This window comes from Lactuca sativa, chromosome 8 (assembly GCF_002870075.4).
Source record: "Lactuca sativa cultivar Salinas chromosome 8, Lsat_Salinas_v11, whole genome shotgun sequence".
NCBI lineage: Eukaryota > Viridiplantae > Streptophyta > Magnoliopsida > Asterales > Asteraceae > Lactuca > Lactuca sativa.
The window spans coordinates 23,607,137-23,668,084 of record NC_056630.2 but is presented as its reverse complement, the minus strand read 5'-3'; the positions used below and the strand labels follow the sequence as shown (position 1 = coordinate 23,668,084).

At 38.8% G+C, this 60,948-nt stretch overlaps 2 long non-coding RNA genes across 23 annotated transcripts; both read right to left on the bottom strand.

Moving 5' to 3' along the window:
• Window positions 1-5,221: 5,221 nt before the first annotated feature.
• Window positions 5,222-16,733, bottom strand: LOC122195628 (uncharacterized). Of its 22 annotated transcripts, none has more exons than XR_008225718.1 (18): window positions 16,634-16,733; window positions 16,041-16,223; window positions 15,183-15,256; window positions 15,022-15,107; window positions 14,581-14,688; window positions 14,387-14,502; window positions 14,219-14,296; window positions 14,048-14,142; window positions 12,801-13,973; window positions 12,672-12,716; window positions 12,191-12,277; window positions 10,589-11,016; window positions 9,958-10,026; window positions 9,261-9,347; window positions 9,120-9,189; window positions 8,836-8,901; window positions 8,508-8,548; window positions 5,222-5,505 (listed from the first exon to the last, which is right to left on the bottom strand). It is a non-coding gene; the product is annotated as an uncharacterized LOC122195628 (long non-coding RNA). The 22 variants fall into 22 exon arrangements; XR_008225722.1 differs by lacking the exon at window positions 5,222-5,505 and adding an exon at window positions 7,785-8,094; XR_008225720.1 differs by lacking the exon at window positions 5,222-5,505 and adding an exon at window positions 7,785-8,081.
• A 2,153-nt stretch (window positions 16,734-18,886) lies between these two features.
• LOC111888976 (uncharacterized) lies at window positions 18,887-28,756 on the bottom strand. The gene is made up of 3 exons (XR_006186499.2): window positions 27,084-28,756; window positions 24,336-25,132; window positions 18,887-19,072 (listed from the first exon to the last, which is right to left on the bottom strand). It is a non-coding gene; the product is annotated as an uncharacterized LOC111888976 (long non-coding RNA).
• Between the last annotated feature and the right edge of the window lie 32,192 nt (window positions 28,757-60,948).

Below are 60,948 nucleotides of genomic sequence, written 5' to 3'. Positions count from 1 at the left end.
TATTTACATTACTATCTTTATTATGCTCATTTGAGTACCTATTTAATCAACAATACTTGAAGATCATCCCTGATTTTGAGAACCTTCGGTTGATGTTTAAGTAAGGTTGGAGGCTAGGATTTCAGGGTATCAATAGAGATCGCATAATCTAATGGACCTTAAATATGAAGAGATTTTAAAGTAAGTTTTGCTGAAATAATTATTTTTCTTATATGATTAGTAGCACATAATGTTCTTGTTCTAAATGTAGACACTTGGAGAAACAGGATGGACTCCTTATGGATGCTAGTAGATCATTGTCACATGAATGGCAAAAACTTAAGGTGATTGTTTTTTTGTTTTTTTTTTCTTTGCATGTATTGTTAAGTGTAATATCCAAAACTTTGCTTGATTTATTATGATTTTAATCTTTTTTGTAGGCTGAGGAAGATATGTTAATGCATGCTTTTTCTGATTTCATGGAAGCTCAAGGCCGGACGACAAAGGTAATGTTAATATTGTAGTTAAGCACGGTTATCACTCAAGTTTTTATTGGACATGTGAGAAGTGAAGCAGCGTAGGTTTTGGCTACTTTCTTTACCTTTATAAGATTTTTTTTAATTTACAACTATTTTACTATTAGTTCTATATCTAGTATTTCTATTTTAAATCTCTCCCCTTTTAAACTCGGCATTTGTTGTGGTCTTTTTACAGAAAAAAGATGGTAGGGATGTTCTTGAAGAAATCAATCGACCACACTCAAAAGAAGTTGTTAATGTAGATTTTGTTGGGTGTCCCAACATTAAAATAAATTAAAGAGTGATATTTGGATAAAATAAATTAAAATAATTGAATAAAATAAAACTGGTGGATTTAAATTTTCAAAGTTTATCACTTAAAAATAATTAAATAAAAAAATAATTAATTAGTTTGATGATAGATTGGGCAAAATCTTTGATTTTGAAAATTAAAGAATGATATTTGGATAAATTCATTTAATATGAATTTAGAGATAGTAAAAATTCAATCATATAAGGTTGGATTAGAATATAAGAAACTAAAAAAATATTTAGAATGTCATATTGGAGTTAATTCAAAATTTAAATGTTGATATTTGGATAAATTCATTTAATATGAATTTAGAGATAGTAAAAATTCAATCACATAAGGTTGGATTAGAATATAAGAAACTAAAAAAATATTTAGAATGTCATATTGGAGTTAATTCGAAATTTAAATGTTGAAGGGCTAATTCCGCTAAATTTGGAAACTAAGAATATTATTTAGGATGCTATCCATACAACAAACACAAAATGGACTTTGATTCTACACCATGTGTGTTTCTTGGATACAGTACCTCTCACCACGGCTATCACTGCTTGGATCGACAAACTAAACGCATTTATATTGTCCCCTATGTTCGATTCAATGAACAATCTTTTCTCTCACTAAGTTTACATCCTCATCGGAAAACTCTTTGTTCCTATAACCACATTATTCATCATGTCCCACTCCACCACCTGAAACCGTTGAAGCACCTGTCTCCACTCTTCTTGATCCACATTTCGAACCATCCCCTAACGTCACATCCACCTCACCACCGCCCACTACTTCCTCACCACCGCTCACCCTACACTACCTAAAATATATGTTCAACACTCACACTTAAACAATAATCCTACTACCATTCCACCTTCGAGCATTACTCTCATCCTCAAACCATTACTACATCCATTACCACTCAAACATTGCCCACCTCTTCCTCATCTTCAAATCCTATTCCACCAAACTCCAACCTCAAAACAGCCCACCACCACGCTCCCATCCTTCAAAATTACGACCCCATCCTAAACTTACTACAAAGCACGGTTATTGCAAAAGGTTTTCACCAACAAGGGGCAGATTATCATGAGACTTTTAGTCCTGATGTGAAATTAACAACAATTCGCCTTATTCTCTCCCTAGTTGTTGCACAAAATTGGCAATTATGATAACTTGATGTTAAGAATGCATTCCTCCATGGTGACCTACAAGAGACGCTATATTTACAGCAACCATAGGGTTTTGTTGATCCACAAAAACCAGATCACGTGTGCGCCTTTTACACAAGTCATTATATGGTTTAAACCAGGCTCCACATACATGGTTTCAATGCCTCTCCAGCTCTCTACAGGGACGTGGCATTCATGGATCCAAAACAGATCCATCACTCTTTACCTACTCTAAAGGAGGCACATTGCTTTACATGCTTTTCTATGTTGATGATATTATCTTAATCGGAGTAACTTAGAGGTGATTAATCGGGTGGTTCACACTCTGGGTCATTCATTTTCCATTTAAGATATGGGTCGATTCCCCTATTTTCCAGGGATCGAAATCATTCCATGTGGAAAGGACATAATTTTCTCACAACAGAAATATATTTTGGAGTTACTTGAACATGAAAATTTATCAAAAGTCAACCCTATGCCTATAACGATTGTTGTTAATGCTAATATTTCCCTTGGTGGCAGTCGTCCACTTGATGACCTAATTCAATATCGTCAAATAGTAGGTGCACTCTGGTATGTCACTTTGTCTTAACCTGATATTGCATATGTTGTTAATAAAGTATGTCAATTCATGCACTAACCTATTGTTAATCACTGGTCAACTATTAAGCGAATCTTGAGGTACTTAAAAGGGACATCGATGTGTAGCCTGCTAATTCATCATTACCTTGGAACTACACTTCATGCTTACACCGATTTTGTTTTCAATAACCTTAGTGCTTTTTCTGACGTTGATTAGGCTAGTTGTCCGGAAAACTGTCAATCCACGGGGGGATATGCTATATACATAACTTTGTTACCTTGAGCTGACACGATTGCTAAACTTACATGGTTACAATCCAGTGTTTCATGCATGTACAAAGCATGTTAAAGTAGATTTTCATTTTTTTCAGTGAAAAAGTTGCTCAAGGAAACCTATTAGTACAATCTATCTTCATAGATGATCAAATTGCAGATGTCTTTACAAAGCCCTTATCTTCTCAAAGATTCTTCAATTTAAGACACAAGCTAAAGATCGTTTCCCGAAATTAGCTTGCGAGGGAATATTAGACTAGATAAATAATTACCATATATTAGATGGTACCCACGTGTAATATTATTCTGTATATATCCCATGTAACCCATTTACATAATATGTGAAAATACAATTACTGATTACCAAGTTTTTTATTCTTAACAGTATAAACAATTAAAATTATAGATTTCGAAACATATTGATAGTAGACTGCTATAAGTGGTAACCAAAATCAATTTTTAAAATTTCAGAGTGCAAAGTACTATGTTATAAGTGTTTAGATTTTCACAGTATATGTTAAAAGTAGGAAAAAAAATAAAACATGTTTATAAAGTTGTAAAAGTATAATGCTAGAAGTGGTAACCAAAACCTAACATGTTTAGGTTTTCAAAGTTCAATGCCACAATAGGAAGAAAAAAATATCTTAATATGTTATGTTTTAGAAGTACTATCTTATAATTGTTTAGATTTTCAAAGTACGATGTGTAAGTAATAAAAACAAAATAAAAGTACAATTTCTTAATAGGTTAAATAATGAATATATAATGTTATAATTGAAATAATAATGATATAATTGCATAAGTTATATTATCTTAATAGGTTACATATTGAAACCATAGTGCTATAACTGAAATAACAATGCTATAATTGCGTAGATTTTCCAAGTAGATGGTCTTTATATATATATATATATATATATATATATATATATATATATATATATATATATATATATATATATATATATATATATATATATATATATATATATATACACACACACACACAAAAGTAAACGGAAAGTAAATTGAAAATTTAATGTTACGAGTGGTAAGCAAAATCAATGTTGTATAGATTTTCAAGTACAACGACTCGATAGGAAAATAAATAAGAGTACAATGTCTAAATATGTTACGGTGTTAGGTATAAACCAAACAACAACCGACTTTCGATTTTCTAGGAGGAAGCGGAACCAAATCCCAAGTACCAGTAGAATGTAATGCATTCATCTCATCGAACATTGCCTTATCTCCATCCCGAGTCTATAAGAGCCTCCCTTAGATTTTTAGGAGTGGAAACAGAAGACAAAGACGATACAAAGGTAGTATAGGAAGGGGATAAACGATGGTAGCTCAAGAAATTATAAATTGGATAAGGGTTACGAGTGGAACGAGTACCTTTCCGTTCAGCTACGGGACGGTCTAAATCAGGATCTAACACTAAAGGGATGATCAGCATAGCAGGGGAGTTTGGTAGGCATGTAGTTTCATCAGGCTCACTTAAAGGTTCTGTTGTGGGTGAAGTCATGTGCTCAAACGAATGTTCATCGAAACAAGAGTCAGTCGGTTGGACCGGCTGATGTCGATGGTAAGTAGGCAAAGGTGGTGGCGTATTTGTGATAGGGTCCACGGGTGGTGACAAATCATTGATTGGATTTGTGATCTGATCCTCAGAGTGGAAGTTTAGTGGGTTATGTGGATCATCTTCAAGTATGAAATCAAGAGAGCACTTACTACGGTCGGTATGACTCAAGAACATGGTAGTTTCAAAGAAGATTACATCAGCGCAAATGAAATGTCGTCCAAGATCAGGAGAGAAACATTTGTAACCTTTTTGTGTCCAAGAATAACCCAAGATGATACGTTTGAAAGATTTTACGTGTAGTTTATCTTTTTCGGGTGTGAGATCATGGACAAAACAAATGCAAACAAAAGATGTGAGGCGGAAGGGAAAACAGTTGTTGAGTAGGAAATAATAAAGCATGAAGGATTTGATTTTTTAATACCGAAGAAGGCATGCGATTAATTAGGTAGCATGATGTGATAATGGCATATCCCCAAAAACGCAGTGGAACATAGTTATGAAGAAGGAGAGTACGTGCTGTTTCGATTAAGTGTTTGATTTTCCGTTCAACCACTCCATTTTGTTTTGATGAATGTGCACATAAGGATTGATGAAGCATACCCTCTGAGGTCATGAATGATTGAAACAGAGTTGAAACATAAACTTTTGCATTGTCACTTCGTAGGATACGTATAGGAATACCGCATTTAGTTTTAATTTCAGACCAAAAAGACTTAAAGATAGAAAATAATTCAAATCTATTTTTCATTAAGAACAACTAGGTACACCTTGAGTAATCATCAAATGTAACACGACTAGGACCCAACACATCTAAAAGAACTAAAGCAAAAGGAGATTCAAATTTTTATTGACTCGACTAGGAAATGAATTACGAGTATGTTTTCCCAACTGACTGGACTTACACTCTAATGAAGACAACTTTGCAAGACTCGGTACCAATTTTTGTAACTTTGAAAGACTAGGATGTCCCAAACGATAATGAATAAGGGCAGGAGAATCAGTTGCAATACATGTTGTGGGTGAAGATGGTGGTGTAAGGCAATATAGCCCATGGTACTTACGTCCTACACCAATCATCCTCCTAGTGTATCGATCCTGCACAAGAAACAAATCATCCAAAAAGGCAACTTTATATGGTGAGGTTTTAGCTAGTTTACTAACAGAAATAAGGTTGAATGGACAACCAGATAAAAAAAGGAAATCAAGAGATAATGAAAGCACTGGGGCTTGTCCAATATCCGTAGCTTTAGTTTGTGAGCCATTAAACATGGTAATATGGGACAATGTATTTGAGTATGTAATGTTAGAGAATAAGTTTGTGTAACCAGACACATGTTTAGTATCACCTGAATCAATCACCCTAGGACCCATTGGGGATGATTGAGATATGCAAGCAATGGGAGATTGTTTATCTTATTGTAGTTTCAGGAGTTCTTCATAGTCCGCAGCAGAGATAGACACACTGCATGGCGAGGTTCCCTCATGTGCAACATTAACTATCATAGGTGGTTTAAGTTGAAAGCATTGGTCAACTGTATGAACAATCTTATTGCAATGGCTGCATCGGGGCCAATTTCTATTCCCCCGACCATGATTGCCTCTCTCCTTAGATGCAACAAGAATTATAGATTCGGTGATGTTAGAACTAGTAGTGATGTTTGTTGATGCTGAAATACGAACTAGTTGCTCAAACACATTATTAAGATTTAGAATCCCAGGAGTAGCTAAGATTTGGTTACGAACAGACTCAAGATCTGGATGTAATCCTGCAAGTGCAAGAACCACAAAGAATTTTCCACATTGCTCTTCTTGTTGAATGATTTTCTTCATATTAGAGACCGATGTGTATAAATGATTGATATCGTTCTAGTAAAGTTTCTTTGCTTTCTGCCAAACCTCGTAGCAAGAGCGATACAATCGGTATTGAACATATTGTTTGTTCCGGACATTGTTTAATAAACAGAATAAAAGAAATAATAACACTGGTAAAAAACACAAAGATAAAAATAGAGATGAAAGGATCTGGTAAGAAACACAGAAACTCTGAAGGTCTAAAAAGGAAAAAGAAAAAAAAAAGGAACACAACAGGAATAATAACATTGCTCTGATACCATGTAGAAGATTGTAATCTATATTTCACTCATAATAAAGATGTACATGGCCTTAATTTATACTAGAGCCTATCTTACTAATCAATGCAACTTGGTAAATATGGAATTTTTACACCTTGATTTACTCATAATTGATAGCCTAATATACGGCTAATTTACAGTCAATTTTCAGCAGACAGTATAGTACTACATTTGATTATATTTCAAAATACGATGTCTTAATAGGGAAAAAAATAAAGTATAATATTATAATTGGTAACCATGGTTAAACAAGTTTATATTCAAAAAGTAGAATGTATTTAAACTTTAGTGTCTTAAAAGGGTAGATTTTGAAAATATATAATGTTATGATTTGGAGTATATTGTTGCATGCAACTGGTTAAATTTTGAAAGTAAACTATCTTAATTATAAAAACTTTGAAGTTATGATGCTATAACCGATATCCAAAACCAAACATGTTTAATTTTTCAAAGTACAGTGATTTAATAGAAAAAATAATAAAATTACAATGTCTTCATAGGTTAGATTATGAAAGTATAATGTTTTAACAGAAGGTTTTATACCTTAGTCTCCACATAGCATTCAACTAAAATACCACACACAACTCTGTAGCCACTCGAGGCTATAACACAGTAAGACCCTCCGGTCAATGTGTCTTAGTGGGACCCTCCGGTTCCACAACTCTGATGGACCCTCCGGTCCTAACTTTGTAAGCTCCGGATAATATATATATATATATATATATATATATATATATATATATATATATATATATATATATATATATATATATATAGAAATGATTTGTATTATCACCCTATTAGACATTTTGCATGTATTTTAATATTAACTAGTGGAAGCCCCCCCACACCATTGGCATGAGTTTGAATGAGTTTCGACTAAAACTGTAGCTTTCTATCTTTTCCTATTAAAACATTGCACTTTGAGAAATATACTCACTTATAGCATTGTACTTGTGTTGTGTTGATTCAGATGTAATTGTTTGTTTTTGAAACCTGTTTTTTTGGGGTTTTTATTAAGTTTGTGTTTTTTGGATTTTCTGTCCCAGTTAGTAATCAGAGTATATTTGTTGAAATGTGACTAAACAACAAAATTTGGCAAGGAAAAAAGACCAGGTGTGGGTAAATGTGGTTTTTATGATTAACAAACAAAAATATATGATTCTTAGATAATATGTTGTTATAAAACATCATGTGGTAAATATGTTTTCCGTTATATATAAACCAAAAAATTATGAATAATTGAATATCAATGGGTGGGTTGATTCAGTGGCGTGACATCTATAAGGATCTCTAATTGTATATTGTATATCTTGATAATAACATGCTTATGGCTTAACCTTATCCACCTGTCACACTTTCAGGCCTACTAACATGTTTATGAATTAGGGAAATTATTAAGTGACATACACGAACAAAATTATTATTAAGATTTTACAAAGTACTGCTGGCAAGCAATCATTGTTTGGAGTCAGATATAAAAACCTTTTTGATTGCAGAAACCGACTCCATTTTGCTTCCCATATGTTCCCAGCATTACTATATATAAAGGCTGAAGAAGGTGAATAATTTAAGCAAAAAGGGTAAAAAAAAACATGAAAAACGAAAAATTTAGTGTTAAACACCTGAGGTTATTTTCTTGAAAAACAATATTACTGAAATGCAGTGAGGTTTAGATGGGATAAGGAATCATAACAAAGGAAATTGTTAGTACATGCTATAGATGACAAATTGGAAGACTGTTTATGAACTATGTAAAAGTAAAACCACTATACGTATTAATTAATGTCATAATAGGTAATTAAATTTAGGAATAAATAGATATTTATCTAGATCATAAATTTCTTATGTGCCTAAAAAAAATGCATGTATTACAAAAAGCATGTTTGCTTATGTATCATAGTTTTCTAGATGTTCTAGGTTTGAATAATTTTCTTTTATTAACCAAAGGAAATCATAAATTACCTCTTAGTGGTATGCATCTCCTTATTCCACATCAATGTAACCTAATTTATAAACCAAGCATCATAATATATTTAGAATAAACTCAGTTTATATTTGATTTATTATACGAAGATGTTCATAACTGTTTAAAAAAGGGAACTAATGATTCAAAAACCCAAATTTTTGCAGCAAGAAACCACATGGTCTGTAATAAATGCAAAGTGAAAGTGTCACAAAATAACTATATAACAGTAAAAAGATTAGATGTTTCAAGTGTATGCTTTATTTGGCCTAAACTTGAAAGGGTTAAATATATACAACAAATTTCACTTATTTGTTTATGCTTTACCTTGAGCTAATTAATACACCTGTGAATCCAAAACATCATATGAGGCCGAGCTGGTGAATGGCCATTCTGTAATCATTAAAAAATCAACAAAAAAAAGATCAACATACAAGGGTATTTATTAAAAATCCTTTTCTAAGCAGGTGAGAATATAGATAACACTGGTAAAGGGAGAAGAGATACATGTAACTGATAATTATTATTCCCATAAATTGCACAAACTTGGACTCATGGTTGAAAGTCATATAAACTGTAGAAAGAGATATCCAATAAAAATAGAATTTTACTGATGGAGTGGCTGTGACTTCTCATGTCAAAGCTTTCCGACTCATTGGAATGCAGCAACGATCTCCATGTCTGCAATCACATCTAAAAACTTTAATCGATATTCAAAAGTATATAAAAGGTGGTAAAAGAATTGAAGTTACCTGAACAAAGTAACCACGTTTCACTTTTCCATCTTCTGCATAAGAATTGAAACTGCAACTAAGTAACAAATATCGTATCAGATTTACCTGCAGCAACCAAACCATCCAAAATTTTAGTAAAAAGAAAAACGATTTTCAAAATTTTGATAACATCATATACAAGAATTGGAAATTAAGGAAAGATCATCTACTGAAATCAACATATTTTGAGGGTAAAATTCTTAGCTGCTTCACCAAATTCTTGAAAATTTTGAGTGGATATGACGAATGAAAGAATGTAAAAGTCCATCCGATTAAAGATTCCACCGGTAGGGATAAGTAATCAGAAAACCAAATGGAAATAGGCAAAGGGCATCAAAATTAAATAATATAAAAAGGAATCACGAGGAAAGACTACAATCGATGTATTGGAATTTTAGAATTCGTCTGTTCCAATTTATACAAAAAGGAGTCATAATCGAAATACACAACCAAAATAGGAAGAAAAGGTAGGAGGATAGTAAGATATGCATGTCATCGTTTCATATGGATAGTATGATATGTAGGAAAAAAAAGGTAGGAGGATATTTAATTTCACCAATCAAATTCTTATTGGCTTACAGAGTCGGTGAATGGAAGTGGAAGCTTTTACAAAATATAAAAAACTTTGTGGCATGTCATATATTAATAATCAGCAAAATACGGTTTGGTTATTTACCTTGGCATCGTATATAGTCATTTAGCTTTTTCTCCAGATTTCTAGTTGCTCTTGACTGCTGCGGTTATCCTGTCAAATAACCACAAATTAGTAATTGAAATACATAAATTAAGATAGGTATGGAAGCTTTTACAATCAGCCAATATTACAAGAAGCGAGTAAAAAAGTTAATAGATAGTTAAACTTAACACATTCAGACCAAATGACTTATCCAAGATTTTGACCAGAGTTATTTTGTTAGTAAAATGCAAATCAATGAAAGAGAAACAAGAAAGAAATTGTAAGTACGATACTTTTATCCGTAAAGACAATGCAAGTATGTTGTTATTATGGGTTACACATAGCTACCATAAGTAAAACATAAAGTATATATTGCATACATTGGTAAAAAGAATGAAGTATGTTGCTATTTCTTGATATTTACCTTGTAAAAAAAAAAAAAAAAAAAAACAAATGTGTGTTACCTCTTCAACCCCAAAAGGATGCTGTTTCATTAGACCAGTGATGATTTAGCAAGTTTCCAAAAATAGATGAAAAATAATAACTTTTTCATGACAATTATATGAGACAAAGCCTAATTATTTTTGGTAAAAAAGTAGCTTTTCTTAATTTATTTTCTGATGTAAATTACCTCAAGAGGGTCAGAGGGTACTCAGTGACTCTTTGGGAAGTGGGAACTATTTGGGTTGGGGGGGGGGGGGGGGGGGGGGATCAATGGGGGCCATTTCAAGAGGCTGGTGGTCTTTGGAAGCCGAAATATTTCTCCTCCTTCCTTTTTACCTTGACTTTGACTTTGACCATCCATCTACAAGGCCTCTGCCTGCTGTTTTGCTGCATGCTGCCCAAATGATTGTCTTCTAAAGTAGTAACTATAACAAGTATCTTCTGATTGTTATCAGAGGGAGAGCCTCTGAATGAAGATGAAGGTGTTCCATTCACAAGAGAGAGAGAGAGAGAGAGAGAGAGAGATCTTTGTTGGAAGCTCCAATGAAGAAAATTTTCTTTTGAAGAGGATCTTGAAAGTTATTCATAGGAAATACATTCGTGTCTTCTGATGATCTGAAACAAAAACAAGAATAGTTTTTAAGCATATCAGATATCAGATGCAACTTTTTTTTTTTTTTAAGGAAAGAGATGAATTTTGTTGGGGTGTTATTTATGCTGCTTGAACATGGAAATGAGAGAGATGAAGAAGACAAGGGCAAAATGGTCATGTTGAAATTTTTAATATCTGTGTTGTTAAAGTTGAAAACCCATGGACCAAAAACTGTTATGGAACCATGAAATGAGTACCAAAATTTCAAAAAGTATTCCTTTTTGGAGAATCTTTTCTGGGATTATTAGGATATAGTTATTCTCCTTAAACATGCAAATGGAAGAGATGAAGAAGACATTGGCAAAATGGTCATTATAATAAATTTAACATGTGGGCTTCTAAAGTTGAGAACAAGAGACCAAACACAATATTATCAAATAATGAAATGAGTGCCATATTTTCAAAAAGGTACTATTTTTAAAGATTTAGGGTTTAGTTATGCTCCTTCAACATATATGACAATACTTTCTATCCATAATTTCAAAAAGATTTTATTTTTAAGGATTTAGTGTTCAGTTATGCTCCTTCAACATATATGGCAATAGTTTCTAAGGAAATAGAGAAATTTTGTTGAAATTTCATCATGCCCCTTGAAAATGGAATAGAAAGAGACGAAGATGACAGGGATAAAATGGTCGTTTTCATAAATTTAAGCATCTAGGTGACAACCCAGGTACCAAAAGCGATTGAGAAACCATGAAATAAGGACCAAAACTGCAAAAAGACTTCCTTTTGGATTGGACCTAAAGCGTACCAAAAGCAGAAGAGAAGAGAGTAAGGATTATATCACAGAGACATCCACAAGCTTTACTTCTGAAACATGTATGCTAAAAAATGTACTTTCATTGATTTGTAGCATCCTATTTTCAGTTATTCCTATTATAGGCACCATTGTACTTGGAAAAATCCACCCAATTACAGCAATGTTATCATGATACCAAGAAATTTTCATTGCTATGATTGGATAAATTTTTAAAACTATGATGTCCTAACAAGAAAGATTACAAGTACAACGCTATAACTACATAGAATAGAGATTTCATAATGTAATGCCTTTATAAGAAAAAGAAAAGGTTGAAAATACAATGTTCTAATAACAGAAAGAAAAGGAAGTTTGATGCTATAATGAAAACTGACCACAAGTAGGGTTAGGGGGGCCTACATGACCCAAGAGGACATCCATCCTTCTCATTCATATAAGTAAATGTTTTGAGGTATAATCTCCTAATAAGAAAAAGAAAAAAAATTGAAAGTACGATGCTATAAAAGGGTAGGTTATTCAAAGTAATATGTCACAACAAGAAAATGCTATAATTGGATATAAATTTTAAAGCAGAATAACCTAATAAGAAAAAGATGAAAGTACATTGTTATAAACATCTATAAAAGTATAATGACCTGATAAGAAAATAGCTAAAAGTAGGATGCTATATAATTTAGTAAATTTTTTTGAACTTTTAAAGTACAATGTCTTAATAAGAAAAAGTTAGAAAGAAATGAAGTATGTAGGATGCATAAAACTCAAATAAATGAAAGTAAGTTGTTATTTAAAGTATGGAATGAAAACTACAAGGCGCCTTCCCTCTTTTGTGGTGAAGAAAGTTTTGAAAATTGTTACCTTTAATTTAAATAATGCTTTTGCCTCTTCACTGCATTCATAACACTGCAATAACCAACCACACACACACACACACGTAAATGAGTATCAATGATTGAAAAATACATAAATTTATCATTTATACCCCACCCGTCATATGCTCTGTTATATAATCGTGTAACTCAGTAGGTTGAACTCAGTTTTGCCATGTCATCCAACAAGTTCAAGCTGTTGACTTACACCAATGAAAATATAGCAAGTAAGCCAAAAAGAAAGAGTTGTTTTGTCATGAACTTTATTTTCTTTGGAAAGGTACAAAACCAACAAGTATTAAACTAGTATACAAGTGACATGCCTAATCTGCCTTAAAAAATAAAGTATATGTTTTGTACCCAATCTGCCTTAAAAAATAATAAACCACTCAATATACTCTCCTCCAAAAATAACTCCATCTACTAGTAATCTCAGAAGGTTTCAGATGCATACCTATTGTGGAAGCAAATTAGTGATGTTTTTTTTTTCAAATATATACAATTTCAGTGAAGAAAGTATTAGTACACAAAATTATGATGTAAATTGTAAGGTACCAATTTCCTGTCTTCAATTTCTCTGGAAGAACACTATTGTACCCTTGTTTTACCCTTAACTATCACAACAACAAAATCAGTAACTATGGTGATGAAATGTAGAGGCCATAGGGTTTACATTAAGAGTGTATATATGAACATGAAATCTATAGTTGATAAAAAAACAAACCATGGAACAATAAAAAAATGTACATTGATTTAGGAAAAATTAATCCCATGTGTGTGAAACATATGTATCAACTACTCTTGTCTTATTTGACAATCTTCTTCTATTAAACTAAATTCATCCAGAGTTTTTAGAAAGCAGACTACATACTCACATTGAATCCAAGATATGACCTATAATCCAGATGGATATACACTATTATTATGCCTTAAGTTGCTTGCCAACAAATGTAAAAAAAAAATCTATCATACCATACATAAAGCATTGACCAACACAATTGCACTTGGCATATGATGTTTATTCAAGTTAATAATTGTTGTTTTTGGATGAAAAGCTATAAATACATTGCTATTATAAGTAAATATTAAAGAAAATTATCTATTAAATACTAATAGTAAAACAAAATTATCAATTAAAATATTAACAGAATTTGCGATACCTGATAGCATTTCTTGTATAGACCATCAGAAAGAATGAGATAAAATCCATACTTTCTTAATATAATTGGTTTGGCTAAATGGTAACAGCAATAAGATGCTTGTTCAGCATCATAGCTGAACTAAGAGGTTCCTGCAAAAGAATTGAAGTTTTTCATAAAATTCACATATTTATATTTTTATTCACAAAAGAGAATTGATTATTACCTTCACCTTCTTTATATTCACCACTTGTTTCTAACATTTCAACCCACCAAAGACCACCACCATGTGGCATTTCTCTTCCCTGATGTCTCAATTTGCTAAAAAAAAGAAAGTACACTTTTTAGATAAATAAAAAATTTGACAAAATAATAAATATAAATTGTAAAGAACTACCAGGCGTACTAAATGAGTGTTGAAGGCATTTTCCATGCAATATTTAGCATCTTTTTATGAAAATAAGCACATCATTTCCTGAGGATAATAAATAAGCACAAGTTTTAGGAACAGAGGGGTATTTCTGGAAATACACAAACAGGGTCATAGACTCATAGTTATAGCTACCTGTACACATGTATATCATTTCCATACTTTGTCAACTTGTAAATTCTAATCAGTGGATTGAAGGCAGTAATTTGATAAAGCAAGGTATTTGAGATTCAATGGACCTAAAAGTGTACCTTTAAACATTAAAAGAAAAACTAAATAAGAACATAAAAAGCATGAAGTGTTTTATAGTGTTAAGGGTAAAAACATACATGTTAACACTTTGATTCATGGGGGCATCTTCTTTTCCTTTTCTAAACCACAAGTTTTGTATTTGGTTTCTGAAACCTTGTCTTGTTGCAGAGTAATGAATGGAATTTCTAAAAGGAATTGGAATCAAGGATAGCAATTAATCTCAGAGTAATGGAAGGGAATTTGCGGTTCTCAAAATATTTTTGAAATGAATGAAATTTATCAAAGGAATTGGAATATGTCATGTGTATGGTTGAAAAGAAATGGAAGGATTTCAATTCCATTCATGTTTTGTTTTGTGTTTGGTTTGTAAATCTATCAAGAGAATTGAAGTGAAAATTATGTTGAATGACTAAAACACCCTTTAGTGACTTTTTTTTAAAATCAATAGAATTGCTATTATAACTAAATCCATGAAATTTAAATGGGAGAATGAGCAACAATTCAATTTAAAAACTTACATGTAATAGATGATCAAAGGATACATTGTGTACAAATTCTTTATTGAATAACCGGAACCATGCTGGCATAAAATCAGGTTGAGAAGCTGCAGGGGCAAGTTACTAAAAATAATTTTAAAATGATAAAATCTAAACTCTTAGAATTATGTGTAAAAACTTACAGATGGGTATAGTTTCGAGTTCTATATATAGGTGAAGGATGGCTCTAAGTACAAGTCTGATTCCTCATTGTTTCCTGCATCAGCAATAACCAGTCTGAATCCTCATTAAGGAAAGCATTGAACCATGTGATGAATGTTGTGAACATGTAAACAAATAAATTTATACATTAACATTTGATTGTCCAACATCTGATACCTACAACATTCACAATTTGAAGCCTATAAACAATATGGAAAGGCTTTTCATTATTACCCTATTAGACATTTTGCATGTATATTAATATTAAGTAATTAACAAAGTACAGTCTGGTTTCTTAATCTTCAGAAATTTATGTACCATGGGGAATAAATCTATGTGTTGATAAATGTGGCAGATTATGTGACCCTAATAATAACCCGTGATGACAATGTTGCTGTTAGCCAGAATTGGTTATTCACAACAAGAGATTTGAGTAAGACATTCGTGATCTGATCTGATAAAATTGGTTATTCATAAGAACACATTCTGAAACAAGCGTACCATACACGTTAAATCAGATTTTACAACGAAAAAAATCAATAAAAAGATAGAGGAGAAAACCCTAACGAGACGATCAACAAAACTACAGAAAAACTATGTGGTTTCCTTATGTTTTTAAGTTGCAATACAGCCTGTGCAATTAGAAAACCAGAGTTTACTGAAAAAAAAACGCAACTATGCTTCGATTTTTCTTTTATCCATACATACAGAGGAGATTACAACATCTGAAATACAGAAAACCCTAGAGAACTTAAATAAAAGGGAAAAGAGAAAAATGATAAGAATGAAAAGTTACAGATAACTTCTTAGGTTTACCGACATGGTTGTGAGTGTCTTACGAAGGGTGGGGGTGCTTGTGTCTCCGGTGAGCTGAGTTACAGAGGTGGCGATGAGTTGTCTCCGACGGCGTTTGGAGAACGAAGCGGGATGAGTGAAGTGAAGCAGGAAGAGTGGAGAACGTAACGTATATTTTATGCGCAAATACACCGACCCAAACCTTTTGGCTTCCCAATTCCAACGGTCTTTTATAAAAGAGTAAATTACACGAATGGTCCCTATGGTTAGGGGTAATTTGCACACTTAGTCCCTAACTTATTTTTTTAACTCGGAAGGTCCTTACTGTTTGTTTTTGTTACGCGCTTGGTCCCTACTATTTGTTTTTGTTACACGTTTGGTCCCTGTCTAACCTAAAAAGACTATTATTTAAATAGAGAAAAATGATGGGGTGGATAAAGTAAGGTGAAGGGGATGAGTTTGGGGGTGTGTTTATTTAAATAAATTAAAAAATCAAGGACCAAATAGTCTTTTTAGGTAAGATAGGGACCAAACGCGTAACAAAAACAAACAATAGGGACCTTCCGAGTTAAAAAGATAAGTTAGGGACCAAACGTGCAAATTACCCTAAACCATCGGGACCATTCGTGTAATTTACTCTTTATAAAACCTTTCCAAAATTAAAACCTTTCTAACTTACACGTCTCCGGATCGTGAGTTTTGTAAAATGAGGATTGTTTCCCCACAACTTCCATGCGTATTCCAACCAATTGAGATAAATGGTCCCTTGAATATTAAAACTTCTTATTTATGCTTTTATTAAATTTTATACATGTGTTTTTCTTATAAAATATTATTAAACTTTATGTTAGGTTGCAAATAATATCACAAGATCCGATCAATGCTTTCAAATTAGTACCAATATTTAGTATCGTAACTGAATAAAATGTTCAATGCACCGTTTACAAACTGTTAGGTGAAAATTTTGTTTATGTTGATTTATTTAAAAAATATAGGAAATAACATAGTGTTACATTCATTAACTTAAAAATAAATAAATAAATGAACAAACACCAACAATAAACTATGTGTTTTTTGTGGACACGTTTCGTATATACCTTTTTAAATTACACCTTCTTCAGATCATATGTAGCGCATTGGTCACGATCTAATTTCTTTTTATTTATTTATTTATTATTATTATTGTTGTTATTTTCACATAAGAGGTTTTCTATGAAAGCAGTATCCAATTTTACGGTTTAGGGTGTCGACCATTCTACCTCCCCTACCCGATTTGTATGAAACTGAGACTCGAGTAATATTATTGTTGTAATAAATTACACCTTATAAAACCAACATATTAAATCATTTACTATTTCTAAATTAAAAAACAACTTAGATCCATATCATTTTGTTTAATTTGTATTCTTTTCATAAAATGACCTAACTTTGTTAATATGATTATTTATCAATCATTTACATTAATATTTTAGTTTGGGATTACACATACAATTAATTTTGAGTGCGGCTTACGAATAGTGTTGGTATTCGACTGATGGCTTGGACGATTTGGTTCGGCTTCAATACCGTCGTAGTTTCCGGATGCTTTGCAATTGGAGCACCGTCACCTCCTTCTCACTCTTCCCTTAATTCAATCACTCTTCCTTTTTCGCTTCCCAAACTATCGTCCATCAACTTCTTCTTCATATCTAATTCCCACTGTCTCCTTCTACCGTCTGATAAATCGACTAAATCGACTGTAGCTTCCACTCCATCTCTATCTTCTCAGATCCAGATGGGACTGTGTCTTTCTATAATGATTTTCTTTTCTGTAATCATTGACATCTTTGAACTACTACTGATGTCTTCTATATATCTCTTCATAATAATCAATATTCCCAACCCTTAAATTGATTTGAATGGTTCAAACAAATGTGGAGAAGAAGACGGACCCTGGACACCCTCTTGCCACCGTCATCACCGGGACATGCATTCAAGATTCAAAGGGTGATTTTGAGAAATTACAAGAACAAGTTTGATTAAAAGTGGGAGTAAGTTCAAAAAGGTCAGACTTAAAGATACAGCCGACACAAACCTTTTGACACATTCTCGCCACTACCACCATCCCTTCTTCAATTGTCGATGATTACTACCCAGTTAGATGTTATTTTCAGGAGAAACCCACTTCAATTTGTGAATAAGTTTATCCTGTTGATGGTGTTTCGGTCATGGTTGTTAACGACTCATCTTCTTCACCTAGCTTCCGTGAGCTTGACGACGTCTCCTTACAGGTAATGTTTGTTTTACCTTTTTTCTACCCACCAAGTGTTTGTTAACAATTAATCTGTACTTTTAAGCTCGTTTAACAAATTAATAAAGTATCCGAAACAATGTTAATTACACTAATAAGATTTTTTATTACTATTCTTAAATGATTAATTTCAATTCTTAGTTTTCCGATTTTAATTATTTGATATGCAGTATGGTTTAGATTTTTAGACATTAATTCTTTTACTTCAGATTGCTTTTCTTTTAAGTGTTGTGTTGAGTTGTCTAAATTTTTCCATAGTTTTTTAAGTAAATTAACTTTATAATTGTTATCAGAATTACAGTATATTTGAGTTTTATTGATCATAATTATTATTTATTTTTCGTTCTACCATGTTAAAGGTGGTTTAATACTAAGTGACTATTCTTTGTTAGTTTTTATTTTTAGATATTTTTCTAGTAATTTTTTCTGTTGAGTTATATTTTGTAATAATTCAGAAATTTGTTTGGGCAAAAGTAAACTATCTGTTTCTATAATATTGTTTAGTTTTTGAGTAATTATATTTAATTTATCTCTTACTGATTTATCTTTTTCATAACTAAGACCAAGTATATAATTTTCCTTATAGTAAACTTTGTGGTATTTCTGTAACACTCATAAAAATCGTGTCAAATTTAAACTTTTTAAAACATTTCAAACCATTTAACATTACAAAGTTTGTTTTCAAAATATTAAATATCAGAGTATCCCAGTATCAAATCATAAAATCATAATAACATGAGGAGTTGTACGATTATGCCTTCGCCTTCCCGCGATCACTAGAAGTACCTGAAACAATAATCAATAGATGTAAGCTCGAAGGCTTAGTGAACTACCCCAAAATACCAACCCCATACAACCATAATCATATCATAATAAACTAACATAGAACAACATGCATAATAAGCCTTCAGCCTGAATGGACCGCCTCGCAGGCCTTCGGTCTATCTGGACCGCTCTCCGAGCCTTCGGCACGTCTGGACCGCCTCACAGGGCCTTCAGCCTATCCGGACCGCTCATCAGGCCTTCAGGCTGACTATCATACCCTCCTGGGTTTGTAGTCTATCCGGTCCGCCCTAGGTATGTTGACATTCAACACAAAGCAGGACTGCCTCAACTCATCCCCAATCAAAACACACATATGCACATAACTATCATACGCTAGCATAACACATATAACTATCAAACTGTTCTAACAGATCATATAGCATAGCAACATCCTATAACCAGGAAACCGACCTAACCAGGTCACTAAGCATAAGCATATCACCATCCTAAGTACCAGAATGTAAATCAATAAACATATCATGCCATAATCCGGATACAATCCATAAAGGGTCGGCCTTGTGCCTTAGACTCTGTTGATATAGTGAGGATAACTCACCTCGCAAGTAATGTTGAAAGTACTGATAACCTCCGATCGTTGTCTCACCGGGAATCCTGAACTATCACATAATAAATACCAAGTCAATACATGAGATGCCAATCGTGACTAAGTGTCCACACAATCCACCATGTCCTTTCTCTTTATTGGGCCAAGGCCCAATGCCAAATCCATGATCTTGAAAGTCCACAAGCAAGGCCCATTATTGGCCCAATTTACCACATTGGGTCCAACTCCCTATTTGGGCCTTATTATAAGATCCATATTCAAAACTGGCCCAAAACACCCTTATTCAAAAAAAAAACCTTCAAGGCCCAAGTCCAACTAGTCCAAAGGTGGTCCAATCTCGAAGCCAATTTTGAAAAAAGCCCAACAGAGGATGTACGCGGGGCGTACTCCTCTGGTATGTTGGGCGTACTCTTCCTGACGTTGACCACCATCAGGGTGGTTGACTCATTACGCTTGGCGTACAGGATTTACGCTTGCTAAAACCATAATAAGTGCTTAATGGCTTAAGCACTTAAGCCTAAACTTCAGATCCAGTGACCAAATGTGCCTAGGACTCATAAAGTCATGAACTTTAACACTTTGGATGTCCAGAAAGCTCTTAATACTTCGTCTTAATCCATTAAGACCTTCCTACTCCATACATGGGACATCTTAAGCCATTGGGACCTCATTTATCACTTAGAACCTCTTCAAGAGTCTAAAAGGATAGTTTATTTCATCCAAATCATATCATGCACCGACTTGGGATTTTTGGGACAAGAAATGGTTCCTTAAAACTAAAATGGCAAGATCAATAACATATATGCATAAAGTTTGAAGCTTTTTACCTTCTGGAGCTTCTAGGGCACCAAACAACTTCAGATCTACCAGCTTGGATTCCTTCTCCAACTCCTTGATGCAACACCTCCTTTTACAACTACTCAAAATACACTCTATAAGCTCACACACTCAAGTAAACGGTTAGGGTTTGGGGAAAATGGATCTAAACAGTGGAGGCTGAGGTAATGGAGGGTTATGAGCTCATAATGTTGTTTATATAGCCCCCAAACCCTAAATATTAGGGTTTCCTCCTAACGTAAGTACGTCTAACGTACATAAGAGTACGCCCAACGTGCTAAGGTGTACCTTAGTACGCTTAGCGTACTCTTATGTACACTCAACGTACTCCTTCCTGATCCAAGGTTGCAACCTTGGTCCTTAGACTTATCTTGGCTCTACACTTCCAACCTCAAGGACAATAAGTGACAAAATAATGATAGAAGAGAGGTTCGGAAATACCTGCAAAATCTCAGGATGTTACAATTCTCCCCACTTGACATAGACTTCGTCCTCGAAGTCTGATGCGGTAAATAGATCCGGGTAATGCTCCCGCATCTCAGACTCGAGCTCCTAAGTCTACTCGGATCCATTCTGATGCTCCCACTGTGCCTTTACCAAAGGTATCTCCTTGTTCCGTAGATCCTTCACCTTTCTCTCCAGAATGGCTACGGGCCTCTCCACATAATTGAAGCGCTCATCGACCTAAATATCATCCAACAACACTAATGCCTCCTGATCCATAATGCACTTTCACAATTGCGAAACGTGAAAAGTGTTGTGGATCCGACTAAGCTCCTCCGGTAGCTCTAGCCTGTATGCCACATTGCCAACCCTGACAATGATCCTGAATGGCCCAATGTATCAAGGACCCAATTTACCTCTCTTTCTGAAGCAGATCACACCCTTCCAGGGTGAGACCTTCAGGAGTACAATGTCATCGACCTGGAACTCTAACTCATATCAGCGCCTGTCGGCGTAACTCTTCTGCTGACTCTGAGCGGTCTGCAGTCACTGTCTAATCTGTTGAATCGTCTCGGTAGTTTGCAAGACTACCTCAGTCCGTCCCATTACCCTGTGTCCAACCTCACCCCAACAGACCGGGTGTGACATCTCCGCCCATACAACAGCTCGAAAGGTGGGGCACCAATGTTGGAATGATAGTTGTTGTTGTAGGCGAACTCTGCAAGGGGTAGGTCAGAATCCCAACTCCCACCAAAGTCAATGACACACGCCCTCAACAAGTCCTCGAGGGTCTGAATGGTCCGCTTGCTCTGACCGTCAGTCTGCGGATGATATGTTGTGCTATAGTGCAGCCGCGTGCCCAGTTTCTCGTGGAACTTCTGCCAGAACGGGAGGTGAATCTACATCTCGATCGGAAACAATGGAGACCAAAACTTCGTGGCAAGCAATGATCTCGCAGACATACACGTCGGCCAACTTCTTGGCCGATGAACTCTCCCGTATGGCCAAGAAATGGGCACTCTTAGTCAATCGATCCACGATGACCCATATAGCATCAAACACCTTTCGTCATCCTCAGAACCTTGGTAATGAAGTCCATCATGATCTGTTCCCATTTCCACATGGGAATCTCCAGAGGCTGCAGCTTGCCATGTGGCCTCTGATGCTCGGCCTTGACCATCCTACAGGTCAAGCACCTCTCGACATACCAAGCCATTTCTCGCTTCATGCACAGCCACCAGTAACTCATACTCAAGTCCTAGTACATCTTGATGGCTCCCGGGTGAATAGAAAAATGAGACTTATGAGCCTCCTCCATAACTTTCTGTCTGACCCCACCAGACATCGGAACCCATACCTGACCGCATCGGGTCCATAATCCCCGGCTGTCCTGCACAAACCTAGCGTTCTCGCCCCTGATCCTCTCCAGTTTCCAGTTCTCTGGTCGCATGCCCTCATCCTGAGCATCTCTAATTAAACTCACGAGCAGAGAATCCACCGCTATCCTCATACATGTCGCTAGGGTGGAAGACCCAGCTAACTTGCGACTCAGAGCGTCAGCCACCACGTTCGCTTTATCGGGGTGGTAAAGGATCTCACAGTCATAGTCCTTGACTGCATCTAGCTACCTGCATTGTCTCATATTCAGGTTCGGATGATCCATGATGTGCCTCAGGATCTTGTGATTCGTGTATATGGTACAGCAGACCCCATAGAGGTAATGTATCCAAATCTTGAGAGTGAATACCACCGCTCCCAACTCCAAATCATGAGTAGAGTATCTCGTCTCATGCGGCTTCACGACTTCAACTGCCGCGAAGCGTAAGCTATCACTCATCCTCTCTGCATGAGGATCGCTCCCAATCTCGTGATAGATGCATCACAGAACACCACAAAGTCCTCAACTCCCTTCAGGAGAGTCAAAACTGGAGCCTCACGTAATCGTTGTCGGAGGGTCTCAAACGCCTCCTACTGCTCGAGGTCCCATCGGATATCCGTCCCCCTCCTCGTCAGACGAGTGAGGGGTACTGCAATCTTGGAGAAATCTCGTATGAATCTCCAGTAGTACCCTGCCAATCCCAAAAAACTCCTGATATCCAAAGGAGATCTCGACACTCCCACTACATGACCGCCTTGATTTTGGCTGGATCGACCAAAATCCCCTCCTGGTTAACGAGATATCCGAGGAACCGAACCTCTCGTAACCAAAACTCATACTTTCAAAACTTGGCATACATCCGTTCCCATCTCATAACTCCCAATAATTCTCGAAGGTGCTCCTCATGCTGCTCTCGGGTCTTGGAATATACCAAGATATCATCTATGAACACGATGGCCGAGCGATCGAGCATCGGTCTACAGACCCGATTCATCAGGTCCATGAATATCGTTGGAGCGTTGGTGAGCCCAAACAACATCACCACGAACTCGTAGTGTCCATAACGAGTCCAAAACACGGTCTTCTCCACATCCTCCTCCCTAACCCTGACCCGATGGTACTCGGACCTCATGTCTATCTTGGAGAACCAAGATGCTCCCTGCAACTGATCAAAGAGATCATCTATCCTCTAGAGTGGATAACGGTTTTTCACCGTCAACTTGTTCAACTCCCCATGGAGAACTGCTCGGACGAATGAATTGTTTGCCCAATAGTTCCTGCAGCTATGATGAAGGGTCCTGCATCTCGGGTGGCGCCAATCGGTACGGCGCCTTGGTGATAGGGGTCGCACCTGGCACCAGGTCGATCTGAAACTCGACCTGCCTCTCCGGAGGTATCCCTGATAACTCCTCTGAGAACACATCAACAAACTCCCTGACCACTAGAACCTCTGAAACTGGAGTCTGATCTCTGACCTGCGTATCCACCACATACGGTAAATAACCCACACATCCGTGCTGAATATACTGCCGAGCCCTGGCAGCTGAACAAAACCCTGAACCCAATCTGGTACCCTCGTCATAGACAATCAACTCTCCCCCACTTGGGGTCCGAACCACTACTCGCTGACCCTCGTAGTCGATCATGACACCAAATCGACTAAGCTAGTCCATCCCCACAATCACACATGCATCCCCCATGGGAATCAGAATCAAGTCTATCGGGAAGGACACTCTGAAGATCTCCAACTCACATCCCCGACAGACTAAAGAAGCAGAAATCATGTGTTCGTTGGCGATAAAGACTCACAACAGACACTCTAGCTCTCCTACTGGCACACTGAACTCCCTACAAAATGTCTGAGACACAAACGACCAAATCGCCCCCGAGTCAAATAAAACCAATGCAGGCAGGGAGTTCACTAAAAATGTACCTAACTACAGGTACAAATAGATAAGCATAAACAAATAATGTTAGTAAGAAAAGGAATAGAAATGTACCAGCAACCACATATGGTGCTGCCCCGACCTCCTATGCAGTGAGCTAGAAGGAATGCCCCTGAGCCTTCCGAGGCTCCGCTCTACCTGGCCTCCCATCCGTAATCCTTGATGTAGCCGGCACTAGAGCCTACACCGGCCTGGCTGCGAGCTGTAGACAGTTGGTCTTCACGTGACCAACCTTATGACAATGATAACATATCCTCATATCCGAGGTAGGGGCGGACTGGCGACAATTCTTTGCATAGTGCCCCTCCTTGCTACACCTGTGGCACCCACTACTAGCTCGACAATCCCCAGAGTGATTCCGCCTTTTGGATAGCGTATCTTACACGATCAGCTCCCTTGGAAATGTATTTGAATAGGTACTTAATCACCATGTTCCAGCCACAGTACTCGACATTAATGTGTGCACGGAATCGTGAGCAAAAGGGCACAACATATACGTTGTCTATAACCCGTCTATATTAGGTGGTATGGTGTGTAGATGACCCACGTTTGTAGCGTACATATCCCTCCGTGTTGAACAACGTAGCGTAAAAGAAAGGGTTTAGGGAAATGTTTACTACATTTACCATCTTTCATACATGGAGCTTTTTGGTTAAGTGGTCCACATGGGCCGTGGATCATGCAAGTTGTTATCGTCTCGTACAAGTCGGGCTCTGTGATTGGATCTGGCAGCTCGGCTGTAATATACGTGTCAACATCAGCTACATTTTTTATTCGGTCTGAGCTTTTTACCCATAGTAAAGTGTGACAATGAGGAAGACCTCTCTTCTGGAACTCAATGGTGTACAAATCTGCAATCATGAAGAATTTTCCAAATATTAACATTTAACATTTTTTTGTTCTAAGTAAGCGAATAACCATAAGTTGAATTTCATGTTGTAACACATACTAAACTGAAAGCATAACAGATTCAGTGGAATACAGATAAAAAATAATAATAATAAAATGATTAAAAAATACACGCGTTAGGTTATATAAAACAAAGGGTATAGATCCCGGGCAAATATGGAATGGAATGTAGGTTGGTTATAGTATGGTACAAAATTGAGAGGTAGAGAAAAAAAAAGGCAGGTTAAACTTATTTCATATCAATAAAGGGGACTGTTTGGAAGGATACACAGGTTGTCTGGATTGAGTAAAATATGTGTTATGTAAATTTTGTATGAGTCTCATTAAAACAGAGAACCTATAAAGTATCAATAGAGGGGTAAATTAGGAAATAATCATGTTACTATGATAACGTGAATAAGAAATATAATATAGTTTACAACAAAAAAACATAGTACGATACTTGAAATAAGGAACCAGTAAGATACCGACACAGGAGTAAACCAGGAAAGAATAGAAAAATCATAAATGACCTGCATCAGAGTATGCAGTAAAAGTTTTTATGAGAGGGGCATATTTGGAAATTTTAGTTTGTAGGAAATGACAACAAAATACCAAAAAAGAACACGGTAAAAAACGGGTAGTATTTTCCTAATTTAATCTACTTATAATTATAGTTTGTGAGCAGAGATACAAAGTAATGATTTCTGGTGGAAAGCCCTTAAAATAACAATAACGAGATAAACAATTTTCCAAATAATAAAGTATTTCATTTGTTATGTTTATTGACAAATAACTAACTTTTATGTAAGCAGGAAAACACAAAAGCAGAGAATAACAGATTGAGTAGAAAACTGAGAGCTGAGAGCTGCAGAAAAGTTGGGAAGCAGGATACGTTGGTTATAGTATGGTACAAAACTGACAGCCGCAAAAAAAAGGAAATGGTTAAAGGTTTTAGGTATGAATGGAGGGGGACGTTTGGAAGGTTACATAGGTTATCTGAATTGACTAAAATATGTGTCATGTAGACTTTGTTGGAGTGTGATAGCATAAGACCTTAAGCATTTGTTAGTGCGATTGAAACAGAAGCATGAAGGTATCAACAAAGGGGTAAATTAGGAAATAATCATCTTAGTATGATAACATGAATGATAAATATAATATAGTTTGTTTAATCATATAAGAGAAATAATTTTTTTTGAAGAAATAACAGATTCATAGATGGCCCATATAGCACATTGGAAGAAGTCAAGTTGTTGGAAAATGATGTACAAATCCCTAAGTTCTTGTTGTAGCACATAGTCTATTGAAAACATAACAAATCCAGTACAAAAACAGGAAAAATAATATAAAAAGATAAAAGAAAACAATTAAAAAAAAATATGCACTGTAGGTTATAGAAAAAAGAGGATATAATTAAAAAAAATAGAAGAAAAAAAATATTAAAAAAACTGTTAAACTGATTAACTATCAATACAGGGGCATGTTGAGTAAAATATGTGATATGTAAGTTTTGTAGGAGTATCATACTGTAACATGGTCAGTATTTCGTAATGTAATGAAAAACATGTAAACTAAAGGGGTAGACAAACGACTACAAAAAAAACATTGAATGATACTTAAAACACGGAAGCAGGAAGATATAAACACAGGGGTAAATTAGGAAAGAATCGAAATTTTATTAAATATACTTTTAGATATGAATAAAAGGGCATATTTGGAAGCGTATATTAATTTTCTGAAGTGAATAAAACATGTCTTATGTAAGATTTGTACCAGTATGATAGCCTAGGATTTTGAGTATTTGTGAATAGAATGGAAAACATGTTTACTAAAACAATGGAGATATGAGAACAAATACCCATAAGATGATACTTAAAACATAGGTGAAAGAGAAAGGAAACGAAGACATACATGCATCAACCCCACCAAAGGTTATGTTCTCTTTAAGAAAGTTGATAAACTCATGAACTTTGATGTTGAAGACTCTGGCAATGATATCCGCTCTACTGTGGACATCTCTTTGTCCATGTGTATCCATATAGCGGGTTATCTCTGGCCACTTGACGTTACATGTATATGTGATAAAGTATTGTGGATTGCCATAGACCCTACATATAGAAAGTGCATCTTGATAATGGTTGTACATGAACCGGGGACCGCCAGTAAATGACGCAGGTAAGAACATATGTTTGCCAACAACGCGTGTCTCTGTGTCCCCCTTCGAAAGGGCGTCATGGAGGCCACTAACATAATCGGACCGAAGGTTAGCTTGATGGTTGATGATGTAGTCTAAACGCCCTTCTTCTATACATGTGTATGCATCAACCAAATATTGTTGGAACAGGCGAGAGGCGTTTATAATAGGAGACTAGATGTACTGACGAGCATGGATATTATATGCATAATACATATTCACAATCAGATTTTTAGCGGTTACGCCTCTCCGATTACCCATCTTCAAATGGGGCGACCAACCTTCCTCGCCATGTGGAAACAAAAGTGGGTATTGTAAAGGCATATAGCTCGAATGCAGCTTACTGATACGTTGAGGCCGACCCGAATGAAAATAGATAAGAATGTCATACGTGGAACACGTTGTGTCATCACCGCTTACTATGCAACCCAATGATCCAGGCGAAGGCAAATCACACCTACGATCAGCAACATTGTTAAACAGTTGCACTGCATAGGACTGTAAATTATTTTCACCGGCCATCTGTTTACTAGTCATGAAGGTCCGCACATACTCGTTGTTAGCCCCCAAAAAGTTTACTATAAATTGAACAATATTACAATCTAAATCCCTCTTTCTAGGACCATCAAAAGCCCGAAATCTATTCTCTAGTTCGTTCTCAGTATCGAAGAGATAAAGCTGCAGAAACCTGAGACCCTTTGCAGGATCCGGAGAGAGAAACCCTATCGTGTGACTAATCTGACCCGATATCTTAAAAACATAAGGACCATGGTTATCATTCACATCCTCATCTACATTTTCCCCAAAGGAAGGCATGGAAAACATGCTATTATAAGCCCTAATGTCCTTCAAAAAGCGTGCATTTGATACAGGTCAACGAATTCAGAGGAAAGCCTAGAAGGGTAAGGAAGGACTACACCCCCATCCATACGCCAAGGATTATACATCAGATAAGCAGACACAGATACCTTAAGGACCCTCTTAATATACCAGAAAATGCACCGCAAAACTCACAAATGCAACTACAGACACCGAAATTGATGTACTGGGGACGATCAGAAAAGGCTGCAAGACGTCGAGACTTGCGAGGGCCACCAATAGAGGAGGAAGCACCGTCTTGAGGCCTCCATTTGGCCGGAACAGCCATCAGAAAACAGGCGGATGACACAACAGGAATAAAGTAAACAAAAATACCACAACGGAAGAAACAATAAAAGAAGAACACAAGAAGATTACCTGGGACAGAAAGAAGCAAGGACGTATGAAAACAGAAGCGAAGGCTGAACGAAAGATAAAGAGAAAAGAAGAAGAAGGGAACACATGAAAAAAAAAGGCAGAAGAGTACACGTGGAAAGTATAAACGTTTGACAAGAAGCAGGAAATTGTAAAAAAAAATTATTTAACAAAAAACAACGATAGAAGAAGAAAAAGTTCACTAAAGACAAATATAGAAAATAGAAGGATGAAAGACGATAGAAATCAGAAATGTAAGTATAAGGGGGTGAAATAGACCAAATAGGTGCAACTTTACTGTTGCTAATGTTGGATAATTTTAATATATATATATATATATATATATATATATATATATATATATATATATATATATATATATATATATATATATATATATATATATATATATATATGTTTAACTAAAAGAGAATTAATAATTCCATAATGACATGGTTTAAGTTTAATTAAATTAAGAGTATAGTTTAATTAATAGATTAAACTACTTAGTATTTTAAAAGTTTAAAATACACCCTTATACTATTATAATATTCAAAGTTTAATATATTATATGTATATGTAAAAAGTCGGTCTTACCGTTAGTAGGGCTCATTCACGAAGCCGATCTATAAGGGGGTATAAGGTTACTGCCTATAAAATGGCGGTTTAATGGGTGTCCACTCCCACCCACTGCTTCCTTGACTGGTGGAGGGTCATTAGTCAAACGGGTAGGATAGGACATTAATTCTCATTAAAAGTATAACGAAAATACCAAGTAACTAAACACTTATAAATTTCCAATCTTATTTACTTAGGAAAAATGTGAATTTGGTGCTAACCCATGAAATTGCACTTTGCACCTTATTAAGTCGTTAATGGAGCGCATGTGGTTAACCAACACACTAATCTGGGACTGACAGTGTGTGGCAAAGGGTAGCTTGATGTTAATCATAGATCAATGGAGCATGTGTGGTTAACCGGCACATTGATTAGGTGATCTGTAACATTAAGTGTACCATGCTAATTTGCATGGTTATTCACACCTTGTTTGTGATCCTCGGCATCACAGTCACAAATTTGAAGGACATAATCGAGATTTAAACATGCCATTAAAAAGTTCAATTAATCTCAAAAGATCTAGGAATTTCAATTCATTTAAAACTTAATAATTAATTTCGTTTTTGATGGTGGAAATTGGTAAATCGTCATTTACCTACCTTCAAATATTTTGCAATTGGATTACGGCATCCCTCTTTCGAATTGTAAAATATTGTGTTGGGTCCTAGCTTCAATATTTCATTTGGGTGTTATATTAAGAAATTAAATCAACTAACTTGAATTTCTCCCTTGTAGATGTCTAGTTCAGACAACTACGGTCTTTCCAAAACTTTTGGAACAAACTCTCCTCTCGAATATGATGTTCCACGATTGGATCGTGGAAGTGGAAATCATACTTCACTTCCTCCACCTCCTCTAATAATTCTCCCTAACCCACATGTTCGAAGACTTGAAAAGTTCAAGGTCACTCAAGCCTTATTGGCAAGCAAACATGAAGATGGAAAGTTTGTATGTGCTCACGTCTTGGACATAAAGCTGCATATTGACAAGCTGGGAATGTTGGGTGTCGTGTTCCCAATGAAGTTGGTTGTTGACTTGGTTCTTCATTCACTTCCCAAGTCATATAGTGAGTTTGTTAAAGACTATTATGTGATAGATCCGGACATGACCCTTATCGATCTTACCTATTTGCTAATTGCTGTTGAATCAAAAATGATTTGGGCACTGGTAAAGCAAATTTGAATGGAAGATCAATTTCCCAAGCTTCCATGAACATTGACAGTGGAAACATTGGAAGTCCGAAAAATATTTCTCTTTCCAAGGGAAAGGGAAATGCTAAGTCTGAGATTGTCTCATATGCCAATGTGAAAGAAACCATTTGTTTCTACTGCCATTTAGAGGTACATTGGAAGCGAAGCTGCCCTGACTACCTGAGAGGTCTAAGAGATGGTAAAGTCAAAATGTTTGACTCTACTTCAGGTAAGTCCATTGTCTAACTCTATTAAGTTCATATTTGGAGATTCTTAATACATGATGTAATGTAATTACAATTTGATGTTTTGTAGAATCAAAGAAAATAAAGGAAGCTTAAAGGAAGAGTAAGTTGATGCTGATCGCGAAGAGTTTGATTTCAATCGCATGGGTCGATGATCAGAATTTTGAGCAATTGCTTAAGATTTATGATAGATTGTTTATGAATGGATAACAATATAATTTTCATTTGTATTTGCATTGTAAGGACAAGTTTTCCACACTTTTATAAATAAAGAATTTTTTTTTATTTTTATCTTATTTTAAGTCTCCTTACAATGGCATTTGTGAAAATTATTGTTAATATGTTTCAATTGATTGCAATATTGGAAAATGGATTTGATTCTTTCGTTTGTGGTAGAGTCAAAATTTACCAAATAAGGAAAGATTCTCACCACCCAAGTTTCAATTGGATAGAAACTCGGAATCATGAAACTTGTATTATGTGATGACTGAGAACCTTCGTCTTTGGGAAATTTAGACCGATTCCTTGTTCACATGTATATGTGAGTCAAGTGAATGACTAGGGGATCGGGTACACTTGGTTGTGCACTGGTCAGGTCCACCACAAAGAACAATAAGGTTATTCGTCATGATTTACTAAATCTTGAATATTTGTTTGTTGAGGAATGTTATTGACAAAGAGAAACTAATATGCCATGAGGTCAGTAGGAGTCTTAAAGATCTTGAAAAGTTTCAAGAACTAATCAAGAATAAATCTGTTATTAATCATTAGCACACGACTTGAGGTCTGTAACCTATCGTGCTGACATATTCTTGTTTTTGTGCCCATTCCAGTTAAAGTTGACTATACATGTGAGTTCTGAGAGTTCTCAATTTGTTGTATAACAACCTAGAAGCAATGGTAGGCCCTCGTGTTGCCAGGTGGCAAGAAATTATGATTGAATAAGTTCAGTTCGTATGAGTTTGGATTTATCACTAACCTTGTCTGGTGGTCATGGTTTTGAAAAATTCACATGGATAGGAATTCTGAATCGTTGAAAAAGGTCTCAATGTGAAGCAGAACAAATAAAAAGAATCAAATTAGGCGGAAAGATAAAAGTTTCTCCAATCTGAAATGATGGGAGAGTATTTTGATATCGTGTTTTATGACCATCTTAATGATTATGAAAAACCATATCACAGTTGATCCTCTAAGGACATCTTAGTGCATTTGTATGGGCTAAGAATAGGAATCGGGAATTGTAGAAATTGTTATATCAAATAGACGAATCATATTTCGTTCCAAAATCAAGTCATAGAGGTGCACTCCAAGATTGTGCCTTGAGTGACATAATCTTAAAAAAGGTCTATAACACTTATCAATTGTAGAGTAAAATGTTACTTACTCTTGTACATTTGAAATTGATAAGTTGTGATGTTTTGGATAAAACAAAGATCAACTACGATCGATTGTCAGAAGTGTTTGTCTTGATAAGAAACTGCACTAAATCTTGAATATTTGTTTGTTGAGGAATGTTATTGACAAAGAGAAACTAATATGCCATGAGGTCAGTAGGAGTCTTAAAGATCTTGAAAAGTTTCAAGAACTAATCAAGAATAAATCTGTTATTAATCATTAGCACACGACTTGAGGTCTGTAACCTATCGTGCTGACATATTCTTGTTTTTGTGCCCATTCCAGTTAAAGTTGACTATACATGTGAGTTCTGAGAGTTCTCAATTTGTTGTATAACAACCTAGAAGCAATGGTAGGCCCTCGTGTTGCCAGGTGGCAAGAAATTATGATTGAATAAGTTCAGTTCGTATGAGTTTGGATTTATCACTAACCTTGTCTGGTGGTCATGGTTTTGAAAAATTCACATGGATAGGAACACATACACCATAAACTCTAAGTATCATAAGGTTTCTCTCCAATTCATGAAAATGATTGTGAGGAAACGCTTTCACTAAGTAGATTTTAAGGAGATAGAAATTGTGATATTTTCATTCTCAGATTCAATTATGATTACGACATCCTTCCTCATAGTTCGAATTGTGAGAAATGGCAAAAGGTCTAAACATTTGTGACTTATTTTCGTAAGTTCTAAAGTTGTTTAGACACACATGTGATGTAACACCCCAAAATTTCAACCAATTTAAAACTTTTCAAAAAATTTAGAAACAAAAGTTATTACAAATTTGTTTTCAAAATAGTCTAATATCAGAGTTTCCCCAGAACCATAAACAAAACAGGAGGAGCTGTACGATCATGCCTTAGCCTTGCCACGATCCCCTAATGTACCTAAAACAATAAACTGAAACTGTAAGCCTGAAAGCTTAGTGAGTTCCCCAAAAATACTGATACTCATACAATCCACATAACCATGTCAACAATATCATAACATAACAAACTAAACAGCATGCAACAGGTCCACAGCTTTATAGACTGGATTACCCCAGGGCCCACAGTGTGAGTCTGGATTGCCTTTCGGGCCCACATCTCACATCTGGATTGCCACCGAGCCCACAATACGAGTCCCCCTTAGCCCGTAACCGGAATGCTCCATCGACTAGATCACCTCTGGGCCCACAGTATGAGTCTGGATTGCCTTCCGGGCCCACATCTCACATCTGGATTGCCACTGAGCCCACAATACGAGTCTCCCTTAGCCCGTAACTGGAATGCTCCCGGGTTTGTTGGTTACCGCACGAAGCAGTATCACCTCAACCCATCCCACAAAACATATAAACATATAACATAACTACTGAGCATGTAGATAATCATATAATAACACAGGTAGTCCTACAGATCTACCTAACTGGCATAACCACTAGCATGCAACACTAACTTCATACTCATCATACTAATACTGCAAGGATAACATATCCAATGGGCCGACCTTGGTGCCTTAGACCCCTTAGTATAGTGAGGTAACTCACCTCGTAAGTAGATCGGAAAGTAATGTCCAACTCCTCCAAATGCAGCTCTAACTCCAACACCTATATTCACCAATGACCTTTTCTATAATTATCCAATTTACCAAAACACCCTTAGAAGTCAACTGGTCAACCCATGGTCAAAGTCAAAGTTAACTGTCAAGGTCAACAGTTCATGTTGACCTCAACTCGTTGAGTACCCTCAGCTACTCGCCGAGTTCCTTGTATAACTTGTTCGTTCGCCGAGTCACCAGAGTGATTCGTCGAGTTCCTAAGGTTCGCGGTCGAAGCTCCTTGGCCACTCGTAGGATTTTCCCCGTTGCAACACGACAAGTTCACACGCATCCAACTATTGGGAAAACCCTAACCGACTCGCCGAGTCACCCTACTGACTCAACGAGTCTACGACAATCTTCATCGGACTCGCCGAGTTGTTCATCCAACTCGTCGAGTTCAGGGCCATCTTCATATGACTCGTCGAGTCGACCATGCGGCTCGCCGAGTACCTTCAACCCTTCATCTATACAGATGCTTTTTAAGCCATGCAAAGGCTCCATACTGCAGATCTAAGCTCTTAGGGCATGTTTATCACGTAAAGTTGCAAACTTTACGTGCATGCAAGATGATAATGGCTCAAAACAAGCTAAAGGAGTGGCTTAAGGTAAGGGGAAGGTCATAGTTTGACAAAGACAAAACTTTATGATAGAGAGGGGCTAAATGTGACATCCCCATTTTCACGGCCAGAAAATACCGATTTTGTTTATGCTTTATAAAAATCAGAGTACTTCTTTTCATAAAAATGTTGCGGAATTTGTTCCCAGAAAAACATGATAAATACGTTATCAAAACATTTTCGAAGAAACGTATTTTATTTATTTTAAAACGTTTGGGATGTCATCGTCAATACAGAAACATAAGCATAAACAGAACTTACTAGTGATCTACATCTCTTTAATCTCTCAGTGTAATGTGACTTCATGACAACACCTGTGACATAAATAAACTGTGTGGGTCAGGTTGGGAAACTTGGTGAGTATATAGGGTTTTCAACCCACAATAATGTATTTATTATGTTCAAACAATCAAACAATCGACCCAATTACCCATCCCCATTATCTTCTTTACTCTTAAGAATTAACCCTAAGAATCAACCATTCCTCGTTCATACATTCCTAAGGAATCAGCACAAGTCCATCGTCACCAGGGTTTAGGCACTAAGTCTGCATAGTCGCCAGAATTTATACAACATGCACTAAGTCTGCATAGTCGCCAGGGTTTTGGCACCAAGTCTGCATGATCACCAGGGTTTAGGCATCAAGTCTGCATGATCGCCAGGGTTTAGAGTACACCAAGTGAAAACATCGTTCACAACACCTACAGGTTGCGAGCCTGCTAGTGTTCCACTGGACTGTCTAGAATAGTCCGTGGTTGTCATCCATACTCTGCTGAATGACGGGGCCATCATTTTGGAAAAAGGCTTCTCACATCGTCCACCTCTCACCCTCACCTCACGGTCTATTTCACCTCTCAACTCATCATCCAACTCATACTCCATCTATTACATCTACCCATGTTTTACCCCAACATTATCTTAGATATAAAATACATATACAATTTAAATCATTTAAAACATGTATAAAATCGTTCATCCAGCATAGATAGCAATTATACAGATAATATTCACACATAGCACGTAGTTTATATAAAATACTTCATATCTATGTGTAAGATGAAAGAGACCATGCACTCACTTGATTAGGTGGTGATTCCGAACTCAGACAGCACTTCGTTATCTCAAAACAATTTTCCTCGACAAAACCTAGTATCAATACCACTAGGGTTTAGTTTTTAACGTTAACCGCGACTAATTAATAGTCTGACAATTATTACTATTATATAAGCGTTAAATAACACTCAATATAACTCATAATAATATCCCAAATAATTATTTTAAGGTCCTAATAATGTTACTATAATTAAATAAAATATATATTAAATATAGTATAGACGTAGCTCACTTACAACGGGTTTTTATTAAAAATCGGGTTTCGCTGGAGCAGCGTTTCCGAGCCGAAAGCTTTTCTTCTCGGAGCCGTCGAGCGCTCCGGTGATTTCTTCTCGTGCTAGGGAGGTTCCCTAGACTTGGGAGGAGTTTAGGAAGGCTAGAGAGAAGTTAGAGAGAGAAATAAATGCTTATGGTGTGAAGAAATAATGAAGGGTTCACCCTTTATTTATAGGGATTTTATAGTAAAGTAGCCGCTAAGTTTCGTCTATATCTTCCGCGTACGAGCTCCGTTTTCTACGTTCTTTATATCCACGCGTTGGTATTTACGAGGACTACAACTTTCATTTAGACCTCATCGGCTAATTCTCCTTCTATCTCAGATTTACAAAAACTGTATCGTATTTATCACGCTCGAAGAGTAGCGACTAAGCTTCGTCCATATCTTTCACATACGAGCTCCGTTTCTGACTTTATTTATATCAACGCGTTGGTATTTACGAGTACTACAACTTTCATTTAGATCCCGTTGGCTAATTCTCATTCTATCTCGAATTTATAAAACTGTATCGAATTTATCGCGCTCAAAGAGTAGCGCCTAAGCTTCGTCCATAACTTTTGCATACGAGCTCCGTTTTTTACTGTCTTTTTATCGTTTAACTCCTATTAATGATATATTCATTTCTCGTTTAGATTATTTTGGCTGAAAATCGACCGATCTAAAATTCGAATTTTCGGGCTGTGCACTACTATGCTAAATCTTAGAAAAATCACAACTTCCTCATACGAAGTCAGATTTGGGTGTTCTTTTTGTGGAAGCTCTCGGTTTAAAGTATTCTACAACTTTTGATTAGATTGCTAAGTCTAAATCTTGCACTATCGTAAATTCTCTATTTATGTTTCCCGGTATCATGCCAGTTCCGTCGCGAAACTTCAACGGGTCATAACTTCTTCGTTATAACTCGGATTTCGGCGTTCTTTATATGTACGGAAACTTTGTAACATATACTACAACTTGGTTAAGATTATTCATTCTAAATAATCTTTTGTCGAAAAGTCGTTTGCGACCCCTATTATCTATAAATTGTCTAGCCCGGATCTACAGGCGTTACAATTATCTCCCCCTTAGGATGATTACGTCCCAGAATCATCAAAGAAACATGGCTCACGTGATGACTCCACATGTTATCTCTTCATCCTAAGTAATAAACGTAACTTTGATGTTTCTTCAAACGAGTATCTAACTCTAAGATTTCCTGATTACAGGCGGTGCCTGATCTTGGACCCGCTCCCTATCTCACGTTGGACTCCCAATTATGACCTTCAAGTCACAATCTCGATCCTTACTGGAGACTGCTTCTTCCTTTTAACAATCTTATGATTACTACCATGGACCGATGTGTCGTATTGTAATGACCTAATATCGTATGTAGCAACGCTTAGACTCAGGTCTGTTAGCGTCAAATTTCTAGAACAGACTATACCTCCCTTCATGTTCTAATGTGAGATGATCAGATTTTAAAAGGTAGCATTTCTAGCTACAAGCAACCGTCGCGATACCTCTACCGATCACTTTGATTATCTTTTACTTCAATCCTATGGCTTAAGTCAGATGTTACATCGAACTTGGTTCTATGAACCACGTAACATACTTATTGTAGTCGGACTCAATTCGATATGACCAATAGGGTCGGAATATCAACAATCTTTTTAGTCATTACCGAAACGATTGTAATGACATACTTGAATAAAACGGTATCAATTACTAGCTTCTTGGTAACCTTGTGACTCTCCCTGATCCAAGCGTGAGTCCTGTGCTTCCGGTAGTATATGCATCTACTACCTTTCACACCTACTCATACCCGTCCCAATTATTGTCTCGTAGTCCCCAAGTCACCATACAATAAAATCACATAACAGTTTAACACATCAGATAACAAAACCAAGGTTTTATTATTTCTTGAAACTATTACATAGGTGTTCAAGTTCACCCTAGACTATGCCTCTAATAGGCTACATCATACGATACTATGGCTACTGCATAACTTGATCTTCGGATATGAAGTCCTCATCCTTGATTCCTCGCATGATTTTCTGCTTCGTCGAGGATCATGTGAAATGCTCTTGGCCTTGGTGGTGTGTTTGGCCTTGCTGCCTCGTTTTTCTTTGGGCAGTCCCTAGAAATATGCCCTTATTTGTTACATCCATAGCACACCTTCTTATTGGACGCACACTTGCTGGCGTAATGCCCTGTATATCTACATTTGTATCAAGTCACATCCTTGCTACATTTCCCGGAGTGCTTCTTTTTGATGGGTTTTGGTCATAAGAACATCCTATGTGCTCATACAAACCCTAATGCTTAGATCTAGGTTTCTCTATTGTACATGCAAGTTATCTAGGACTATAAACCCTAATTCTAGCATACAAGTAATCATATTAACATAAGAATGGGTTTAAGATATTACCTTGATTGTTATGTAGCAATAACAATCACAATTCTCCTTGTAATGACTTTAGAAAGCTTAGAGTCACAAATGTCACTCCTCTAATGGTTCACAAACACCAAGAGCAAGAGGATGAAGAGGAGGAGAGAAGGAGGCTTCCCAAAACATGTGGAAACCCTAGAAGGAAGCTTGTCCACGTTTTTGGAGCATAAGGGCTCTATATATAATGAGGCTATTAAGGTTATCTAATAAGGAAACCCTAATTTGGATGCTTAAGCCCTAAGCAACCCATGGACTCCTTTCCTTAAAGGCCTTGGACGATTTCTAATGGGTTTCCCCATAGAATTCGTCCATCCTTATAATATAAGGCAATCCATGGCCCAATTGGAATTATCTTATAATTACAATTCGAGTCTCTTAAGTTTAATAAATCTCTTTTTAGTCACAAACTTAATTCTTATTAATTCTTAACTAATATTAATTAAACAATATGATTTCTCCTTTAATATATTATTCTCATAATATATTAATAAATCATATTTAATCCTTTCTCTCCATAATTCATCCTATCAAGTTGCTTTGGTGAAGGCAACCCAAAAGGACCATGCACCATCGGGTCAAGTACATACCAAATTAGTTATGGACTTAGACACTAATCCAACAGTCTCCCACTTGGATAAGTGTAATAACTATTATGCGTATGACTTCAGATCCTGATCTGCAATCGTAGCTTTCCAAACCCGCTGTCAACTCTGATCCTATCAGATATGCGTGTCCTTTAGATAAGGGATCATATATTCCTCCATTCTAGATATCGTATAAGACATGATTTCTAATCATTCTTTCTGTACTATTTCTCGACTTCCGATTTATGATGAATGACTAATTGAACAAATCAAATTAGCCGTAGCCCGACCGAGCATTTACGTTTGTCATCATTAAATCATCGAGGGGCCCAAAGCTATCGCTTTTATCCTACTTTGGATAAGAGGAACGGATAAACTTTGATTCAATGCTCGCTTGCACTCACTCACCGAATCACACACAACAATATGTTTTATAACACCAAGTTACTGGTGCGTTTACATATTATCAATGTGCAACCGACTTGCAAGATACAACTCACACATCTTGGTTTCAAGAATATAAAATGTTATCGTCTCACCAATCACTCGTGATACAATTCATGGAGTAATCCAAGTGAGCGTGGGTTTAATCCAATGCTCAAATCATATTCATAAGAACTCATGAACGTTGCAGCAAACATTTGCTTATGTCTAATTCTCTTTAGACAATCCACACACCAATTCATGACAGTCTTCATTCATACCTACTTCCAATATATGAACGACTGTGGCCCGTTCGAATAATTTGACTGTTCTAAACCAATTAAATTATTCAGGAAGTCAAAACATGCAAAGTGAAACACAAGAATAATCCTAATCCCATATGGTCTCAAACCTTTGAGCATAAATAAAACACCTTTTATTTATCACCATATCGATTACTCATTATTTGTTGTTTCGGGTAATCAACTTCTTACTTGAATTATTACACTTGTCCCATGCTCTTAGCATGCACACAATGTTTACCTACGGTTCTTACTTTGTGAAATAGATCAAATGAACACATTTCCAATCATACTCATTTCACAACTCCTACTCCATTTTCATAAGTGAAAGAGTATCAAATTCTTGCCACTTATGGAATATGTTAGATTCTAACATTTTATGCAACGATCCTTTTGTAATGTCACTGCACTAAAGTCACAATGACTATTGCCAATGAAATTACAAAGTCCTCTATCGGAGATTGTTACAATACAATTCCTTAGATATGATGTCTCTCACTCAAAGTACATTCCTTTGAACATCCTTTTGCATAAAAGTTTCTAATCTAGACATAGATTTTCAATATTCAATTCCCAATATGGAAAACTTTCCATACTTACCATATGACAACTCATTCTCAATAGAATCTTTTCTATTCATAATAATGTCGATATGGTCCATCCAATATCATGCTTCCAACTACTCACAAGCAACCAATCATCGGCGAACTTTGGATTGTCCTTTGATAGTTGTTTAATTATCTTAGTCAAAACCGATTCTTGTCCTTTTTCCCTCTAATGCGCTAGACATTTGGAAAATTTTAGAATGGTCAAATATTATAGCATTTTCAATCAATCCTATACCCGAAGCGTATGGGACACGATGCATAATGTCTTACACGAAGATTCGATACTTTATCAATCTTCTGCCATAATATTTTATGTGCTACGTTCTCAGAATTTGAACTATGAAGAGGAATGCCATAATCATAATCGGATTTTTAAGAACGCACTATGTTTCCTTGACTAAACTATTAACATTCTACAACCTAATCCTTTAGATTTGAAATGAAGCATAATATTCTCTCCCTTAATTATAGCAAAACAACTATTCAATCCTTACAACTTTGTAAAGCAAGACTCTTGTTTTCTATAATTAATATTGCTACCTTGCAATACTTGTTTTAATAATCATACAATCATAACATTTATGCTCCCATTATGATGATTATTATAAGCATAACACTTATGCTCCTACTAGCTTTGACATGTATTCAGAAACCATTTTAACTTCCAAGAAAACAATGTCTATTGAATTTCTTTAAGTTCATATTTCTAATACCTAATGCTTTGATAATCTTTTATCAAGGCTTCTTAAACTTGTACACCTTTGCCATAGATAGCTCATATGTGTGTCTAAACAATTCAGACTATTGCCAAATCTCACAATTCGAATCATGGAAAGGGATACCGTAACCATAATCGAATTCGAGAATACAATTTCACAATAACTGTTGGGTCACATTTTGTGTTGCGTCTATTGGGCTCGTTAGTTAGTCTAATATGTATCTCCGGTATGGGCCTGTCCATCCGTGAGTTTTGTTTAGGGTTTATTATATATAGATGTTTGCATGCATTCTTAAAAGAGATTGATAGTGATTTGATAGCGTACAAGTTCTTATCTTTTGTAACCCTAGAATCCTCTACAGCGGAAGTTCTTAGTCGAGCTCTGCTGAGGATTGAGTAATCTAATCATTCGACACATCTTGATTCATACTTGGGTTATTTACTGTTTATATATTCATCGCTTACCTGTTACATAGATCTAATCGATCATCAAGTTAATTAATAACTTATCAATTGGTATCAGAGCGGGAGGCTGTGTAATTCATACACATCTTTTCTGTGAAAGAGTTTGCGATTAGGGTTATTCCGCATTAACTAATATTTATTGAGCCGTCATTCAATAATTGACGTAACTCAGCATTTATTTGTTTTGCCCTAATATTATTCATTACAAGTCTGATCTTTCAAACAGGTTAAACGATCAAGCATGGGCGAGTCACAATCAAATCCCATCAATATCTCAAACAGCATCGGATCAACGACGAAGATTCCTATTCTTTACACCCAGGATTATGAAGTCTGGGCACATCACTTCGAAGATTATGTCATTGGATCGGAAGACAATGGATACCTTATTTGGGAAGCAATAGTTTCTGGACCATTTGCTCATTCTGCAACGTCAAAAATCATTAAAACGCAGAAAGAGTACAATGATCTGTTAAAAGACGTAAAGGATGTTGCTCAAGATAAAAAGGAAAAGTTTCAGTGCAACATTAAAGCATTGAGACTAATTCGATTCGCTCTTCAATCCGATATGTTCAGGCTAGTGAGTTCATGCAGCACTGCTAAAGAGATATGGGATAGGCTGCGAGAGTTATATTCCACAGATGAAGATCTGGAGCATTCCATTCAGACTTTACTCTTATCATAGTTTAGCGAATTTAAGCAGAATCCCGATGAAACTGTTACTCAGACGTTCGATCGCTTCAATCATCTTCTTAGTAAGATGATCAAACACGATATAGAAAGGAAGCTGATTAAACAAAAGGTTACCTTTTTGAATGATCTTAGATCTGAGTGGAGAGTAGTTGTGTCCACTGTTAAAGCTCATGAGCAATTCAAATCTTATTCTTTGGCAAAGCTAGTAGGGATTCTGAAATCCCAAGAAAAGATAGTCTTACAAGAGAAAAGTGTGGTTTCAAGCTTGGGATCCTTGGCTCTTCTGTCCAAAAGCAAAAGTGTAGTAGAGGATGAAGATCTCAACTTAGAAGATTATGATCTTACATCTGAAGATTATGCAATGATGGTGTCAAATCCAAAGAGGTTCATTAAGAAAATATTCCCTATAAATAAGAATCGAAATTGGCAGGGAAGCTATAGTTCTAAAGAGGTGAGGGAAGAACCGAAGGCAGAAGAACCAAAGAAAGAGCTGAAAGCTGAAGGAGATTCTGGTGTGAACTGCTACTACTTTGGAGGAAAGAACCACTATGCCAAAGACTGTGTCTTGAAGAAAATGGCAGAGAAGGACGAGGAAAATGATGAAGAGGCTGTGCTGATGAAAAAGCTGGAAGATATCAAGAGAAAGAAAGCTACTGCTAACCCTTCAATGAATGCTTTAATTGTGCAGGGTTCGGCAGCGGATGATGAGTTCGGTGGTGTGCAGGTCTGGTCAACCGACTCAAAGGATGATGAGGTCAGGAAGCCGTCTCATGGAAAGGCGTATGTTGCTAGAGGTGAAGAAAGCAGTGGGAAGTGCTTGATGGTGACGGATGTATCTCAAATGAGGGGATACAATACAGACGGTGGGAATGAAGAAACGAAGGAGCGAGAGGACCTATGCTTCACAGCAAAACCTCTCAGCGTGCAATTCAATGAGCTTGATGAATTAATCAAGAAGGTACAATCCATTTTTATTTCATATAAAGTCCCACAAAACTCATATGAAAAAGAATTGAAAAGCTTAAACTCAAGAATCTCAAATCTAGATAGCAGTTTAACTCAAACACGGGTCACCAATTCTAACCTAACTGACCAAATAAGCAGGGTATCATCAAAGAGTGAGGAAAACGGAGGATGTGGATAGAGCTGAAGGAGTCGGAGCTGATTAAATCCAAAGACGAAAACATTTATTTACAAAGAGACAATTTGAAACTTTTGAAACAAAGAAATGTGTTTTGTTTAATTGCTAAGCGTCTTTATTCTAACATCACTCAACTTCATTTGAACTGTGAAATAAGACAGAAAATTCATCGCATGATTTTGCCCTTCCTTGAATTCAAGGAGGATGAAATCGACGCTGAAGCATATAATTGCGAAAGTGTAGTTTCGTCTGATGATGTGAATCCAACCTACATGTATGGTCTAGACAAAATTTAATCTTTCATAAAATCCAAGGACCATAAGGACATGCTGAAAAACCTTTTGGATGAAAATGATAAACTGAAACTAAGGACTGAAACCATACAAAAATTTGACTCGTTGAATGCCAACTTGAGCTCAGAAAATAAAATAGATGTTGAAAACGCGTCTGAGCTTAATGAGGATGATGATATGAGTGAAATTTCTGTAGAGGATGAAGTTGACTGTTCTGAGTTTATCAAGAGCGAACCAGAAAACCACAAAAATCTTATTTCTGAAAATTCTGTGGAGTTTGCTCGTTTGTCCCAAAATAAGTCCCCGATTCTAGAAGAAAAGGTTGTTGTGTACCAAAAGGTGAGAACAACACCAAATCAGGTATATAAAGTCACAGGAGTAACCGAACATCAGACAGCCGAACTCACAGCCATTGTAAACGAAGATAATGCAGATGTTTGTGATGAATTCTTCTGGTCTGCTCCTATAGATAATGCAGACGAAACTGTTGGTCTGTCAGAGCGGACTTCCTGGAAAACCAAAGGCAGATATATGTCGGAGCCGCTAAACAAGCCTGATAACTTCGACGTGCCAAGTACTAGTGGTACAAAAGAAGTTACTGTAGAAGAAGTCACTCCCTCGAGCGAAACATCATCAGTTCAAAGTGAACCGGCTGACAAAAAGCAAAAGCAAAAAGCCAACATCCACCGACAGCCGAAGCAAGTAAAGGATCAGAAGCAGCAAAGGAATCTGAGATACAAGAAGAATCTCTCAGAACGAAAACAGTTTTGGCGATCTCAAAATGCTCATTTCTCTTATCATGACAAAAATTCCAAGTCAGAGAAAAGTACTATGAGAATGCAAGAAAGTAGTTACAACCGAAAGGACAGGTTCGGTTCTGAAATGAATAACAACCGAAGGGAAAGGTTTGGTTCGGTGAACACTAGCTACCGAAAGCATAGGTTCGGTTCCGAGAGCAAAAGCAATCAAGGTTCAAGGTTCAGTCCCACTAATGACCAAAAACAAAAGGGGCACCTAGAACCTCAAGTCAAGAAAACTTCTCAGTCTAACTTCTCTCGTTCTAATTCTTCTCAACCCCATTCTAAATCCAATTATGTTCAAACTCAAAATCCAAAACATTCAGTAGATTTGAAAGGAAAATCGAAGGTTTCCTCAGTCAAGAATGTTCAAAAGCATTCAAGGCCCAAACGTCAAATCCTGAACCCAAACCGTCTGTAACAAATCCCAACAAAATTAAAGTTTTCACTATTAAAAAGAAAGATGATACAACTTTAATAAAAAAGAACATATCTTGTTAACATCTCTCTTACTATTCCTGTTCCTGTGAAAGGCTCACGTGGACCCAATAAACTTTGGGTTCCTAAATCTGCTTGATTTTTGCAGGTTATCAGTGACGAGCAGTTCGACGAAGAATGGTATATTGATAGTGACTGCTCACGTCACATGACAGGGAGGAAGGAAGAACTGAGGGAATTTCGATCTCTTCCAAACGGCGGGAATGTCAAATTTGGGAACAACTCATACGGCACAATAAAAGGTTATGGGATGATTACAAATGGAGACTTCACGATTAGAAAAGTTGCATATGTTGAAGGACTACAGCATAACCTCATCAGTGTATCTCAGCTTGTTGGAGGTACCGGTCTTAAAGTTTTGTTTGATGATGAGGGTTCGGAAATAATAGAGAAGAAAACAAAAATAGTGATTCTCAAATCGGATGGCAAAGGCGAAATGTTTCCTCTTAATCTCAAACCTATCAAAAGAAATCCAGCTATCTGTCTGTTATCCAAAGCACACTCTGACGAAAGCTGGTTGTGGCACCGAAGGCTCTCCCATCTCAACTTTAAGGATATCAACAAACTTGTCACCGGAGGTCATGTTCGGGGTCTTCCATTGCTCAAGTTTGATCGAGAACATTTGTGTGTTGCGTGTGAAATGGGGAAGCAGAGTTTTCAAAGTCACCCATCCATCATAAACACTAAAGTCGTTGAACCACTTGAGTTGATTCACATTGACTTGTGTGGTCCATCGTCTATCGAAAGCATTGGTGGTAGCAAGTATATTCTTGTTATTGTTGATGACTTTTCACGTTTTACATGGGTGGTCTTTCTGAAGCACAAATCTAAAGCAACTCTCAAGCTAAAGATGTTCATCAAGCAGGTTGAAGTGCAGCTGAGGAAAGTCGTTCGCAACATCAGAAGCAACAATGGGATGGAGTTCAAGAATAAAGAATTTGAAGACTTTTTAGCTGAAAAAGGGACCAACCACAACTTCTCAGCTCCTTACACCCCTTAACAAAACAGGATTGTCGAAAGACGAAACCGATCTTTGTGTGAGGCAGCACGAACTATGCTAAGTTTCGCTTCTCTACCTCTATATTTATGGGCTGATGCTATTGCTGCAGCATTATTTACGCAGAACAGGTCCTATCTCAATAAGTGTTCCACTCTTACTCCTTATGAGATCATCAACAACAGAAAGCCAAACGTCAAATTCTTCCACGTATTCGGCTCACGATGCTTTATCTTCAATTCTAAAGAACATCGTAACAAGTTCGACGTAAAAGCCGATGAAGGGATTTTTCTAGGATATTCTCTAACTTCGAAAGCATACAGGGTTTTAAACAAGCGTTCGAGGAAGATTGAAGAAACGTATTATGTGACTTTCGATGAAAGCTATGTCAAGAAGCTGAAGGCCACGGAAGAAATAGTTGGAGAAATCTTTTCTCAAACAGGCCAAGTCACAGCCTCGATTGCAAATTTGTTTGAGCAGTTTATGGAGTTGTTCGATGAACCGGAGAAGGATACTCTCTCAGAAGCTAATGCAGCGGACAACAAAGTTGATCATCTGAAGCAAATCGTCGATGACGCTGCCAAACAACTGGGTGAAGGAGGATCAGTTCCAACTGAACCTTCTCAGCACGGTGCTTCAGTTGAGGGGGAGAATCCATCTTCTTCAAAACAGCCAAGTTCACAAGTTGAGGGGGAGAACTCTTCTCCAGCTGCACCCGAAGGTACTGTAGCTCCCGAAAGCTCTACTGCACCCGAAGGTACTGCAACACCCGAAAGCTCGACACCACCCGAAACTCCTGTAGCTCCGGAAAGTCAAGATTTACCTGAAAGCTCATCAGTCGAGGGGGAGAATGGCGACATGTTTTACGACGATGACAGTCAATCCGAAATAGAAGAGATGGTAAATGTTGAATTAGATCCATCATATGATCCAAATTACCCTCCTCTTGTCAAATGGACTAGAGATCATCCTGTTTCACAGGTTGTGGGTAATGTCTCTGAAAAGGTCCTGACCCGATCTCAACTGAAGGCAAAGCAAACTTCTCTATTCTCAAAAGGAGAGTTTTGCATGTTTAATTCTTTCGTCTCAAAAGTTGAACCAAAGACAGTTAACACTGCTCTTGATCACTCCGATTGGGTTCAAGCTATGCAAGACGAACTTAATGAGTTTGAAAGAAATAAAGTTTGGCGCCTCATTCCAACTCCTCAAGATGCATCGGTTGTTGGTCTCAAATGGGTCTTTAGGAACAAAATGGACAAGGAAGGCAATGTGATAAGGAACAAAGCTCGACTAGTGGTGAAAGGATACTGCCAGGAGGAAGGAATCGACTATGAGGAAACTTTTGCTCGTGTAGCTAGGTTGGAATCTATTCGAATATTTCTTGCCTACGCTGCACACAAGAACTTTAAGGTCTACCAAATGGACGTAAAGTGCGCATTTCTAAATGGAGAACTCGAAGAAACAGTGTACGTGGAGCAACCTCCGGGATTTGTCAATGAAAAATATCCCAATCACTGCTATATTCTGATCAAAGCAGTTTATGGACTGAAACAAGCACCTAGGGCCTGGTATGAAACGCTAACCAAGTTTTTAAAGATGTCCAAATTCAAACAAGGTTCGGTTGACCCAACCTTCTTTCGTAAGAAGGAAGGTAACCACCTTATGATTGTTCAAATCTATGTCGATGATATCATCTTTGGCTCAACGAATCTTAGCTTAACAGCTGAATTCAGAAAGCTGATGGAGACTAAATTCGAAATGAGCTCAATGGGTCCGATTAACTTTTTCCTTGGTTTAAATATCAGACAGGGACCCGAAGGCATCTTTATTAACCAGGAAGCCTACACCAAAACTCTCCTTGCTAAATTCGGCATGATGGGAGACTCAAAGGTTAAAGTTCCAATGGCGTTCGGCACCAAGCTCACTCCATCCTTGGATAAGCCAGCAGTCGATATTACGCTATATCGCCAGATGATCGGTTCTGAAACGACCCAAAAATACGACCCAAATTTTTTTTTTTTTGTTTTTAATATAATCAAAACTGTAATCAGAGCATCATATAATAAACCATGTGTGATGTATTCCAAAACATAATAAAATACTGTGCGGAAAACTGTATCATGCTACATCAGACCAAAACAACTAAATCATTCCCAGGCTAAAACTGAGGCGGTGGTGTGTGCGATGCCATCATCCCGAGCTCTTCCCTTTGCTTGCGGAAGTACCTGAAACCAAAACTGAAACTGTAAGCACGAAGCTTAGTGAGCTCCCCCAAAATACCACATACCATACAATAGCATATAACACATATTGGGCCTTGCCCACTGCATTGGGCCGAAGCCCGGAAACTGCATCGGACCGAAATCCGAAACTGACTGGGACCTTGTCCCCTGCATCGGACCAAAGTCCGGAACTAACTGCATCGGACCGAAGTCCGGAACTAACTGCATCGGACCGAAGTCCGGAACTAACTGGGACCTTGTCCCCTGCATCGGACCGGAGTCCGGAACTAACTGACTGAACATATCATAGCATATCAACTAGCATGAACACATATTCTGCATACTACATCGAGCCGTAGCCCGGAACACATAACACGTAACACATAAAACATAACACATAAATCCTGTCTGAGCCACGAAGGCATCAAACATACTAGCTGCTACATCGGACCGAAGTCCGGAAACTACTGCTAACTGGACGGGCCGGCCTTGCGGCCTTAGACCCGTCCCTACTTGAAGGAAACTCACCTCGTAAACTGGCGGCTGAGTGTGTGTCTCTGAAAGCTACCGGCTGCTGCTCCTGAATCTCCTCGGCTACAAGCCCATAAACACACTCAATCAAATACTAAACACTGCACTTGGGGTAAAATGACTCTTCTACCCTTGGTCAAAGTCAACTTACTGTTGGGGCTGACTCGCCGAGTTGGGTCACCCAACTCGCCGAGTCCTACTCTCACTTCTCAGTTCTACCCGCTGCTACTCGTCGAGTGTGGCATCGACTCGACGAGTACCCTCTTGATCCAAGAACTCAGACAATCTTCATCCGACTCGCCGAGCCGTATGAACAAACTCGACGAGTTGTTCATGATCCTAAGAAGATTGCCTTGGACTCGCCGAGTTGCATGAACAACTCGCCGAGTCCCTCCATTACTGAGTCTACCCTCAACTCGCTGAGTCCACTCTCTAACTCACTGGATTCACTCGACACAGATCAAAATGAAGGACTCGGGAACTCGCGACCCAACTCGCCGAGTCGTTCTTCCCGACTCGCCGAGTTGCCGCCATGCAACTGATTTTTACTCGATTTTGTTTGAATCCAACGCATACAATTGATAGATCTGAGTCTAATAAGCTGATTTACCACGTAAAGTTTCCAACTTTACGTGCACAACCTCATGAATAAGGGAAATAAGGCTAAAAGATGCATAAAATGGGTAGATCTATGATTAATATGCAAAGTAACTCTAAAAAGACAAAAGATATGGGCTCTACAACACCCCAACATTCAGATCCAAAGGTATATCGACTTATTAAGACATTCATGCAAACATAAGGCTTGGAGCAAACATCAAATAGCTCTTAGAAGAGCTCTAATGGAAGTTTAAAGCATATAACAAGAAGGGAACTCCGAAAATACCTCAATAAACTCAGATTTGCCCTTGGATCGTTGCACTACAACTCGTTTCCTTGCTTCTTTCTTCTTCTCCTTCTTCACACCTTCACAAAATGGCACCAAATCACTTATAAGCTCTCAAGGGAGGATTAGGGTTTTCTCACTGTGTTCTCAGGGTGAGGGAGGCGAGAATGGGGCTATAAGGTGGTTTAAATAGTGGGCAACCCGGGGATTTAGGGTTTCACCCAGACGGATGGACTCGCCGAGTCCAGAATATGGACTCGCCGAGTCCCCGGCTCACGCGTGCTCGCAGCCGCGACCCTACTCGGCGAGTCAGGCTATGAACTCGCCGAGTTCCTCTTGCAAAACTCACAACAATTACCAATAAATTAACATACCGGGAACGGGTCGTTACAATTCTCCCCCACTTGACTCAGACTTCGTCCTCGAAGTCTGCTACGGTTGGATCTGCAAATAACTCAGGGTAGTGCTCTCTCATCTCCTCCTCAGCCTCCCACGTCCACTCAGACCCCTTCCGGTGCTGCCACTGCACCTTTACTAACTGAATTTCCTTGTTCCTCAAGGTCTTGGTCTTCCGGTCCAGAATCGCGACCGGTCTCTCGATATAATTCAGGCTACTATCAACCTGAATATCCTCTAGGGGAACGACTGCTGATTCATCCACCAAACACTTCCTCAACTGGGACACATGGAAAGTGTTGTGGATCTGACTAAGCTCTTCAGGAAGATCTAACCGATAAGCAACCCGACCCACCCGGGCCAATACCCTGAAAGGACCAATAAATCTGGGGCCCAACTTGCCCCTCTTCCGGAACCTGATGACACCCTTCCAAGGTGAGACTTTCAGAAGGACCATATCTCCCACCTGGAACTCCAAGTCCGAACGCCTCCTATCGGCGTAGCTCTTCTGCCGACTCTGAGCAGTTTGCAGTCTACTACGGACCTGCTGGATCAACTCAGTCGTCTTGAGCACCACCTCTGTGCTCCCAATGACTCGCTGACCGACCTCGCCCCAACAAATCGGGGTCCTACACTTCCTCCCATACAGCATCTCAAAGGGAGGTCGGTCAATGCTCGCATGGTAACTGTTGTTATACGAGAATTCCGCTAACGGAAGATACGTATCCCAACTGCCACCGAAATCTAGGACACATGCCCTGAGCATGTCCTCTAGAGTCTGAATCGTCCTCTCGCTCTGCCCGTCTGTCTGAGGGTGGAAAGCGGTGCTGAAATGGAGACGAGTACCCATCTCGTCGTGAAACCGCTTCCAAAATCTGGATGTGAAACGGACATCTCGGTCAGACACCACTGATACCGGCACTCCATGACGTGCCACGATCTCACGCACATAGATATCGGCTAACTTCTCCGCCGATATACTCTCCTGGATCGGGATAAAATGGGCACTCTTCGTCAACCGATCCACTACTACCCATATCGAGTCCACTCCACGTGCGGTCCGGGGAAGCTTGGTGACAAAATCCATGGTAATGTCCTCCCATTTCCACACGGGAATGTCTAACGGCTGCATCCTGCCGTGAGGTCTCTGGTGCTCCGCCTTGACCTTCCGGCAGGTCAGGCATTTCTCGACGTACCAGGCGACGTCCCGCTTCATGCAGGGCCACCAATACTCAGGTCGAAGATCTCGATACATCTTTGTCGCTCCTGGGTGGATAGAAAATCGAGACTTATGAGCCTCGTCCATCAATACCTGCCGTACCCCACCCCAGTACGGCACCCATACCCTACCATGAAGCGTCAACAAACCCCGACTGTCGTAATCAAATGAAGCTACTCGGCCCACTATCCTCTCACACTTCTGCCTCTCCTCCTTGAGGCCCTCCATCTGAGCCTCCTTGATCCGCTCCAATAGTGGAGTGATCACTGTCATCCTCATACACAGATCCCTGATCGGGGCCGCCGTCACCTTGCGGCTTAGGGCGTCGGCCACCACGTTGGCCTTCCCCGGATGATAAAGGATCTCACAGTCATAGTCCTTCAGCACGTCCAACCACCTCCTCTGCCTCATATTCAGACTCGGCTGATCCATAAGATACCTCAAACTCTTATGATCCGTGTATATAGTACAACGGACCCCATAAAGGTAATGCCTCCAAATCTTGAGGGCAAACACAACTGCCCCCAGCTCCAAATCATGGGTAGGATAATTAGCCTCATGTGGCTTCAACTGTCTCGAGGCATAAGCTATCACATGGCCTCGCTGCATCAGAACTGCTCCCAAACCTGTGATCGAGGCATCACAATAGACTACAAAGTCCTCTACTCCCTCTGGCAAGGTAAGGATCGGAGCCTCGCACAATCTCTGCCTGAGGGTCTCGAATGCTGTCTGCTGCTCCGGACCCCAACGAAATACCACTGACTTCTTGGTCAGTCGGGTGAGCGGCACTGCTATCTTGGAGAAATCCTGAATAAATCTCCGATAATACCCTGCCAACCCTAGGAAGCTCCGAATCTCAGATGGAGACTTCGGGACTTCCCACTGCATCACGGCCTCTATCTTGGCCGGATCTACCAGAATACCCTTCTGGTTGACGAGGTGACCAAGGAACTGCACCTCGCGCAACCAGAACTCACATTTGGAGAACTTTGCGAAAAGTCTCTCCCTCCTCAAAACCTCTAGCACCTCCCGCAGGTGCTCCTCGTGCTGCTCCTGCGTCTTGGAATACACCAAGATGTCATCTATGAACACTATCACTGACCGATCCAGCATCGGCCTACACACGCGGTTCATGAGATCCATGAACGCGGCTGGGGCATTGGTGAGCCCAAATGGCATCACCACAAACTCGTAATGACCATACCTGGTCCTGAAAGCAGTCTTCTGCACATCCTCATCTCTAACCCGCATCTGATGATATCCGGAGCGTAGATCGATCTTGGAGAACCAAGACGCTCCCTGAAGCTGATCAAACAAATCATCTATCCTCGGGAGTGGGTAACGGTTCTTCACCGTTACCTTATTCAGCTCCCGATAATCAATACACATACGATGCGACCCATCCTTCTTTCTCACAAACAGGATCGGCGCTCCCCAAGGCGAACTGCTCGGCCGAATGAAACCCTTGTCTAACAGCTCCTGCAGCTGTGTAGACAACTCCTGCATCTCAGGGGGAGCTAGTCGATACGGTGCCTTGGCTATCGGAGCCGCACCAGGGACGAGGTCGATCCGGAACTCGACCTGTCTCTCAGGAGGTATCCCCGGCAAATCCTCAGGAAACACATCCAGGTAGTCTCGAACAATAGGAACATCATCCACTGACGACTTGCCCTTCTCCCGGGCATCCAAAACGTAGGCTACAAAACCGGCGCAACCCTGCTGAACATAGCGCCTCGCCCTTGCGGCGGAACAAAAGGTCGGTCCTCGCTGTGGCCTCTCGCCCTGAATCACCAACTCTCCCCCACTGGGAGTGCGAACCCTCACTAGCTGAAGCTCACAATCAATCACCGCCCCATTGGGGCTTAGCCAATCCATACCCACAATAACCTTATTCCCTCGCAGGGGAATAGGTACCAGATCCACTGAAAACTGCTCATCAAATAACTGAAGAGAACACCCTCTGTGCACTCTGCCGACCCTCACGGTCCTATCATCCGCTATCTCAACCTCTAATGGACAATCCAGCTCCCCTGGAGCTCTACTGAACCTCTTGCTAAGCGCAAGAGATACGAATGATCGGGTAGCCCCCGAATCGAATAATACCAAAGCAGAAATGCCGTTCACAGAGAACGACCCTGAATAAAACATACAACCATAAGCAACATTTAATCAATAATAATAAAGAGATAAAAGGGAAGATACATACCCGTCACCACATCAGGAGTCGCTCGCGCCTCCTCTGCTGTCATCTGAAACGCCCTACTCTTCGCCACTGGCGCATCAGCTCGGCCCTGCCGGCCATCTGTAATCCTCAAGGTAGCAGGGGCAGGTGCAGCCACCTTCCCTGCTGAAGCTAAACTCGGACACTGGGACTTTTTATGTCCCCTCTGATTGCACTGAAAGCAAATCAGATCTGATGCTGCGACGGCAGTAGCAGGGGCCGTACAATCCCTACTCAAATGCCCAATCCGACCGCACTTGTAGCAGCCGGAACTCCCTGCCTTGCACGCTCCCTCGTGCAATCTCCCACACTTGCCACATCGACCGTGGCTCTGCTGACTCCTAGATCTGTGATCCGAAACCTTGGGCTTTTTGCCCGAACTGCCTGAACCCGAAACCGCCTCCGGTTTCCTCTTCTTCTCCATCTCAAGATCAATCTCCCTCTCCCGAGCTCTAGCAATCATATCTTCCAGCGTTTTACAGCTGGACCGGCTCACAAACTGGCGGATATCGCTCCGCAACATCTCATGATAACGGGCCTTCTTCATTTCCTCATCAGCTACATACTGAGGAACGAGAAGAGCCCTCTCCCTGAACTTGGCGGTGATCTCCGCCACTGTCTCTGTAGTCTGGGTGAGGTCCTGAAACTCCCTAGCTAGCTGTTGCACCTCAATGACCGGTGCAAACTCCGCCCTGAACCTGGTAGAGAAATCAGCCCAGGTCATGGCGTCCAATGCTGCATCATCCCCAATGGCATGCCCGACCTCCTCCCACCAATCTCGTGCCCTGTCCTTCAGAAGACAGGACGCCAATCTGACCTTGTCCCCCTCGGGACATCTGCTAGTACGGAAAGCGTTGGCCACATCTGCCAACCATCTGGTGCTCGCTATGGGGTCCCGCGCCCCATGATAGTCCGGGGCTCCACATGCCCTGAACTCCCTGAAGGTAAGGGTGCGCGACCCCATCATGGCCGCCACCTCGGCACGGAAGGTGCCCAGTCTCTCATCCATCAGCTCTAGAATCCCCTCCTTGATCGAACCGAAGATCACAGGAGTCTGCTCTATAATGATGCGCGTAATCTCCGAAGAAAGAAACTCTCGGGTCTGCTCATCCATGCGCTCATCCCCCGAGCCTGAACCTGATCCCTCCCCGGCACCTCCGCTGCCGGCTGCTGGTCTCGAACGCAAAACCACCATTCTGAAACACATCACAATTACATCAGAAAACAGAAATATCTTGAGGGATCATTGATACTACAACTAGCTCTCTGGTCTTGTCTCAGCCTTTCTTGATTTGAGTACGGATCCTCTGCTTCCAGTAGTACGGGCCCATACTACCTTCCACATCTATCCGTACTTTCTTCAAGAACTGCCCTGACTCCACCAAGTCACTTCTACTACTACTGATCTCTGCTACTCCCGTCCTAGGCTTGCCCCAGGGAAACCTCAGACTTAACTCAACTAGTCCTCAGCTGCTGCAGGTCTCCTTATAATGCTAATTAACCATCACCTGAACACCATCACATGAGACGAAGATCAGATAATCCTTCAAGTAAAGGACCCGTCCCTATAACGGTTGGACTCAAACAAGAGCTGCGCAATAGGGTCAGTTCCAACACTCTGGGATTATTTAACCCTGATCACATATGGTGTAACGTGTTCACTTAATGGTTAACTTCCATCACTCAGAACTCCCACAAAGCACGAAGCAAGCAGCATTCGGAATAAGGGAACATACTTAGGCAAAACTATTCTCAAAACGAGAAACTGATCTAGCATAAGATGCTAAGCTCCTGCTATCAGGCATAACCTAATCAGGCTATCCTACTGCTGTCTACTCTGTACTAGCATGCAATACTCATAAAGCTGTAACACATAAGCAGGCACATAAGGCATTCTCCTAAATCCTTAGTCCTATACTAGCATGCTGTTCTACTAAAACTGAAATTGAACAAATAACTTGTATGGGTAATTTGGGAGTACTTACTTGAGCTCGGCTGATCGCATGCACCACACCCTTATCTTGTTTAAAAAAAATTCTTTCTTTTTAAGTGCTTTCATAATTCTTTTAGAAAACATTTTACTTTTAGAAATCTTTTTATTTCCCTTTAGTTTGAGTTCAGATACACCCGGAAGTGTATCCGAATCCCTCAAACCAGGGCTCTGATACCAACTTGAAACAACCCAAAAATACGACCCAAAAATTTTTTTTTTTTTTGTTTTTAATATAATCAAAACTGTAATCAGAGCATCATATAATAAACCATGCGTGATGTATTCCAAAACATAATAAAATACTGTGCGGAAAACTGTATCATGCTACATCAGACCAAAACAACTAAATCATTCCCAGGCTAAAACTGAGGCGGTGGTGTGTGCGATGCCATCATCCCGAGCTCTTCCCTTTGCTTGCGGAAGTACCTGAAACCAAAACTGAAACTGTAAGCACGAAGCTTAGTGAGCTCCCCCAAAATACCACATACCATACAATAGCATATAACACATATTGGGCCTTGCCATCGGGCCGAAGCCCGAAAACTGCATCGGACCGAAATCCGGAACTGACTGGGACCTTGTCCCCTGCATCGGACCAAAGTCCGGAACTAACTGCATCGGACCGAAGTTCGGAACTAACTGCATCGGACCGAAGTCCGGAACTAACTGGGACCTTGTCCCCTGCATCGGACCGGAGTCCGGAACTAACTGACTGAACATATCATAGCATATCAACTAGCATGAACACATATTCTGCATACTACATCGAGCCGTAGCCCGGAACACATAACACGTAACACATAAAACATAACACATAAATCCTGTCTGAGCCACGAAGGCATCAAACATACTAGCTGCTACATCGGACCGAAGTCCGGAAACTACTGCTAACTGGACGGGTCGGCCTTGCGGCCTTAGACCCGTCCCTACTTGAAGGAAACTCACCTCGTAAACTGGCGGCTGAGTGTGTGTCTCTGAAAGCTACCGGCTGCTGCTCCTTAATCTCCTCGGCTACAAGCCCATAAACACACTCAATCAAATACTAAACACTGCACTTGGGGTAAAATGACTATTCTACCCTTGGTCAAAGTCAACTTACTGTTGGGGCTGACTCGCCGAGTTGGGTCACCCAACTCGCCGAGTCCTACTCTCACTTCTCAGTTCTACCCGCTGCTACTCGTCGAGTGTGGCATCGACTCGACGAGTACCCTCTTGATCCAAGAACTCAGACAATCTTCATCCGACTCGCCGAGCCGTATGAACAAACTCGACGAGTTGTTCATGATCCTAAGAAGATTGCCTTGGACTCGCCGAGTTGCATGAACAACTCGTCGAGTCCCTCCATTACTGAGTCTACCCTCAACTCGCTGAGTCCACTCTCTAACTCACTGGATTCACTCGACACAGATCAAAATGAAGGACTCGGGAACTCGCGACCCAACTCGCCGAGTCGTTCTTCCCGACTCGCCGAGTTGCCGCCATGCAACTGATTTTTACTCGATTTTGTTTGAATCCAACGCATACAATTGATAGATCTGAGTCCAATAAGCTGATTTACCACGTAAAGTTTCCAACTTTACGTGCACAACCTCATGAATAAGGGAAATAAGGCTAAAAGATGCATAAAATGGGTAGATCTATGATTAATATGCAAAGTAACTCCAAAAAGACAGAAGATATGGGCTCTACAACACCCCAACATTCAGATCCAAAGGTATATCGACTTATTAAGACATTCATGCAAACATAAGGCTTGGAACAAACATCAAATAGCTCTTAGAAGAGCTCTAATGGAAGTTTAAAGCATATAACAAGAAGGGAACTCCGAAAATACCTCAATAAACTCAGATTTGCCCTTGGATCGTTGCACTACAACTCGTTTCCTTGCTTCTTTCTTCTTCTCCTTCTTCACACCTTCACAAAATGGCACCAAATCACTTATAAGCTCTCAAGGGAGGATTAGGGTTTTCTCACTGTGTTCTCAGGGCGAGGGAGGCGAGAATGGGGCTATAAGGTGGTTTAAATAGTGGGCAACCCGGGGATTTAGGGTTTCACCCAGACGGATGGACTCGCCGAGTCCAGAATATGGACTCGCCGAGTCCCCGGCTCACGCGTGCTCGCAGCCGCGACCCTACTCGGCGAGTCAGGCTATGAACTCGCCGAGTTCCTCTTGCAAAACTCACAACAATTACCAATAAATTAACATACCGGGAACGGGTCGTTACAGGTTCTCTAATGTACCTTACTGTTAGCAGGCCTGATATAATGTTTTCTGTTTGTTATTGTGCTAGATTTCAGGCGAATCCTCGTGAACCTCATATGCTTGCAGTGAAGAACATACTCCGGTATCTCAAACGAACTACCTCTCTCGGTTTATGGTATCCATCAAACTCAGGTTTTTTCGTTCAAGCCTACTCAGATGCAGACCTTGGAGGTTGTGGACTAGACAGGAAAAGCACCACTGGAGGCTGCCAATTCCTTGACGGGAAGTTGGTTAGCTGGCAATCAAAGAAACAGACCTGTGTATCTTTGTCTACCGCTGAAGCAGAATACATCGCAGCTGCCTCCTGTACATCTCAAGTGATTTGGATCCAAAGCCAACTCCGGGACTATGGACTAAATATGAAAAAGATCCCACTATATTGCGACTCTGAAAGTGCAATTAGGATTTGTCATAACCCAGTGCAACATTCCAAGACTAAGCACCTCGCACTGAGGTATCACTTCATTAAGGATCATGTGGAAGATGGGAACGTCGAAATTCATTTTGTTCGAACCACTGATCAACTGGCTGACATCTTCACCAAATCTCTTCCTGAAGCATCTTTTAACAAAATTCTACAAGGGCTTGGAATGATGGAATCGGAGTCAGTACCAAAAATTACCTCTCAAGATCAAACGTAAGAAACGAAATAGACCAAACGTTCGGGTTCGGGTCTTGATCTGGTGTGCCGAAATAGACCGAACGCTCGGGTTCGGTTGAATCATCTGATTTTCGCCTATCACTCAAAGGTAGTTTCTATGGTTGTAAATCTTTTGTATCATTTTTCTTAATTCATTTATCTTATTGTCAAAGTTCTTCTCCTTTTCAATCTAATTTTTTTGGCAACCGAAATAGACCGAACGCTCGGGTTCGGTTATAAAATTTTTCTCACCCGAAATAGACCGAACGCTCGGGTTCGGTTCCAAAGTTTTCTCAACCGAAATAAACCGAACGCTCGGGTTCGGTTCCAACATTTTTTTTTGTATAGTTTTTTTTTATGTCTTATTTTTTTTATTTTATCAAAAATTCCGAAAACCAATTTTTTTTAATTCAAATTTTTTATATAAATTCAAAAACTCCAAAACAATTTTTTTATTGGCTCTTATTTTTTTTTTATTTTTTTTTATGTCTCGTTTTGGGTAAATTATTTCACTAGCTAAGTGTCCCTAGAAGCATGTTGTTGTATGTGTCCAAAGCCTCATCTAATTCTGAATAATAGCCTTACTGACTTGGTACAAACAAACCTTGTCTTCCCAATTAGGCTCTCATAATTATTCTAATCATGAGCTACCTAACTCTCTTCTCACATGAGATAAGAGTTGTCTGCTTGGTCCCTATTTTTATAGCAGAGGTACTTTGGTTTCTTTATACCATCTACATCATTTTTCTCCATCTCACTCGTTTCACAAACGTAACCCTTGAGACTCTCAGACATTACCACTGAGGTTTATGGTTGCACAATTTCTATGTTCATGATCTTAGCTTCGTGTCACTACGTGCTAAGTGAAACACAAAATTCAATACCCATTATGCATTGACAGTGAACAATTAATTTGCTCTAGCTTTCACTAATGAATTGACGAACCTCTCCATGGGGGTACAACATGAAATCTCTATTTTTTCTTTTGAGTGATTCCTATGAAATTGTTAAGTCCAATAACATTTCTTCCCTTAGGATCCAGTTTTAATTTTTTTTGAGATTTCACGTACAATAGTTTACCTTGCCAATTAAATTATCTCCAACCTACTTGTTCAACAGACTACATTGGTCTCACAAGTACTTTGTTCGATCTCTATCTTATATCAAGCTTAGGAATTCTGAATCGAAGCGAAAGCCACCCTCATAAGCCTAATTAAAAGAAGCCTTTCAACACTTCTTCATAAGTGTCTGATCGTTATTCAACGGGAAACCACACAAACGCTTTAAAGTCTCTCTTGACTTTGAAGGAAGAGATTCGTGCTCCGGATCCACTGCTTCGTGTCTTTATTGACATCACATAATCCCTCAAAAGTGTTGCTTTATTTCTTTTTCTTTTACACACTCAGCACGAAAATCTTTTTGATTTTCCAAAATTCCGGTTTCATTAATTCTAAGGAATTTTAATTGGGTTGGCTGTTATCAAAAGTTGTGGTTAATATTGATCCACGTGGCGATTTAATTTTAAAGATGCCGTTTCATTATAAAGGGATAAGATGACTAAATGATTTCAAACGGCAGGAGTCCAATCGATTTGATTTCAAACGGCGCAACAGGGAACCGCGTGCGAATAGGAACCGTTTCATATCCAAACGGCGTCTGATGGGAAGGCGTGTAACTAGGGCCTGACATTCTCTCTCATGCGTGATCATCGGCTACGCCAACTGTCACGCGTCAGTCACCTCCGAAAAACCCTTCGTTTTTCAATCGAAGATTTGGGAAGATTTTTCTCTCTCCTTTACCCACAGTATAAAAGGCATCGTGATACTCCATTTACTTCTTTACTGCGCCTATATTTCCAGAGAGCAAGAAATCCTTCAACCTTCACTGTTCATCATCTCTCCCACTTTCTTCACAGCAATGGCAGATTCTTCCTCAGTTCACGCAACGTCTCACATCCTGCCCATTCGCCCACAGCAGAGTTTGATCATCGATCTCACTCCTCAGGTGTACGATGTGTTCATGTTTCCTATCATCGAATGCTTGAAGTACTCCTCCATCGCTCCTGCTCTTACCAGGGCTGAAGCTATTCCAATGGAGTTCCTGTCTCAAATCTTTGCCACAGCACACTAAGACAAGGTCGTTGACAGGATTTTCTTCGATGTCTTTGAGCACAAGGCGTCGATTTCAAAGCAAAGTTTTTGCTCGTTGTTAGGGTTTGACGCTGATTCTTCGAGGGTTAATCCGGAAACCATTCCCATGGGTCATCTGTTCAACATGTTCTACAACATGGGGTACACTGAGGTGCTTACTACGGTGACGAAATTCAAGAAGTCGTGCCTACCTCCACAGTGGAATGGAATGTTCACTGTTCTTTTTAAGGGCTTATCTGAACGAAGTGTTGGATCCGATGGGGCAAGTCGTTTATTTCTCTCCATCATGTACGGGATCTACAATGGCATCAACATGGACTACGGGTCAGTCTTGTGGCAACAACTTATCCAGAGTCTCTCTTCGATCTCCCGTCACTCAGAGATCTCATATGCCCGGTTCTGGACTATTGTCACGAAATGGGTGATGGACAAGTACCACGTCCCCATTGTCGCTGGTGCTCCAATGTCTTCGATTGGTACTTTCCATACCACGAAGAACATTGTGTCGGATGCTTCTAAGTTTCCATTCAATGGGTCTATCCCGGAAACGATGTATGGTGATGTTCCGGCTGACAGCAGGATCATTCAAACGTATAAGGAGTTCAGACGTTCTGGTCCGAGGGATCTTACTCCAGAGATGCTGAAATCAATCCATGATGCTGACAAGCCTGTTGCTAGAGGCAAGAAGGCTGACAAGGGAAAATAGGTGGCAAAGGGGGCGAAAGGCCCATCTCCCAAGAAGAGGAAAACTACCAGAGTTGCTCAATCTCCACCGCAGAAGAGGAGAAAAACCCAACCGCGACGAAAGTTGATTATTGCTTCATCCTCAAGCGAATCTAAGGATGAAGGT